Source organism: Myodes glareolus, chromosome 1 (assembly GCF_982192425.1).
Source record: "Myodes glareolus chromosome 1, mMyoGla1.1, whole genome shotgun sequence".
Classification (NCBI taxonomy): Eukaryota; Metazoa; Chordata; class Mammalia; order Rodentia; family Cricetidae; genus Myodes; species Myodes glareolus.
This window is the reverse complement of record NC_142026.1, coordinates 77,399,605-77,471,693: the sequence shown is the minus strand read 5'-3', so window position 1 is coordinate 77,471,693 and position 72,089 is coordinate 77,399,605. Positions and strand designations below refer to the sequence as shown.

The 72,089-nt window shown below is 38.3% G+C and overlaps 2 protein-coding genes, 1 long non-coding RNA gene and 1 pseudogene across 7 annotated transcripts in view; 3 read left to right on the top strand and 1 right to left on the bottom strand.

The window, feature by feature from the left end:
- Positions 1-5,646, top strand: part of LOC125411856 (uncharacterized) — a 14,972-nt pseudogene extending 9,326 nt beyond the window's left edge.
- Positions 5,647-12,506: 6,860 nt separating this feature from the next.
- LOC125411836 (uncharacterized) lies at positions 12,507-26,046 on the top strand. Of its 4 annotated transcripts, XM_048452241.3 has the most exons (7): positions 12,507-12,758; positions 14,723-14,841; positions 15,263-15,357; positions 15,479-15,603; positions 18,497-18,588; positions 20,435-20,561; positions 24,571-26,046. In XM_048452241.3, the coding sequence occupies exons 5-7, from the start codon at positions 18,559-18,561 to the stop codon at positions 25,731-25,733; spliced, it is 1,320 nt and encodes a 439-aa protein (XP_048308198.3). In that variant the 5' UTR covers positions 12,507-12,758; positions 14,723-14,841; positions 15,263-15,357; positions 15,479-15,603; positions 18,497-18,558; the 3' UTR covers positions 25,734-26,046. The 4 variants fall into 4 exon arrangements, with proteins under 4 accessions (XP_048308198.3, XP_085547336.2, XP_087766549.1 ...); XM_085691210.2 differs by lacking the exon at positions 18,497-18,588; XM_087910423.1 differs by lacking the exons at positions 14,723-14,841; positions 20,435-20,561; positions 24,571-26,046 and having other exon boundaries at positions 18,497-18,529.
- Positions 26,047-62,370: 36,324 nt separating this feature from the next.
- The window catches only part of LOC125411835 (uncharacterized), an 11,582-nt gene continuing 1,863 nt past the window's right edge, over positions 62,371-72,089 (top strand). The window contains exons 1-3 of the mRNA XM_048452240.3: positions 62,371-62,638; positions 65,249-65,331; positions 70,231-70,357. Coding sequence (XP_048308197.3) covers positions 65,326-65,331; positions 70,231-70,357 — 133 coding nt within the window. The 5' untranslated portion in view covers positions 62,371-62,638; positions 65,249-65,325. The remainder of the gene's footprint in view (positions 62,639-65,248; positions 65,332-70,230; positions 70,358-72,089) is intronic.
- The window catches only part of LOC148123493 (uncharacterized), a 9,152-nt gene continuing 7,377 nt past the window's right edge, over positions 70,315-72,089 (bottom strand). For both annotated transcript variants that reach the window (XR_015738849.1, XR_015738850.1), the window contains exon 3: positions 70,315-70,454. This is a non-coding gene — a long non-coding RNA (uncharacterized LOC148123493). The remainder of the gene's footprint in view (positions 70,455-72,089) is intronic.

The window sequence follows — 72,089 nt, the reverse complement described above, 5'->3', positions numbered from 1 at the left end:
GGATTCCTATGGCCGCAAAAGGCTAAGTTCATTCTCAAATGTCTCTGAGTCTTCATTTCATGGACCTGCATAAACCCACATACCCACACTGCAACATCTGCAACAGAATGTACTATATCTATCTATCTATCTATCTATCTATCTATCTATCTATCTATCTATCTATCTATCTATTGTGATGGCTCATATGCAGTGTAGACTCTGAATGTAGGATTGTCTCATTTCCTTGAATTGTGATTATAAAATGCATATTAAAACACATGAACTAGTTGGCACAGCATCTTAGAAATGTGTGAAATTATAAAAGGTTTTTTTTGGTCCTTAATACTAAATAAGACTTGACTCCTAATACTAATGAGTTAAGTACACTATCCAGGGCAGGACATGGCTGTCACATGTAGCTTGATCTTACCATGAAACTGATGTTCTTGAGTGTTTATTCAGATTGTAGTCTACTTGTGTTTCTCTTTGGTGTTTAATATCATGACAATGATAATATGTCCATGTGGTTGTTGACACCAGATATATTTCTCAGGGGAATTGCTGCTCACATCACTTACTTGGTTAGGATCCTCAGTGGTAAATTCCCAAAGTAGCAAGATCAGTATTCTTTACTTTTATTTTAGCCCCAAACAGGATCCCATTGTACAGCCTTTTCTTTCTGACTGGGGCACATTATATGGTATTATATGAAGTATATCAGGATAATGTCTTGAAGGCATTGACTGACTGATGTGAATAAGTCATTATATTTGATGCAGAAAGAACATTCTTCATGATTGCCTTGCTCTAGTCTGAATCTATGAGGGTCATGGCTCTACTCCCCTACCCTGAAGCAGCAGTGTTTTAGAGTAGAGATTTGGAAAATGGGCTCTGACCTGCAGGTTTGCATTGCTATCCTAACTTGTGACTCAGGACAGAATATGTCACCATTTTCCATTTCCAGAGAAATAAAGGAAAAATCATGAACACTACTAACCTAAAATCTGTTAGACAATACAGCATAAGTACTAACAAAAACACATTGAGGACTACAAAATTCAAACTCAATAGTTCAGATTTTCTCCTGAACTGTTCTTCTGTGCTTTAATTTATTTGCAAAGCACTGAAAGTGACTATAATTCTCACACAATTTAAAGTATTTATTTACTCACAGGAAATCTATATCATTCCTGAATAATTTGAAGTTACTTTACTTATGCGTGCATGCTTAGTGTTAACGTAAATTTTATTTAATGTGCTTTTAGACTTTCCTTGATTTTTATAAAAGTTCTTTGGTGGTAAAATTTTCTTCTAGACTTCTGAAAGTGTTACTTACCTAATGCCTATTGTTAGGAAAATTTCAGATTATATCAAATACAGATTTTTCTCTCTGCTTTGTAGTGGCTCAGATAGTCTTATAAAAGTAATTCCACACATAGAGAAACCCTGCCTCGAAATAAACAAAAAAAAGAAGTAATTCCACAAACTACACAATTTTATATGTTAATGTTAAAATAGCCAGTATGTGGTGTTGTTACACTCCTTCTTGCTGAGGAAAAGACAAAACTCTTTGTCTGTAAGTAATTGTCTTTGCTCATCTGCATCTCTAATTTTCTTAAGTCTTCTTATGTCCAGGAAAGGACTCTCTCTGGTATCATGTGGTCAAACTGTAATTTTTTCATTTCAGGGTTTTTTGACATGTGACTGTGGACTTCTCAAAAGAGAAATGGGAATGCCTGGACTTTACTGAGGACTTTGTACATTGATGTGATGTTGGAGAATTACAGCAATCTAGTCTTTGTGGGTAAGAACATTTTGTTTGTAGCATTTCTAACTCATCCTTTATATGTACCAACTTTATTGGTCGTAACATCTCTGGTAAGCTGTCTTGGAAATAACAGGAGACTAGGGAAAGTTTGGTAGTGGGAAAGAACTTTGTGACATTTGTTGTTTTCTTTCCATTTTCCATGTTGGATGTGTCATGCACCCATCAGTTTCATTCCAAGATGCCTTTAGAAACTCTATAATATGTATTTTCCCACCCATATCTTCTTTGTCATTTATTTCCTTTTATTGAAATAGTTTCCTCCGTATTGTATCTGCTGATTATACTTTCCACTCCCTCTAATCCTCCCAGTTCTTCCCCATATTCCCTGCCCTCAACTTTACTCCCTGACTCTCTTTAGGAAAGGACAGTCTTCTAAGAAATAATAACCAAGCATGAAAAAACAAAATATAATAAGATGAAGCAAAAATCATCATATTCAAGTTTGACAAGGTGACCCAACAGAAGGAAAAGAGTCCTAAGAATAAGAATGCACATCAGAGAACCACTCATTCTCACACTTAGGAGTCCTATGATAAGACTAAGTTTAAAGCTATAATACATATTCAGAAGGTCTGGTGCAGACCCATGTAGGCCCTGTGCCTTCTGCTTCAGTCTGCGAGTTCACTTTCACTTGGCTAGTTGATTCAGAGGGCCTTGTTGTTCTGTTGTCCTCCATCCCCTCTGACTCTTAAGCTCCTTTCGCCTCCTCCTCTGAATAGTTCCCTGAGTTCTCTCTACATACTGTCTGATTGTTGGTCTCTGCATCTGCTTCATCTGCTGCTGGGGGAAGCTTCTCTGATAAGTATTGAATAAAACACTGATCTATGAATATAACAGAATATAATTAGGGGTCAATTTATTGATAATTTTTTTCCCATTTTTCTTTTTACACCAGGAGTTTTTGGTTTCCTCTAGGTCTCTAGGCTATCTAGTCTCTCGTCCTTGATTACCCAAGTAGTGTCAGCTATGAATTCCACCTTGTGGATTGAGCCTTAAGTAAATCAGTCATTTGCTAGCTATACCCATAATTTTTGTTCAGCCATTGCCCTTGCATATCTTGCAGCCAGCCTAGTTGATAGGTCACATATTTTGTGACTGGTTCCATCCATTATTTTAAAGCTCCATGTCCATCATTTCATTTAACATCATTTTAATTGTGAGAAAAACTCAAAATTGGGCAAACTGAAAATTCTCTCTAAATACACTGAAGATTCTGAAAGGAAATAGCAATTGGAAATCATTCCTAGATGTAGTGATACTTCATTTGTATTTTAATAAATAAAGTCTGCCTGAAGACCAGAACACAAAACAGCCACACTAGTCAGCCATACAGGCCAAGCAGTGGTGGGACACACCTCTAATCCCAGCAGCCACACTAGTTAGCCATAGAGGCCAGGAAGAGGTGGTGCACGCCTTAATCCCAGCACTAGAGATGACTATAAGGTCTATAAGACGACTATAAGACAGGAACTCGCCCTTTTCAGTCTGAACATTTCATCGAGGTAAGAACTCTTTAGTGGCTTGGCTTTTTTGCTTTTCTGATTTTCAGGTAGAACCCCAGTATCTGTCCTGGTTTTTATTGTTCCTGCCACACCTAGATTCCTCCACTTTTTATACTCTTCATGTACTGAGTACAGTACTGTGTTAGACATCTGTATTCTTTCGATACATTCTAACATAAGACATGAATTACATCACAGAACACATGGATTATTGTATGCAAGATAGGCCAGGTTACCTGTCTGGAGCAAATGAGATTGTCCTGAAATGTAGAGAGAAGAGAGTAGCCACAACTAGGGTGGGCTAGTGAATGAGCAGGACAACAGTGATAACTTCAAGTGAGAATGTTTTTGCGATGTTCAATTCCACTTGAAAGGATTCCTGATCATTTACCTTAGTGTAGTGTCCTGGCCCCACGATGCATCCTGTTTGTTGTACTAACTTCTAGAAGGCATTGTTTATTATTACACCTGAATTATGGTGATTTAATATTAGTACAAAATGCAATTTTATTTGACTATGCTGCTATCACATTGGAATAATCTAACGTGAGTTCATAAAGTAGGCTTTTGCTGTATGTCTTCATTACAACCTTTATTTTCTTGCCAGTGGAGAATACATAGATGCTCTTCTGGGAAATAATCTCAGAAGTCAGTGTATAGAATGGACTTGACAATGACCCTAGGAGGAAAGTTAAGAAACACAGTAGTGTGTGGAACTCAGACAGTGGAGGACAGAAATAAGCAACAGCTGACCATAACAGCCCTGCCTCAAAAAAAATCTAGACTCTAGACTCTGTATTCTAGAGCCTTTGATATCTGGCAAAATATTTGCTTTGCTTCCTTTACTTTAGAAGAATCTAATGTTAGTTTGTTTTTTTTTTTAATTTTTGTTTTGTTTTGTTGTTTCAAGACAGTGTTTCTCTCTGTAGCTTTGGTTGTCCTGGAACTTCTTCTATAGACCAGGTTGGCCTCCAAGTCACAGAGATCCACTTATACACCACCACTGCTTGGCTCTCCTTTGATGCTTTTCAGTAAGCCTTTAATCTTTAAAGGCATTGTGTCTTCTGAACTATAATTGTCTTTGTTGTATATTGGTAAGTGAAAACTATAGCATGGGCTCTAATTGGCCTTAATAAAAAACAGACAAACAAACCTAAAATCAGGTATTACAGGGTGAAAGTTAAAAGATCAGAGAATCTGTCACTTATCAAATTTTTAATCATGGAACAGGCCCTACTAATCTGAATTGTACTCATTTTCAGGAACTATTGCACATGTGATCCTGCCCATCAGCATGTGAATAATGAAAAGGAGACTTGCCAGTGTAATGAGCTTGACAAAGTGCTTCATGACCCATCCACATGTGCACTTTATAGAACAAGTGAAACTACAGAAACCTCTAATAATTACAGATGCTGTAATCACGGGGATGCCTCTGTTGACTCATCAAACCCAGACAGACATGAAAGCATACACACTGGAGAAGAACCTTGCAAATCTAAAGACTGTGAGAAATCATTAAATTTGTGTTCCAACATTACTCAAGATCAAAGACTCTAAACTGCAAAGAAAGAGCACAGGCAGGGAGAATATGATGACTATTTGGGCTCTACATATAGTCTTATATAGCAAACAATCTCTAACGTGTGTGGGAACCACACCAGTGTGGGAAGTATATCAATACCACCTCAAGTCTCGGTGTACAGCAGCAGATAAGTGCTACTGCAAAGAAACCCTACAAGTGTAACGTTTGTAAGAAATCCCTTGCCTGGTGCTTAAATCTTCAAACATATCAAAGACGTCATACTGAAGAGAAACCTTACTAATGCAAAGACTGTACAGAGTCATTTTCTTACTTGTTTGCACTTAAAAAACATGAGGAAATTCATACTGGAGAGAAACCTTACAAATGTAAGGAATGTGACAAATCCTTTGTCCACCGTCCCAGTTTGAGGAAGCATCAGAAAGTCCATACTGCTGAGGAACAATATAGATGTCAAGAATGTGGCATGGTCTTTCGCCAGCTTTCACACTTTAGAAGCCATTACAGACACCATAGTGTGGAGAAACCTTACAAATGCAATGAATGTGACAGATCCTTTCCTCACGATTTATCCCTTAGAAGGCATCAGAAAAATCATATTCTAGAAAAATTACACAAATGCAAAGAACGTGGTAAGTCCTTCCTTGAATTATCATATCTGAAAACACATCACAGAATCCATACTGGCGAGAAACCTTACAAATGTGAGGTCTGAGACAAATGTTTTACTGTGAATTCAACTCTTATAAGACATCATAAAATTCATACTGGAGAAAAACTGTACAAATGTATGCAATGTGAAAAATCTTTTATTCAGGACACACATCTTAGAAGACATCAAAGAGTTCACACTGGAGACAGACCTTACAGTTGTAATGAATGTGATAAATCTTTTTCTAAGTGCTCTACTCTTAGAGAACATCAGAAAATTCATGCTGGAAAGAAAACTTACAAATGCAAAGCCTGTGACCTATTCTTTACCCAGTATTCAAATCTGAGAAAACATCAGAAAGTCCATACTGAAGTGAGACATAACTTCTGTAAGGAATGTGGCAAATCTTTTACTAGAAGACTTTTACTTAAAGTACATCAGAAAATTCATACTGGAGAGAAACCGTACAAATGCAAAGACTGTGACAAATCCTTCATCCAGCATTCATATCTTAGAAAACATTGCAGAGTTCATACTGGAGAGGGACCACATGTGTAAGAAATGTGGTGAATCTTTTACTAAGTGCTCAACTCTTCAAGCACATCAGAAAATTTATACTAGAAAGTAAAATGCCTTTGCAAACAATGTGACATTTATCTGGTATTTTGTGCTTACAAATCATAACAGTGTACAAAATAGAAACTTGTGAAAGCCTTTATGGAAGTTTCAAATCTTAGAAAAGTACCACAGAATTTATATTAAAATAAAATTCTCCAGACATAACTGTATGAAAAGCTTTTGAAGAAAAGTCTCAATGTATTTTGACTGCATATATGTCTATATATTATATTGTGCTTCCTGTTTTTTAAATTCAAAAGAAGGTATCAGACCCCCTGCTGCTGTGGTTAGAAGCAGTTGTGAGCCACTGTATGTGTGCTGGGAATTGAACCTTGATTTTCTAGAAGACAAGCTAGTGCTCTCAACAACTAAGCCATTTCTCCAGCCCCAAAGGGAAGCTATAATAAAAACATTTATCTTATTCACCCCCTAAAATTTCCTAATAATTCCAATCACAGTGGTACTCACCTTTAATCTCAGCACTTCAGACACAGAGGCAGGGGGATTTGTGTGAGTTTGAGACAAGTCTGATCTCCATATTAGATCAAGACTATATAAACCTTGTCTTAAAAAAATCATAATAAGGACAAAATGTAGTATCAAAAATTGTAACAAAGCCTTTAAACTTATCCTCTAATTTTGCTTTACATCCAAAATACATGCTTCTGACAAACCATGTAAAAGAATACTATATATAATCCTCCATGTCCTGCTGGTCATTTGAAGCTCCTACCACCAAATACATTCAAATTTGACAAACCCTTTTCTGAGTACTGAGATAGTAAACATAAAAGAAAATTCATGAAAGAAAACACACACAGTAAATTTTAATCATTTATTCACTCTCAGAAATCTCCATACTATATTCAAACCATGAGAAGGTGAGAAACTGTAAAGGGTAAGGCTATGAGTGTAAGAAAATGTATATGTTCACATCCACTTTAGAAATCACTAAAATCAGTGTTGACAGAGGTTTCTGTCCTGCCCGGTCCCACAGCCTTTCAGTCCCAAAGAAACACACAGAGGTTTACATTAATCATGAACTAGTTGGCCTATTAGCTCAGGCTTCTTGTTAACTCTTACATCCTACATTAACCCATTATTCTTGTCTGTGTTAGCCACGTGGCTTGGTACATTTAATCAGTGAAGCATTTTCATCTTGCTTCCTCTGCGTTTGGATTATGATTGCAGGCAGAGTTTTTCCTCTTCCCAGAATTCTCCTGTTCTTGCTGCCCTGCCTCTACTTACTACCTGGTCACTCTGCCTATACTTCCTGCATGGCTACTGGTTGATAAACATTTTATTAAAACAATACAAGTGACAGGGCACAAAACCACTGTCCCATAGGAGAAATGGCTTAGTGGTTAAGAGCACTGATTACTCTTCCATAGGACCCTGATTTGATTCTCAGAAACTAAATGGCAGCTTTCAACTATCTCTAACTCTAGTACTAGGGAATGTGATACCTTCTGAATCCTACAGATATTACATAGACATAACACAGACAAACAGATGGTCAAAACACGCATACATATAAAATAAAATTTTGTAATTAAAAAATCTCCAGGATTGCAAGGCATGGTAACATGTGCCTTTAATCTCTGCACTCTGGAGGTACAGGCATGATGATCTTGGGGAGATCAAGGCCAGGTTGGTCTATAGAACAAATACCAAGACACCCAGTGTTACACAAAGACACCCTGTCTCAAAAATAGTAATTGCCAAAGGCATACAGAAATTCGTTTTGACTACTGAAGGAAAATGGGAACGTATTTACTCTGTCTTAGTTAGGGTTTCTATTGCTGTAAAGAGACACCATGATCACCACAACTCTTACAATGAAAAAACATTTAACTGGGTAGCTTACAGTTTCAGAGATTTAGTCAATTATCACCATGGCAAGACTTGGCACCATGCAAGCACACATGGTATTGGGGAATAAACAGAGAGTAGGGGAGTTACATCTTGACTTGTAGGCAATAGGAAGTGGTCTGAGTGTCACACTGAGCTAAGCCTGAGCAAAACAGACCTCAAATCCTACCCCCACATTGACACCCTTTCTCCAACAAGGCCACAATTTCTAGTAGTGCCACTTCCTTTGGGGGCCATTTTCTTTCAAACCACCACATACTCCAAACACTAAAATAATATGCCTGCCCTTCACTGCCAGTAGACTTTCATTGAGGGAAAGGACACCTGGGACCAACCCTCCCTAATCCATAATGAAATGATAACTGTGCAATCTAGCATTGTTGCTTGTTCCAAGAACTTTTTGAACATCAATTTCAACTTGGAATTATCCACTACCAACTGTAAAAGGATACTCTTTCACTAAGGTTGAGAGTATTACAAATTGATATGTATACTCATGAATATTTGGTTTGGCCACATAACAAACATAAACATTAAAACATCAATAGGTTCTGATCTTGGACCTGTATTACCACACCATGGTTTTTGACCATGTTTACAGTATCAGACAAGAATTTCCTTCTATGGAGCTTGTGTCAAACATATCAAGAGACAGTATCATTATGCCCATTAGCATTTGTACCAGTATTGCACCATTACACACATCTTGACTAGTAGGTTAGTATTGCTGATGAATGGTCCACGAGTAAGACCATTGACACCTTTTGTCTGTCAGTAGCCCACACAGGACCTTTCAGTACTACAATAGCTAGCCAGCAGGGAAAGTTCCCTGGTAAGTTCAATACTCTTCTTTCTCTATCTTGCAACCAAAGAGTTTGCTGTCCAGCAACACCATGTACTTATCATGGCCAAGCAAGAGCACTGTTAATGGCTTGTTTTGTTTAGAATTCCTCTGAGGCTTCACCTGGCCAGTAATTATTCAGCAGATAACCAATCCATTTAATGATCCCAGTACCTAGGAGCAGCCTTATAGATCCCTGTGGAATGTATCTGATATATATGATATGCAATCCTGAAGGATCATGACACTAGATTGAGTGCCAATACAAAAATGGAGGTGAAATACTTCATTCTGCAGAAATTATCCCGAAACATAGAAATAGAAAACTTAATACTTCAGGAAGTCACGGAAACTGGAAAGATTCACTAGTGCCCTCCCCCTCAAACATATATAATCTCTAAGAACTGCTGACACTGACAGATAGCTGAACTGCACAGAAGGTGCTCAGACCATCCAACAGGCAGACAATAGTCAAGTTGCCTGGACCAGACAAGACAAACTGCCTGGAGGATGTACTTCGTGGTTTGAAAGACACTCCCAATCTCCCTTAAAATCCCGCCAGCTGTGCAGTGATCCCAAGATTTCCAGCTTCATTAGCCATCACCCCCACAGTATGATGCACCTTTCATTGAGTCGTTTAAGCATCTATAAGTAACTCCTCACCCCCACAATTGTAGGTCACCCCAATAAGACTCACTGGTTCACTAGATTTAAGGTTGACTCAGTGGTTAAGAGCACCATCCACTCTTTCAGAAGACTCAATTTGAATTCCCAGCACCCTCACATGGGCACTCAATATGTAACCTCAATTCCTAGGCATTCAGTGCCCACTTCTGGGTCTGCTAGCACTAGGAACACACATGGTGCACAGACAAAACATCCCTTAAAAAAAACCCAACATTGTTATTGGTTCACCAAGTTAGACTTTGTTGCAGAGAAGCTAGGTAACAAGGAAGACCCTAAGAGGAACACATGGATCGCACAGGGAAGGGAAATTAGATAAGATTTCCTGAGCAAACTGGAGATGGGGCATCAGCACAGGGGAGGAGATGGGAGATGAGAACATGAAATTACAGGATTGTCAAGTGGGGAGAGCAACTGTGTGGGAGAGAAATGAAAGAGAGATCTTAATAGAGCCACTATGCAGTCAGGGAAAAACTGGTGCTAGGGAAATTCCCCCAAATCCATAACAATGGCCCCATCTAAGACTCCTAGCAATAGTGAAAAGGGAGCCCAAACTGACCTTCCCCTGTATTCAGATTGGTGAATACCCCAACCATCATCATAGAGTGTTCATCCAGCAACTGATGGAACCACATGCAGAGATCCATAACCAAGCACCAGGCCAAGCTCCAGGAATCCAGTCGAATAGAGGGACAAGGGAATATATGAGCAAGGGAGGTCAAGATCATGATGGAGAAATATATGGAGACAGCTGAACCAAGCTTGTGGAAACTTAGGAACTCTAAACTGACAGCTGTGGTGCCTCCATGGGACTGAATTAGGCTCTCCATACATGGGGGACAGTGATGAAGCATAGGTTGTCTGTGAGGAACCTGGCAGACCAGAATCTATGTCTGGTGTATGAGCTGTCCTTTTGTTGCCCACTCCCTATGGTGGGGTGCCATGCTCAGCCTTGATGCACTGGGTAGGAGAGGAGCCTTGTCTTAGTCTTTCTTCAACTTGTGCCAGACTTTGTTGACTTCCCACAAGAGTCCTGACCCACTGGGAGGAATGAAAGGAGGTTGAGCTGCAGGAGAGGCGAGAGGAGTCATAGGAAGGATGAGGAGGACTGTGAGTGAAATAAATTTTAGGGGCTGGAGAGATGGCTCAGAAGTTAAGAGCACTGTTCTTCCAGGGGTCCTGAGTTCAATTCCCAGCAACCACATGGTGACTCACACCAACTGTAATGAGATCTGGTGCCCTCTTCTGGCATGGAGGTGTACAGGCAGGAGGAACACTGTATACAGAAAAAATAAATAAATCTTAAAGAAAATAAAGAAGTTAAATTTCATTTTAAAAAAAGAAATAAATTTTAAAAAGACAACCCTATGACAAGATTGACAGGATTCTATGAAAACTTCAAAGAAGAACTAACAGCAAAGCTACTTAAAATGCTTCTTGAAACAAAAAATTAAGATTTCCCAGTGCTTAGTATTCCCCGATGTTAAACCAGATAATGATACAACCAAAAAGAAATTACAGACCGATATGGACATTTTAAAAAATTATCATTATGATGACAGAAGTTACAAAATAATCGCACATTAGTTCAGACTTACATATAATAAAGGGTTATTTATTTAGGGGAGACTCACAGATCACTGTCCTAGATCACAGTCCTCTCCCCCCATAAGGCACCAGAACCAAATCAAGCGGCCGGAAGTGAGAACTGAAAGCAGCAAGAGAGCAAGCTTTACAGTTGCATTTATAGAATAAGAGGCCACGCCCAAGTGGGCCAGTATCTTAAAGGCTATTGGCCAAAGGAGTTCCTACAGCATCATTCGCTATTTCACAAACACATATACAGTGTGTGTCTCTATGTCGTGTGTGCCAAAAAATACTTTCATTTCCTACTTCTCAATTACCCTGGTCCAAAATTCCACTAAATCTCCCTATGGTGTTCATGTTCACTCATTTTGCTTTGGAACCTGCTGAGATTGACCAGAGCCATCTGTTAAGAATGTGGGTTTGGAGCTATGTGCTGGAGCCTACTGGGCTCAGCAGAGAACTACAGCTCAAGGCAATTGTTATTTTCCTACCATCCATCCACATCCAACATTTGAGAGGTAAAAGGTGGACCCTGTGAGACTTTCCCTTTGCTAGACTGATTATGGTCTAAATGTAAAGTCAATGCAGGTAAGTACAGTTCCTGTTGGTTACTGATTACAGCAGCTGTATGGAGTCTAGAGAATGGCATGTCTTAGCCCTCCCTCCTCTTTCCCTTCTTATTCCTTTTCCGGTCATCTTCTGCAATGTTCCCAGAGCCATGAATGGTGTAACTAAGGTTTTTAAAACCTTATAAACCACATACCTTATTTATTTCTTGCATCTACAACAGCCAAGAATCTAGACATTCACCACTGCATTTAAAGAAAAAAGATATGTTTTATCCAAAAGGACCTTAAGCATGTGTCACGGAAATGAAAGGATCAACATCTAGTTGCGAAAACAGTTCAGAACTCATCCCTGGGCTGTTTGCAGTGAACTATCCAAACTTCTTTAAAATCCACGTTTCTGAATGTCTTCCCCCAAAGCACTATTGTAGTATTTGAATTTTACTTGTCATGTCTGTTTGGTTGGGACTCTGGCTTCTGAATTTTTCCAGTTATCATTTGGTCTTAAGTATGTAGCCAAGGAGGCTTGTAGTCAGGTAGAGGTTAGCCTGCCTGTCTTTTAACTAAAATGCTCAGACTCTCTGTGGGGCAGGTGCAGCGTCCTCCTAGATCACTTCTGGTCTAGGCTGGCAGCAAGCATGTGAGGAGGCTGTGCAGAGCGGGTCCAGGGCAGCCTGACAGCAGGAGCTGGGTGGAAGGCAGCCTGTGACAGAGAGGGAGGGGCGGTTCGTTGGGGAGGAGATACTAACCCGGAAACAGAGCTTGGAACGATGTGGCACATTGGCTGGACGTAAAGGAAGAACGGAGAAGGGGAGGGGTTAGAGTAGTGACGTAAGCGGAAGCTGGGCAATCTTGTTGGTGAGGTGATTAAAATCGATTGAGGAGCCAAAGGCAGAAGTGCTGAATGCCCTTTTTTCTCTCGTTGCCCCTGAACCTGAATGGTGGAGAACCGCGTGGTGCAGACCTGGGTACGGGGTGTCGCGGGGACGCGAAAACTCCCCAGAGCCGCAATCGCCGGGTTGCCTGGGAAAGTCAGCAGCGCAGTGGCGGGAACCGCTGCCAGGCGGCCCTGGAACCTCCCAGGTCAGAGGAGCTGAGGGGCTGGGACCCAGGAGGGAAGGGACCAGGGATGCGAGCTGTTTCCCTGATGTTCATAAGGAAGCCGGCTCTGAAATTCTGCTTTGAATGTCTTTGCCTTCTTGTATTTTAGTCATATGAAATAAGCCTGGTTTTTTTCAATTGAACTTCTTATTGCCAAAATACTTTTATAAAACTAATATAGTAGAATATTTGAATTTATCTGTTGATATTTGCAAACACAGTTCTTTTTGCTATGATGGAAAGGAAAAGCTCTTCAAATTTACACTCATCCAGGCTAACTTTCGTATTATACCTAGGGAGTTGGGGGTTTATTATCCCAGGGAAGAGTTTAAATATTAGTCATGAAAGGAATGGCTGCAGATTTAATCAAATAAAAATTTATTTTTTGCTTTTTTTGGTTTTTGGTTTTTTGACACAGTGTTTCTCGTTGTAGCTTTGGAGAGTGCCCTGGAACTTGCTCTGTAGACCAGGCTGGCCTCGAACTCACAGAGATCCTCATGCTTCTGCCTCCTGAGTGCTGGGATTAAAGGTGTGCTGCACCAACCACCGCCTGACTATTTATTTATTTATTTGTTTGTTTGTTTGTTCATTTGAGAGTTTTACATGTATGGCTGTAAACATTAACATTTAAAAATAAATTTTTCACACTTTATTATTTTTCCATCTGAGACATACGCTCTCTGTGGTGTAAATACACCACTCAGAAAAGAATCTTCGTCAGATCTTGTGGCACAGGCCTTGAATTCCAGTGTTTCATTGGCACATTCAGAGGCAGGTGAATCTCCTTGTGTTGGAAACCAGCATAGTGATTTTCAGGACACCCACAACTACATGGTGAGAGACTCTGTCTCAAACAAAGAAAAAAACAACAATAAAAGATTAGAAGGAAAGAAAAGGATGGAAGAGAAAGAAAACGTGTCCTCTTGTGCTCATTTCTTAGTGTTGTACCTTGGAGTCTGGAAAGTACAGTATGCTGTTTGAGATGTCTGCTCACGGTCTTTCCAGTGAAAAGGCATTATGAGCTAGGTGGTGCTGGCACACGCCTTCAATCCTAGCACATGGAGGCAGAGACAGATGGGTCTCTGAGTTTGAAGCCAGCTTGATCTACAGTGACTTTCAGGACATCTAGGGTTAATGATTGACCATCCTGACTCCATCTTAAGGATAGAAGCCATTTGTTATAAGGTCAAAACAAGTTCAATTCAGTTTGTTTTATTTTGTTTTTTGTTTTGTTTTTTGAGTCAGGTTTTCTCAGTGTAGCTTTGGCTGTCCTGGAACTTGCTCCGTAGACCAGACTAGCCTCAAACTCGGAGATCCACCTGCTCCTGCCTCCTGAGTGCTGGGATTAAATACCACCTTTGGCTTTGTAGTTCGTTTCTGTTTGCTGCCAAATTCAAGTTGACCATACTTTAAGCTGTTTCTGGAATTTCATATGATCCCCACCCTGAGTTTGACGTATAGCTGCAAGATACCCTGATAAAATGTTCTATCAAATAATTATAAAATGTTTTGCTAAGTTCCTACTTAGCAAAAATTCCACCAACCTTTGGAAACCCTCTCACCCTATAGTTTTGGGTAATGTATAAGCCCCACTTTCTCCTGCGTTCAAAAGAAGAAAAGACTTTATACTATAGAATATTAGAAATCATATTTTAATAATTATGATAACTCATTTACATCTGAAAAATATCTACAATAGTCTTGACTCCTTGGTCTAAGAAAAGCACTCTGACCATGGACACATGACAACTATTAGCTCTTGGTTCTTACGTTTGCTTTGTTTGAGACCCAAAATACCTGTGATGCTTTGGCCCAGAACTCCCTGTAGACCAAACTGGGTTGGGAAACAGAGTTCCACCCACCTGTTTCTCCCAAATTCTAGAACTAAAAGTGTGCACTAACAGGAAGATTCAAACTGTTGTTTTTACTTTGTGCTCTATTGTCAGCCAGGGGTGTGACTGTGGACTTCTCCCAGGAGGAAGGACAATGCCACAATGCCTAGGCCCGGCCCTGACTTTGTGCAGGGACTGGATGTTGCAGAATTACAGCAGTCTGGTTTCTGTGGGTGAGAATAGTTTGCTTGCAGTCTCCTTTGCTCCTTAGAGTTCCTAGCAAAACTAATCTGCGTGTGTGTGACTTGTGTGTTTATAGAATCTCACACTTCACAGAGTAAAGTGAAATCCTCAGAGGAACAAAGAGAAATTTTCATAAAATGTTCTCTCTTGTTTTGAGTATTTTTTGGAGGTATAAGGCTGCCAGCATTTTTAGTCCATGATAACAGAACCTCCCTAGGGTATGATTCTCATTCCAGTCATTCACTTACATTACCGCCTCTGAGATTTGACTGAGCTGTGATTGGAAGTGGGATTCAAGTAACAATAACTAACAATGTTTTCTAAATATTTTCAGTATTCTGACACTGCATGACAATTGAAAAATTGTTTTATAATCCTCTATTTTGTTTCCTCTTCATGTACTGAGCACAGTACTGTGTTAGAAGTCCAGCTACTTTCTGAAGAATCTCTTTCTCATGTGCAGTGCTCCAAGATGGAGAGGGAGGAGTCAGTGGCTAAGGATGCAGGTATTTGGAGGAATTGGGGAAGGAGTAGAAAAAGATGAAGTGAATGTGGAAGTGGGATAGGAAATCAGTTTTGCTATGAGCACCTTGCTGCATGTATGACTCTATATCATGTGCATTCTAGAACTGTGTATATGGACTGATGGGAGCCACCCTCTGGAGCCTGGGCATGGAACCTGGATCTCTAAAGCAGTAACAGACGTTCATACCCATTGAACCATCTATCTAGCCCTATTAAGTTTTATTTATGTGAGTATCAATAGTAGAAAATGGTATAAGGCCCTTATAGAAATTTTTATGTAGATAATTTAAAATCTTGACTTTACATAAGCATTTACTATTTCTTTTTTTTATTTTTTTAAATTTATTTTTTTTTTTTTAAAGATTTACTTATTTATTATGTGTGCAACATTCTGCTTCCCTGTATGCTCACACACCAGAAGAGGGCGCCAGATCTCATTACAAATGGCTGTGAGCCTTCATGTGGTTGCTGGGAATTGAACTCAGGACCTCTGGAAGAGCAGTCAGTGCTCTTAACCTCTGAACCATCTCTCCAGCCCCCTGCATTTACTATTTCTTAGTAACTTTTTTTTCATTGTTTTTAAAATACAGCCTGCTTAGTCTGTATGTTTTCAGAGATGAACTTTTGGTATTGGATGCACTCTTCTCTGGGGAAGACTATTTCTCCAGCTCTCAGAATTCCTTTGTGTTTGACTAGAATTGAGGCCTAGTGAGCTTTTTCTTTCCATGTTAGCATGTCTATTGGTGTTGTCCTCGTTCAGCTCATGTTTAGTCAGCCATGTTTGTATGATTTCATGCCTGTAGGTTCTCCAACATTTCTAGGAGTCACAATCTCTCAGCGAATGTCTTATTCCTCTGGCTCTTAAAATGTTCCCTCTCCTCTTTCTCAGTGATCCCTGATCCTGAGGTGCAAAAATTGTGTTGCTTATGTGTCACTGGGAACTGAGCATCACAAGTCTGCATTTTGACTGGTTGTGGTTTCCTGTAATAATCTCCATGTCTTCAAAAAGAACATTCCATGGTTAGGGGTGGGGACAACATTTATCTATGTGAATAAGTAAAATTTTTAGAATTCAGTTAGCGATTATGCTAATTTAATGAAGTCGGTCTCCTCCACAATCCCTGACTTCACTAGCCCTGAGGAAACTGGCCAGTTTTCCAGTACCAGGCATGATTTCCCTCCTGTCGAGAGGGTCTTCAGTCCAATTAGAAGCTGTGGTCACCACCAAGGTTTGTGTGCCACTCTTGCTCCCTTAGCACTAGCATGCAATGTAGATCAGTGTGTGGTTCATAGGTGTCATAGCTGGGTAGGAATGTTCGGTGACTCCCTCCTTTGGAAGGCTGCATGTTGCCTTCTGGTACCATGAAAGCTGATCCGCATGGAGTAGGCTTTAAGGTCATAACTTTCTCAAGTCCTCTGGGGTCTGTAGGCAAAGTGCATGGCTTCACAATAGGAACTCACCTTCTATGTCTAGGAAGAAAGCATGGACAACAGCAGTAGCTGGTTAGGTAATCTCAAGGATAGCTGTGACCAACAACTTTAAAGCAGGTTTCTTATACTTGGAGCTGGTGGTTTTGTTAGACTATTTGTCGTTCTTGTGCTTTATCAGCACAGATGAGAATGTTTCATTTATACTCTAACTATAACTGGATACACAGACTTATATGTTATAGGCATTTTTGGTAGATGGTAATAGTAAGATTCCTTATGACGTTTTCAGACATACTTATACTTACTCTTATTTTACCCTCCTTTTCTGTTTATTTCTGTTCTTTCTCCATAATTAAATCCCTTTTCATTTTTCTATTTCCCCCTTCAGATCACGTGTTCCTAGTTATTCCCCTCTCTTTTACTCCCCCACACCCCACGGTGGTCTATTTTTGCTCTTTTGGTTACTGCAGTCACTCCAGATTGTGGATTGACGTCTAAAGATTTGGAGCTAGGAACTGTCTCTGAGAGAGAACAACCATTGTCTCTCTTTCTGTGTCTGGGTTATCAAACTCAGTATGATCTTTTCTAGGTCTATCCATTTACTTGCAAAGTTCATGAGTTCAATTTTCTTTACAGCTAATATTTTATGGTATATATGTTTTATATTTCCACCATTCATTCATTAGTTGAAGGACATTTAACTTGTTTGCCTTCTGTAGTGATTGTTAATAGACATCAATTACCATGGGTGAGCAATGAGTAGGATGTCAGGTCCTTTGAGCATGTGCCAAGGAGTGGTACAGCTGGCCCATTTGCTAGATTTAAATTGAGGTTTTGTATATTTAATTTTAAATTCTCTGTATTGATTTTCAGAGTGGCTAGAATTTTTGTTCATAGGCTTTTATCTCCTATGGTTTTGATTTTAATCTTGTTGCTTGTAAGCAGAAGTTCCCCTGTTCCTCACACTGTTAAATAATTACTCAGAGGCTTATATTAATTGTAAATGCTCAACCAATAGCTCAGGCTTACTACTAACCAGCTCTTACACTTTACCTCAATTCTAGGAAGTTCATATACTTCCTTGAAGCTCACGGCCTTTACCTGTATTCCATTTTGTGTATCTGACACTTTCTCCATCTGGCTGGCAACACTCTTAACTTTGTCCTTCTTTTTCTCAGCATCCTCAGTTTGATTTTTTCAACCTAGCCTTATCTTGTCTAGCTATTAGCCAGTCAGCTTCTTTGTTTAAAAAAAATTACAGCAACAAATCTTCACAGTGTACAAAAGGATTTTCCACAGCAATTGCCAGTTGAGTTATAAGGAGTATTGTTTCTTTACTATAAGAATTTGTGGTTTACTATCTTGCACATGGATGATTCCTTCCCATTTCTCCTCTACTTATCAGTTCTTCCTGTGAAATGTATTACTTCCCATATTCTCATGGATAATTCCTCTGATTTTCTCTGTATATTTTTCCTTTAGTTTATTATTAGAGATTATTTTTCTGATTGCAACAATATGGTTGATGATTATTTTCCCTCCAGGCTTAACTATATTTCTGTGTTCTCTTGTCTTTGGAATCATTTATTAGACACCTGGTAGTGTTCTGTTTGTTAGCTCTTTTCATGTGTTTTGACATTTTTCTTTAACAGCTTTCAGTATTAACTTTTGCATTTTCTTATATGAAAGGGCAGCAAGCCATCTATTCTTTGTTCCTGAAAGAAAAACTCAAAGAAGAGAAACAGAAAGAAATGGCTGATTCTCCAGTTAATCTGTCCCAGGTCAGTCATCATGTCCACTATTTTTTCTGGAAATTTTATATTTTGAGACATTGAAAGACTTTAATTTTCTGCTTCTGATTTTTTTAACTTTTTTATAAAAATTTTTTCAAACAAACACACAACAAAAAAACCCATACACTGAACTTAGCCAGACCCCAAAGCTATACAACGTAAGGTAATTCTATACAGTTAGAGTTGTCGTCTTTGGGAACAGAAACTCTAGAGCCTCATATGAGATTTTATATTTTCACAAAATTTATAATATATTTTGTTTTAATTATACAGTACCAAAACCCAAAGACAAAATTAGACCCGGAAAAGCACTTAGCTTTATATTTTTTTTCATAACTGGTGTTCATTACCTCAACTCCTGATAGTTAGCCTTTCTTGTTCTCTTTTCTCCATGCTCTGCTGTACCCACATGTACGTTGTCTCCCCAATACATATATTATTTGTTGATTTTTCTAATGAGGCAAAATGTGGTTTCTTTTTTCTGACTTCTATGACCTTACTATTACATTCTTTTTTTTTTGATTTTTTTTTTACTATTACATTCTTAATCCAAACATTATCCTGTAAATTTTTTTACGCTTTTCTCTTCAGCTGTATAGTATTCCATTATATATATGTGTGTGTGTGTGTGTGTGTGTGTGTGTGTGTGTGTATACATATATATATACATATATATGTATATATATATATATAAATGTACTGTTTTCATTATCCATTGATCTGTTGGAAGACAATTAGGTTGATTTCAATTCTTTGTTTTCATGAATAAGCAGCAATAAATGTGGGTATAAATATCTCAGTAATGGGATGTGGAATTCCCTGGATATATGCCCAGGAGTAAAAGAGCTGTTCAAACATTAGATCTTTCTTTAATTTTTTTCATTAATCTCTAAATTGTTATCCACGATTTCTGTATTAACTTGCACCACACACACACACACACACACACACACACACAGCACAATGACAGTCTATTAGGGTTCCTTTCTTTCCTCATTCTCTCTAACATTTATTGTCGGATTGGTTGATGACAGCCATTCTGGCCAGAGTGAGGCAGTATTCCAAAGTAGTTTTAGTTTGCATTTCCGTGACAGCATCTTAGGGATCCTGAACACTTTGCAACATTTATTGGCCATGTGTGTTTCTTTTTTCACAAAATGCTTATTCAGATCATATGGCCATATATTGATTGGCAGTTTTATATCCTTGGAATTTAATTTCTGTAATTCTTGGTAAATTCTAGCAATGAACTTATATCCAAAGTGTCACTGGTACAGATTTTCTCCCACTCTGTGGGTGTCTGTGTGCTCTACTGAGTGTTTCCTTTGATTATCAGAATGATTTTATTTTTATGTAGTCCCATCTGTTGATACTTGGTTAGTTCCAGTTCTGTTTGTGTTTTTTACTATTCAGAAAGTTCTTGCTTATCCCATATCCTGAGGATGTTTCCTGTGTTCCTTAGATTTCTGTGCTTCTCATATTAAATACGGGTTTTGAATCATTGTAGCATGATCAACATGAAAAGCATTTAAAATCACATTTCCTCGTCACAGATTTTCCTTCTGAGACATGCACACTGTGATTTGTGGAATATAAACATGGCATCCATAACAAGTAGTTAACCTTGTCCACACCTTCTTTCATGTATATTGCGTGTGAGACTACAGTGTCATCCTATTGTCTGAGAGTTGGAATATTCCTTATAGAATGTGATTATTTAGAAGTCATCTTTTTGAGTAATTGTCTTCACTCATCTACATTTCTTCACATCTCCTTATATCAAGGAAACACTCTGTTCAGTATCACATGATCAAACTATACTTTTTTCTTTCAGGGTCTGTTTACATTCTGGGATATAGCTGTGGACTTCACTCAAGAAGAGTGGGAGTGTCTGAACTCTGCTCAGAGGACTTTGTACATTGATGTGATGTTGGAGAATTACAGCAACCTGGTCTCTCTGGGTGAGAAATTTGACTTGTAGATTTCCTAATTCATCCTTTGTATGTAACAACTTTATAGGTTATGGACTCTCTGTTAAAGCTGTCATGGAAATTGATAGGGGACTATGGAAACTTTGGTAGTAGATGAAAACTTTTTCATGATACTTCATTTTTTCCTTTCATTTTAGAGGTTTCTGTTTTCCACTTAGAGGTATCATACACCCCTCATTTTTTTCCCATGATACATTCAGAAACTTAGTAGAATATAATATTTGTATGCATATCTTCTTTTTCATTTATTTCCTTTTATTGAAATAGATTCTTTTCTCATCCAGTATATCCTGATTATATTTTCCCCTCCCTCTAATTCTCCCATATCCCTTCCTCTCAATATCCCCTCCATTTCTTTCTCTCTTTAGAAAAGAGTAGTTTTTAAAGAGATAACAACCAAGCATGGCAAAATAAAATATAAGATGAAACAAAAACCATCATTTGAAGTTCGACAAGGTATCCCAGCAGAAGAAGGAGAGTCCTTAGAACAGACAGAAACATCAGAAACCCATTCTTTCTCACACTCCGGAGTCCCATGATAAGACTAAGCTTAAGCTATAATACATATGCAGAGGGCCTGGTGCAGATCCATTTAGGCCTTGTGCCTTCTGCTACTGTCTCTGTGAGTTCACTTCACTTAGCTAGTTAGTTCAGAGGGCCTTGTTCTTTTCTTGTCCTCTATCCCTTTGGGCTCTTAGATTCCTTTCACCTCCTCTTGTGCCTGGTTCTCTGAGCTGTGAGGAGAAGGGATTTGATGGAGACTTCCCATGTCGACTCTCTCTCCACATGTTGTCTGCCTGTGTATCTCTGCTGTTTTTGATAATGTTTTTTCTTTTCTTTTAATTCTTTTTTTTGCTTTGCTTTGTTTTTGTTTTTTTCAAGACAGGTACTTTTTTTTCTTTTTACAGCAGTAGTTTTTGGTTTTACCCTTGTTCTTTGGTCTGTCTAGGTCTTTGGTCCTTGGTTACCCAAGCAGTGTTGTCTGTAGGTTCCATCAGATTAGGCCATAAGTAAGACCAGACGTTAGTTGGATATTCCTTCAATTTCTGTTCCACCACTACCCTAACATATTTTCTAGATGGGACAGATTGTAGATAACAGGATTTTGGCCTTTTTCCATCTATAACTTAAGCTTAATGTCCATCATTGCATTTGACATCATTTTAATTTTGAAAAAAACTCAAAGTATGCAAACTGAAAAGTCTCCCGTAATATGTTTAGAAAATGTACAGGAAATAGCAATTGAAAATTCATTCCTATATTCCTCTACTTTGTGTTCTCTTCATGTACTGGACCCAGTACTTGGTTACATGTCTTTATTCTTTCTAAAAACTCTGGGCTACTTCACAGAATATGTGGACTATATGCAAGGTAAGCCTGGTCACCTATTCAGAGCAAATGAGATAGCCCTGGAATGTGGGGAGGAGAGAGTAGCCACAACAGAGTGGGCTAGTGAATGAGTAGAACAACAGTGATGGCTTCCAGTGAAAGAGAAATCAAGAGCTGAAAATGGTTTTGCTATACTTAATTCCACTTAAAAGGATTCCTGATCATTTGACTGAGTGTATTGTCCTGATTCAGGATGCATGCTGCCTGTTGTAACTGTTAGAAGATGTTGTGTTTTATTGCACCTGAATTTTGCTGACTTAATACTAGCACAAAATGCAATTTTATTTTATTACGCTGACATCGAATTAAAATAATTTTCCTAACTTTACGTCTAAAATGAGTCCATGGAATAGGATTACTCTGTAATTCCCTTCCTTGCTGTCTTTATATTGCATCCTTTATTTTCTTTCCACTGGAGAATACACAGACACTCTTCTGGGAAATAATCTCAAGAGTTGGTGTCCAGAGAGACTTGAAAATAGCCTTAACAGTAGCCTGAGAGTCCAGCTCCCAAGGCTACCTCCAGGGTTTGAGTCAGAAGGCCACAATGGAGTGGAAGGGACTTAGGATATTTATAATCTGAGGGGTAACAGAATGAACCCATACGGATGTTGTTTGAGTCATGTTCTTTACTCTTCTGTCCCCAGTTTGAAATCTCTGCAGTTTTTATACACATACAATGGCATTCTTTTCCAAGGCTGCAGCATTCTGTTAATAGGCTGTGTTCTTAGGGTCACAAAGCATTCTTTGCAGACAGAAAAGTTATACAAAGCAATAACTTGTCACCATTTTAATGACTGGCTGTGGCCCTGGCTGTAAAAAAATCTAGCTATCTCTTAAAGGGCAGAAAACTAAACCAAATAGAAATTTTAGGAGGAAACAAGGAATTTGTACACTCAAAGTTTGACTAAATTTGTAAGCTAAAAGTTTGTGATCAGTAAAACATACAAAAGCAAAACACCGTTATCTCCTGGCACAGAGAATGCAGTTGTGCTTCAGAAACTGTGTCAGTGAGTAACCATGGCAACTTGCATAAAGCAAGGAGGAAATGTACAATGATGATTCAGATCAGCATATCCACCAAATGTTAACTGGCAATAAAAATCCTTTCAGTTCTAAAACATACTTCTTCTACTCTGTTTGCTTAGAGCAAAGAAGGGACCTGTTTCTATTTCATACAAAATCTGGGACTTGACATCTCCCAGCCACTCCAGCCACCTGCATGTATTTCACACACTAATCAGTAACCGTGCACGAAGGCTATCTGTCTCTGAAGATGGTTAATCAGTGTACAACATCTTCTTGTAAATGATCCAGATCTCAGAACTAAAACATAATCAGTCTTCTAAGTTAAAATCTTGTATCAATAAACTGAGGTGAAAGTGTATACAAGGTGTTAATAGCCTTCAGGGTCAAAGCAGGGGAGTGCTACATTTTCTGTCATAGGAGGCAGAGTGAGTTCAGTACACTTCTTGTTCTTTTTAATATATGAAAGGCTTTGAGTTAACAAATCCAGGCTTGCGACAGTTCTGTCCTTGACTTTTATCTGTGAAAGTTGCATTTTCTTACAGGACACCTTGTCTGACCAAATTGTTCTGTCATTAAGATAATTATAAAGAACAGGCTTTTCAGTTTTTTAATCACAGTGTAGAGCAAAAACTTGGCTATGACTTATTTTATTTACCAGAAATACATTATGTGAGGAGAAATCATCCTTCTATCAGTACATAGAAATATTGGGCTCAACATATGAGAAATACACTGCTAAGCTTGTGGGATAAGTCCCCAAGCTGGAATTAAAGGGGGACCATGTTGTCACACAGAGAATTGCAGGTAGAGGCAGCCAGTTATTCAAAAGGCATTATTCCTCACAGGCCCTACCTTGTGAGTTTTATCCTCCAGCAAGTGTGTGTGTGTGTGTGTGTGGTAGGTTGGCCTCCTAATTATCAGTTGTGATATACTGTGTATTCTTTTGTACTCCATCCTAACCCTATGAGGAAATTTAAGAAACACTGCAGTGTTTGGAGCTCAGACAGTGGAAGATAGAAATTAGCAATAGCTGCCCATGACAGCCCTGCCTTAAACAATCTAGATCCTATAGTGTCTGGCAGAATAATTGCTTTGCATCTACAAATTTGGAGAATGTAAAGCATTTTTTAAGAAAAAAAAAGAAAATAAAACCTTTGATGCTTTTGAGTAAACCTTTAATCTTAAAATGAATTCTGACAGTACTCTTCATTGCTGTTCACTAGGAAGTATAAATACTGTGAATCTGGGATTAGATTAAGTTCTTTTTCACCAATATCTGAGGAAATAAATATTTAAAAAGAGATGTATTCTAATTATAATCAGTCACTGAGCTTCATTCCAACGACTAATTACTGATTCCTCTAGTATATGTTTCATCTTCTATGAAGGTCACTCTGTTTGTGAGAATCCATATAGTTATAGTGAAAGAATAAACTTAACTTATGGGAGCTCTATTCTAAATAGTTGCTGGTTGACTCATGAGAGAACTTAGAGAGTCTGTCATTTATCACATATTTATTATTGGAACAAGCCAATTAACCTGAATTTTACCCATTTTCAGAAAACTATTGCAAATGTGATCCAGTCTGTCAACATGTGAATAATGAAAAGGAGTCTCATCAGTGTAATGAGCTTGGCAACGTGCTTTATGACCCCTCCACATGTGCACTCTATAAAACACACAGAACTAGAGAAAACTCTAATAGCTACAGATGCAGTGATCACAGGGATGCCTCTGTTGACTCATCAAACCCTGATAGACATGAAAGCATGCACACTGGAAAAGAACCTTTCAAACCTAAAGACTGCAAGAAATCTTTAAATTTGGGTTCTATCATTATTCAAGATCACAGTCTCTACACTGCAAAGAAAGAACACAGACAGGGTGAATATGATGACTCTTTCTCTTCTGCATACAGTGTTTTGCAACAAACAATCTACATTGGAGGGACACCACACCAATGTTGGAAACGCGGGAAATGTGTCAGTACCACCTCAAGCCTCATCATACATCCGAGAATTTATACGGGAAAGAAACCCTACAAGTGCAACATTTGTGACAAATCCTATAAGCAGAGTGCAAGTCTTAAAACACATCAAAGACTTCATACTGGGGAGAAACCTTACAAATGCAAAGATTGTGGAAAGTCATTTCGCCTGTTGGTAGTACTTAAAAACCATCAGAATATGCATACTGGAGAGAAGCCTTACACATGTAAGGAATGTGACAAATCCTTTCCTGTGAAGTCAACTCTTACAAAGCATCAGAGAATTCATACTGGAAAGAAACCCTACAAGTGCAATGTTTGTGACAAATCTTTTAGTCAGTGTTCACATCTTAAAATACATCAAAGACTCCATACTGGGGAAAAACCTTACAAATGCAAAAATTGTGAAAAGGCGTTTCATGACTTATCAGCACTTAAAAGCCATCAGAAAATGTATACTGGAGAGAAGCCTCACAAATGTAAGGAATGTGACAAATCCTTTGCTCTAAAGTCAACTCTTACAAAGCATCAGAGAATTCATACTGGAGAGAAACCCTACAAATGCAACATTTGTGACAAATCTTTTACTCAGTGCTCAAGTCTGAAAACACATCAAAGACTCCATACTGGAGAGAAACCTTACAAATGCAGAGAATGTGGAAAGTCCTTTCCTCAGTCCTCAGCACTTAAAAGCCATCAAAAAATGCATACAAACAAAAGGCATGCTGGAGAGTAACTTTACCAATTCAATGAGTGTCCTGTAACTACTATTCATTATTAGAAAGGCAGTAGAAAATTCATTTTCTAGATAAATTATACAAAGACAAAAAATGTTGTAAGTCCTTTCTCAAATTATCACATCTTAAAATGCATTACAGAATCCACACAGGTGAGAAACCATAGAATGGTGACTATGTGACAAATGCTTCACTATGACCTCTACTCTTAGAACACATCAGAAAATTCATACTGGAGAGAAATCTTACAAATATAAAGAATGTGACAAATTTTTTTCTAAGTGTTCAGGTCTTCAAACACATTAGAAAATTAATACTGGACAGAAACTTTACAAATGGCAAGGACTGACAAATTTTTCATCCAGTATTCAAATCTTAGAATATATTATAGAGTTCATAATGGAGATAGAATTGCATATGTAAAGAATGTGAATTTTGTACTAAATGCTCAACTCTTCGAGCACATCAGAAAAATACTGGAGAGAAAAATGCCATTGTGAATAATGTGATGTAGCACTTATCCGGTACTCTCTGCTTATAAATCACAACAGTATACACAATAGAAGCATAAAGATAGGAAATTTTTGAAAGCTTTGAGGTTTATATATTAGAAAAATATCAAAAGTCAAAAAACACCAACGATAGCCTATGCTGGAGAGGATGTGGGGTGAGGGGAACACTCATCCATTGTTGGTGGGAATGCAAACTCGTGCAGCCACTGTGGAAATCAGTGTGGCGGTTTCTCAGGAAACTGGGAGTCAACCTCCCTCAGGACCCAGCAATACCACTCTTGGGAATATACCCTAAAGATTCCCTAACATACTACAAAAGCATTTGTTCAACTATGTTCATAGCTGCACTATTTGTAATAGCCAGATCATGAAAAATATCAAAGAGTTTATATTACAATAAAATTCTGCAAATCAAACTGAAAGGCTTTTTAAAAAATGTATATAGGAATTTTGACTGCATGTATGTTTGTGTACTACATGTATGCATTCTGCCTGTAGAGGCCAAAATAGTATCAGATCCACAAATCTGGAGGTATAGGCAGTTGTAAGCTGCTACCTGTTTGTGTGCTGGAAATAGAACCCTGATTCTCTGAAAGAGGAGCCAGAGCTCTCAGCCATTAAGCCATTTCTCAAGCCCCTGAGAAAAGCTATAATAAAACATCTTGTTCAGCCTCTACAAATTCATAATGTTTCCTATCATGTTGTGCTCACCTTCAATCCCAATACTTCAGACACCGAGGCAGGGGTATTTGTGCGAGTTCAAGACCAGCCTGGTCTTCATAGTAGATCAGAACAGGCAGAACTGTATAAACTCTGTATACAAAAACAATAATGACAAAAATGTATCAAAAAATTGTGACAAAAACCTTGATTTTTTTCCTCTAATTTTTCTGTGTATTAGTAAATTTATGCTTCTGACAAACCTTATAAAGGTACATTATATATAAGCCCCATTTCTTGCTGTTCATTGGAAGTTTCACCCCCAAATACATTCAGTTTTGACAAATTCTTTGTCTAGTAAACATGAAATTCATACTGAAAGGAAACAAAAAAATGCTCCAATACTAATCTTTTATCTACCCTCAAATATCTTCATCTTAGGTTTATACTAATACAAATGGGGAGAAATTGAGAAACTGTAAAGAATTGGACTGTGAGTTTGACAACACTTACAGTTTATAAATCTCCAGGTCAGGGCTGGAGATATGGTCTGTAGGACCCTGATTTGATTCACAGCACCTGCCCAGTAGTTCACAACTGTATGTACCTCTAGGACAAGGGTATCTGACACCTTCTGGATTCTGTAGGCACTGTATGCACATACTGCATGGACGTACATGCAGGCAAAACATTCATACATAAAAAATTGATTAAAAAAGAAATCCATTTCCAAGGTTGCAAGGCTTAGTAGACTACGGCTTTAACCCTTGGTCGTTGGAAGTAGAGACAGGTTGATCTCTGGGAAATTAAGGCCATCTTAGTCTACAAGCAAATACCAAGACACCCAGTGTTACACAAAGACATCCTGTTTCAAACAAAGAAAGCTCTGAAGGCATTCGGAAATTACTTTTGAAGTGCTGAAGAAAAATGGGGAGTATTTATTCTGTCTTAGAGTTTCTATTGCTCTAAGAGACACCATGACCACCGCAACTCTTACAAAGGAAAACATTTAATTGGGACTGTCGTATAATTTCAGAGATTTAGTTCATTATCATCATAATGGGACATGGCAGCATACAGGAAGACATGGTGCTGGAGAATGAGCTGAGAGTGGAGGAGTTACACCTTGATTTTTAGGCAATAGGAAGTAGTCTGAGCATCATGCTGAGCTAAGCTTGAGCAAAACAGACCTCAAAGCCTGCCCCCACAATGACACACTCCATTTGGGGGCTATTTTCTTTCAAACCATATATTCTAAACTCTAAAATAATATACCTACTCTTAACCTTTTCTTTCAAACCACATATTCTAAACTCTATAATAATATACCTACGCTTAACCTTAGTAGACCTTCACTGAGGAAAAGGAGACTCCTGTGACCCTCTTCAACCATAAAGAAATGGTAATTGTCCCAAACTTGCACAGTTGCTCGTTTTCAGTACTTTTTGAACAGCTATTTCAACTGTGCATCATGCACTACTATTGGTGAATGAATTCACCAATGAGAGTAGTACAAACTGATAGTTGTAATCATATATATTTTTGATGGCAGATTAATGACATGATCATTAACAAAACATCAATAGACTCTGCCCTTGGACCTGTAATTCCCAAGCCATGATTTTGTTTGTTTCTTTGTTTGTTTTACCATATTTACAGTACCAGGCATGAATTCACTTCTGGTGGAACTGGGGTCAATTCTATCAAGAAACAGGTTGGTCATTCCCATAAGAAGTCATGCCAGAATTGCACAAGTGTACACATCTTGCCTAGGTTTGCATTATTGAGACCTGTTACAGGGAGCGGGGCCCCTTGTTCCTGCCACCCAGCTAGCTTATACCTGAAATAATCACACTGCTTGCCCATTAGCTCTAGCCTATTGGCTATCTCTCACATCTTGATTTAACCCATTTCTATTAATCTGTGTTAACCACAAGGTAGTGGCTTACCGGGAAAGATTTAGCATGTCTGACCTGGCATCTTCATGGCAGCTCTCTCTCTGATTTCTTCCTCCCAGAAGTCAGTTCTGTCTTCGCCTCCCTAAGTTCTGCCCTATGAGGCCAAGCAGTTTCTTTATTGATTAACCAATGAAAGCAACACATAATAAACAGAAGGACCTCCTACACCAAAGATCATTGACATTCTTTCTACCGGGTACATGTATAGAACCTTGTAGTATTTAAAAGCTAACTGGCAGGGAAAGTTCTCTGGTAAATTCAAGATTACTCTCTATCTTGTAAACAAAGTGTTTTGTGTCTTCAACAATGCCATGTACTTATGGTGGCCAAGGAAGAGCAGTGGGAATGAAGACTTGTTTTGGTTGGTGTGCCTCTGGTGTTTCCATTCCAGCAATTTTTAGGTAGATAACCAATACCTGGTAGACTACATTTCAATTAATAACTCTGGTATCTGTTAGCAGCATTATTTACCTACTGTGGAATACCACTGTTCACAGTTTTAAAAATTACATTTCCTTTTAACTTGTAAGACAATGTAGTTTTATAAGGCTTCCTCATACACCTTTTATTTTTGTTAAGCCACCCACTATTCTTTGTTTTTGCCCCTTCCCCAGTTAAATGTCTAGTACACATTATCCAATGATAGGTGTTCTCCTATCCTCTCATATTTTTTCTTTGCAAAATGATAGATTCCCATCTAACTTTGTAGGAACATCCCATTTTAGTTGATAATTCTGCAGCACTCACTCATCTACAACACTACTGGGTAGTTTGAATGTAGTTGACCCCCATAACTGTTAGTGACACAGAGGTGTGGCTTTGTTGGAGTAGGTGTTATCCTGTTGAAGGAAGAATGTCACTAGAGTTGGGCTGTGAGGTCTCATATGCTCAAGATACCATCCAGTGTCAGAGTCCACCTCCTGTTGCCTTCTGATGAAGACGTAGCCAGCACTTTATTTGCCTGCACACTGCCATGCTCCCCACCAAAATAATAATGGACTAAACCTCTGAATTGTATGTCAGTTACCCCAATTAAATGTTTTCTTTGTAAGAGCTGTTATGGTCATGGTGTCTCTTCAAGGCAATAGAAACCGGAACTAAGACAAACTGCAATGCATATTTAAACTGTTTTATCCCCATGACTCCCACTGTCTAATTTCATATAACCTGTATTCTTCTATGTAACCTGTCTTCCTGCATCTACACTACTGGTCCACTTCTAGATTCTTGTCTTCTATATGTAGTCTTGCTAGATTGCAAAAAAAAAAAAAATTGAAGCCAGGACACAAAGTTTTGCTTATCCATGTGTCAGTTGATGGGCATCTAAGGTGATTCCATTTCCTATATACTGTCAATAAAGTAACAATGAACATTATAGGCAAGTGCTCATTGATGAGGTGGCAAGTTCCCGGAGTTTATGCTCAGGGATGGTTATTGTGTTATCAATTAACTTTTTGATTAAACCCTTCCATTTTGGAGGAAGCTCCTTAAAGCAGGGTATTAGAAGGAAAGGAATAGGATGCTCTAACACAGTGTTTCTCAAGCTTCCTAATGTAACCCTTTAATACAGTTCCTCATGGTGATGCTCAACCATAAAATTATTTTGTTGTTCCTTCAAAACTGTAATTTTGCTACTGTTATTAATTTTAATGCAAACATCTGATAAACCGGATATCTGATATGGAACCCCAAAGGGATCATGATTTAAGGGTTGAGTGAGTGTCCTGGCTTAAAGGGGAGGTGAAATACTTCATCCTGTAGAAAACCTCCTGAAACTGAGAAATAGGCAACTTTATACCTTCATGACATGGTCACATAAACTGGCAAGACTTACTAGTGCCCCCCTGCCTCAAGCATACGTGATGAGGAAGGACTGCTGACACTGTGAGACAGCTGAGCTGCACAGAAGGTACTTAGACTAGACACCAGGCAGACACCAGTCAAGCTGCCTAGACAAGACAAGATACTTGGAGGTAGTAAGTGGCTTGCTAGACACTTCCAACCTCCCTTGAGCTGCTTGGAACCTTTCTCCTCTCACTTTCCTCCCACCAGTGCTTCCATATACCCTCCCTGCTCTCTTAAATCCATTACTTCTTTATTAATTGTTATTGCATACATATATGCCTATGTATATAAATATATATTCCTAAATAAACTACTAAATCCATCCAGCATATGTACTTGTAAATATGTTTAGAAAATTGGCCATTTGGTATTGAATAACCAGTAGGTGTGCTCTTTGCTGGTTGAGAATATTCCTCCTGCTACCACCATTCCTCAGTTGCCTGTAGTTCTCTATGTACAGTTGTGGCCTTGTAGACTTTTCCCTATCCACTTTGGTATGTCCATTGTTTTTTTGCCTTTGCTCGGTTCACTTTGGGACAGTCACGCTGTTAAGATTTTGTGGATGTAACTTCTGGCATTTCTAGGTTTGATGAGGAGGAATTCAATGGTCAGTTAGATAGAATGACCCATTCTGTGGATAGTCATCCTATTTTCCCAGCCATTCCTGTCTTTGCCAAGGAGTCTATGAACAAAGAAGCCATGGTGACAGAGATGGAGATTTTGCTTGCATTCAGCAACATGCAATTTGACTCATGAAGGCTGACCTGGCTACAGCTACTCCTGAGTGCCAGACCTACCCATAGCAAGATCATCAAGTCCCAGATATGGCATAGTTTCTCAGGGTGACCAGCCAGCAAACTGGTGGCAGTTTGACTACATTTTAGACTTTTTCCATGGAAAGGACAGCACTTTGTCCTTACTGGAGTAGGTAGTTATTCTGCTTATTCATCTGCCTTTCATGCATGGGATGCTTCTGCCAAAACTATGATCAGTAGGCTTACAGAATTCCTTATCCACCATCATGGTATTCCACACAGTATTGCTTCTGACCAAGCATTTCAAAGCAGAGAAATGCAACAGTGGGCCCAGGATCATCGAATCCATTGGTCTTACTATCATGTTCATCACCATCCTGAAGCAGTTAAACATATAGAAAGGAATGGCTTTTAAAAAATTATTTATTTATTTATTTATTTATTTATTTATTAATAATTTCCACCACGTCCTCTCCTCCCTTCTCCCTCACCCTCCCTCTCCAGTCCTAAGAGAAGTCAGGGTACCCTGCTCTGTGGGAAGTCCAAGGCCCTCCCCCCTCCATCCAGGTCTAGGAAGGTGTGCATCCAAACAGACTAGGCTCCCAAAAAAGCCAGTACATGCAGTAGAATCAAAACCCAGTGCCATTTTCACTGGCTTCTAAGTCAGCCTTCATTGTCAACCACATTCAGAGAGTCCGGTTTGATCACATGCTCGTTCAGTCCCAGTACAGCTGGCCTTGGTGAACTCCCATTAGATCAGTCACATCGTCTCAGTTGGTGGACGCACACCTCGCGGTCATGACTTGCTTGCTCATGTTCTCCCTCCTTCTGCTCTTCATCTGGGCCTTGGGAGCTCAGTTCGGTGCTCCAATATGGGTCTCTGTTTCTATCTCCATCCATCGCCCAATGATGGTTCTATGGTGATATGCAAGATATTCATTGTGTGTCTATGGGAGAAGGCCAGTTCAGGCACCCTCTCCTCTGTTGCCCACAGACCAAGCTGGGGACATCCCCTTGGAAACCTAGGAATCCCTCTAGAGCCAAGCCTCTTGCCAACCCTAAAATGACTCCCTTAATTAAGATATTTTCTTCCCTTCTGCCATATCCACCCTTCCTCCATCTCAACCATCCCATTCCTCCAATCTCTCCCCAATCCTCCCCTTCTCTTCTCTCCCCATTTCCCCTTCCACCCAACCGGCCCCCACCCCCTGCTCCCAACTTTTGCTTGGCTATCTTCTCTACTTCCAATATCTGGGAGGATAAATATATGTTTTTCTTTAGGTTCACCTTATTATTTAGGTTCTCTAAGATCATAAACTATAGGCTCAATGTCCACAAACCTATGAACATCTGATTTTTGAAAACAGAGCTAAAATTATACAATGGAAGAAAGAAAGCATCTTTAACAAATGGTACTGGCATAACTGGATTTCAACCTGTAGAAGAATGAAAATAGATCCATATCTATCACCATGCACAAAACTCAAGTCCAAATGGATTAAAGACCTCAATATAAATCTGACCACACTGAATCTGATAGAAGAAAAAGTGGGAAGTAGTCTGCAACACATGTGCACAGGAGACCACTTCCTACATATAACCCCAGTAGCACAGACAATAAGAGCAACAATGAATAAATGGGACCTCCTGAAACTGAGATGCTTCTGTAATGCAAAGGACACTATCATTAAGACAAAAAGGCAACCTACGAAATGGGAGAAGATCTTCACAAACCTTGTAGCAGACAAAGGTCTGATCTCCAAAATATATAAAGAACTCAAGAAACTAGATATTAAATTTCTGAATAACCCAATTAAAAAATGGGGTACTGAACTGAACAGAGAATTCTCAAAAGAAGAAATTCAAATGGCCAAAAGATACTTAAGGTCATGCTCAACCTCCTTAGCTATTAGCGAAATGCAAATCAAAACAACTTTGAGATACCATCTTACACCTGTCAGAATAGCTAAAATCAAAAACACCAATGGCAGCCTATGCTGGAGAGGATGTGGAGTAAGGGGAACACTCATCCATTGCTGGCAGGAATGCAAACTTTTACAACCACTTTGGAAATCAGTGTGGTGGTTTCTCAGGAAACTGGGAGTCAACCTACCTCAGGATACAGCAATTCCACTCTTGGGAATATACTCAAGAGATGCCCAATCATACTACAAAAGCATCTGTTCAACTATGTTCATAGCAGCACTATTTGTAACAGCCAGAACCTGGAAACAACCTAAGTGCCCCTCAGTGGAATAATGGATAAAAAAGGTGTGGCACATATACCCTTTAGAGTTCTACTCGGTGGTAAAAAAAACAATGAGATTTTGAATTTTGCATGCAAATGGATGGAAATAGAAAACACTTTACTGAGTGAGATAACCCAGACCCAAAAAGAGGAATATGGTATGTACTCACTCATTAGTGGATTCTAGTCATAAACAAAGGACGTTGAGCCTATAGTTTATGATCTTAGAGAATCTAAATAATAAGGTGAACCTTAAGGAAAGCATATATTTATCCTTCTAGATACTGGAAGAAGAGAACATCTCCAGGCAAAATTTGGGAGCAGGGGGTTGGGGGCCGGTTGGGTGGAAGGGGAGATGGGGAAAGAGAAGGGAGAAGGGAAGGATTGGGGAGAGATTGGGGGAATGGGATGGTTGAGATGGAGGAAGGGTGGATATGGCAGAAGGGAAGAAAATATCTTAATTAAGGGAGTCATTTTAGGGTTGGCAAGAGGCTTGGCTCTAGAGGGATTCCTAGGTTTCCAAGGGGATGTCCCCAGCTTGGTCTGTGGGCAACAGAGGAGAGGGTGCCTGAACTGGCCTTCTCCCATAGACACACAATGAATATCTTGCATATCACCATAGAACCATCATTGGGCGATGGATGGAGATAGAGACAGAGACCCATATTGGAGCACCGGACTGAGCTCCCAAGGCCCAGATGAAGAGCAGAAGGAGGGAGAACATGAGCAAGCAAGTCAGGACCGCAAGGTGTGTGTCCACACACGGAGACAGTGGGACTGATCTAATGGGAGCTTACCATGGCCAGCTGGACTGGGACTAAACGAGCATGTGATCAAACTGGACTCTCTGAATGTGGCTGACAATGAGGGCAGACTGGAAAGCCAATGATAATGACACCGGATTTTAATTCTACCGCATGTACTAGATTTTTGGGAGCCTAGTCTGTTTGGATGCACACCTTCCTAGACCTGGATGGAAGTGGGAGGTCCTTGGACTTCCCACAGAGCAGGGTACCCTGACTTCTCTTAGGTCTGGAGAGCAAGGGGGAGGCGGAGCGGGGAGTGGGAGGAAAATGGGAGGATGGGAGGAGGTGGAAATTTTTAATAAGTAAATAAAATAAAATAAAATAAAAATTCAAAAATAAGAAAATGCAAAACAAAATCAAAACAAAACCAAAACAACACAGAACAACAACAGTATACTAAAACTAAGACCAAAGCAAATGACAAAGGCTATATACCTATCAGAGAAATGCAGACTAGTGCTCTATTAAGAGTCCATCTTGCTCTAGTTAGAATGAATATAATCAGGAATAGAAATTATATCTAATGTTGGCATACATGTGACAAATAGATTACATACACTTCTGTGGGAGAGAGAACTAGAGAAGCAAACGTAAATCAGTGTTGATATTCTCATAAAACAAAGGAATAGTAGATAAATGGAGAAAAACTACTGTGTGACACAATTACAGAAATGATCCTTAGCACTATTCCTGTGGAAACAAAGGAACATCTACCTATTTAGTTAAAAGATCAATGACAAATCAATGTTGGAAACAAAGCCCAACTTGGGAAACTAATGTGGTTTCCTTTCTAGGGGTGTTTTGTCTGCATGTATGTCTCTGCACCATGTGTGTTCCTCATGCTCTCTGAGGTCAGAAGAAGGCATTAGATGACATGGAGTTGAGGGTACAGTTGAGGTTATCATGTGAAAGTGCCTTGAATTCAAAATGAGTCTTCTGAAAGAGCAGATAATGTTCTTTGCCACTGAGTCATCCCTAATCCCAGTGGATCATTGAGCTTTAGTGGAGTGACTTAGAAGAGGCGGGGTGAGGGGGTACTTACAGAAACACAAAGGAATCAATGAAGGCTATGTAACCCTGTGAATGTGATCGCTAATGAAGCTGAAAACCTGGAGATCACTACACAGCTTGTAAGAAGCTAAAGGTATATTGGAAGTGTCTTTCAAGCCATTCCCTACAGTTTGTCTGGTCTTGTCTGGTCCAGGCAATTTGACCGGTGTCTGCTTTATGGCTGATCTGAACATCTTCTCTGTGGTTCAGCTGTCTGTAAGTGTTAGCAATCATTACTGATTATATATGCTTCAGGAAGGAAGGCACTAGTGAATCTTGCCAGGTTTTGGGACTTCCTGAACCTATTAAGTTGTTCATTTCTGAGCTTCAGGACCTTCTCTGTAGGATGAACTGTTGACAGTAAAGAGAAATCAAGAATTTATATTGGTAAAAATTCCCTGTATACAGAGGTAACCCAGGAAAATATTACAATGTTCAAGCTATCCAGGTGTGATTCCAGATCAGCCCAATGCAATAGACCAGCAGATCCAGAACTTGCCTGATAGCAATGACCATGTGAATGTCACCAAAATACCACAAACACATATTGTAGACTAAATAGCCTCTTCAAACAGTAGTATTGGGAAAAGAATCTATGCACATATAAAAACAAGAACCTAGATTCAAGTTCTCCTACCATGCAAGGAATCACAGACTTTCATGTATGATCTGAAACAGTGAATCCTTCAGAGTATCATGAAGGGGCAACAGCAATAACAATCAAATAGTATTGTATAAAAATTTTTAAAATGCAGTGGAAAGCTAATAATTAAAAGTATGAAGAGACAGCCTACACAGCAGATATATTTATTAGCTATTTTTTATACTGCAATAGATAAAATCCCAGAATCAAAAAATTACACAGGAAGCAAATGATAATGTAATTATAAATAAGCAAATGGATTGAACAGAGCATGATCAACAGCAGTTGAAAGTGCCAATGTGTACATATTAAAAACCTTTTCATTGCCAGCTAGGCGTGGGTGGTGGTAGCACAGGCCTTTAATTTCACTATTTGGAAACTCAATCTCTGAGTTGAATGCCAGCCTGCTCTACAAAGTGAGTGTCAGGAAAGCCAAGGCTACACAGAGAAACTTGTCTCAAACAAACAAACAAACAAACAAAAAGGTTCTACATCCTCCAGGCCCCTAGCAGGGCATGGCCAGGTGGTGCTTCTGTAATCACATGCCTGGATTGCTTGACCAGCCACTCGACCATCACCTGGGCTGAGGCTGCTGGTGCTTCTTTCTGTTGTCTGGTTGTAAATGCAAATTTAATATATAGCAATTCTAATTCTACCTACTCAGTGTCTCCTCTCTAGTTCATAAACAATAACAAATTATTTCCTTCAGTTTTTTAAATGAATTGGATAATACTCCCTAAGCAAGTGACAAAAAATGAATTATAGCATTAAAAAAATAAAAATAAAAGCTAACTTTAAAACATACATTTTCTACCAAAAATTTATTTGATTTCTAACCATACAACATACTGAGAAAGATTAAATTGAAAAATTACCAAAATATGAACAGAAGTAAAGTAGACAGAGGATCATAATTCTAATAGTAATATAAAAAACAAGACAAAAGCATCAAAATACAAAATAAGCAGTATTAGCAAATGATAACATGAATCAACATGGGTACATGTTACAAAAGCCAAAATCAGACAGACATTCACAGCAGACAGAAAAGAGAATACAAAAAACATGTGCAAACTAGCACATTGCCTCATGTTTTTTTTTCAAACACAAGAAGACAACCTAAAAATGTTCTGTCTTCTTTAAGACTCCAAGCAATTCCCATTAAAATATCCTATTTCCATATTTTACAGAAAGTAATCCTGAAAGTACCCACAAGAACAGAGCTGGAAAACACGAAAAGAATTAAACTTAGAGGTGATCTCACAATATATTACATTTACACCAATGGAAAACACTTGGAATTGTCATGATAGCAGAGAGTAGGAGATATCCATAGGAAGACAGTAGAGATGGAATATAACAATCTGTAAATATGCTTCCTGATGCTTATCAAAACTCTATTGGCATTATTTTCAGGAACAGAAATATTAATACTAAAAGGTAGAAAATGTGCTAGAACACCAAAGCTCAACAATTCTGAAAACAGTAAAGAAACCTAGAGGTATAATTTTGATCAAATTATAATATATTATAATATAATATATATAATATTATATTATATATAATATAATAAATATATAATATTTATTTATTTTTATTGAGTTCTACATTTTTCTCTGCTCCCCTCCCTGCCTGTCCCCACCTTTCAACCCTCCCCCAAGGTCCCCATGTTCCCAATTTACTCATTAGATCTTGTCTTTTTTTACTTCCCATGAAGATAAGATCTATGTAAGTCTCTCTTAGTGTCCTAATTGTTGTCTAAGTTCTCTGGTATTGTGGTTTGTAGGCTGGTTTTCTATTGATCATTTTTAAAAAATATTTATTTATTTATTTATTATGTATACAACATTCTGCCTGCATGTATGCCTGCATGTATGCCTGTACACCAGAAGAGGACACCAGATTTCATCATAGATGGTTGTGAGCCACCATGTGGTTGCTGGGAATTGAACTCAGGACCTCTGGAAGAGCAGCCCATGCTCTTAACCTCTGAACCATCTCTCCAGCCCTTGATCATTTTATAATATATTAAAATCACAGAAATGAAAACCATTTATTGGCATGATAACATGATCAGTGAGGTGAATGGAGTAAGGACAGCATCACTCATATGTATAGTCAAATATAATTTTTCTTGCTTTCCTTATCTATTCTTCTGTAGAAAATCTTCTCATAAGGTGGAGGCCCAAAAATGTGAGCACATTTCCACTTTGTCTGATGGTCAGAGAGTTTGAGGTTGCTCAGAATTGTTGACAACACCCAGGCCTTCACAGCCTGACCCAGGATGTGGTTGCTTGGTTCTTTTGACATTAAGATGACCCATACAGGTAGATCCACTCCACTCTGAGAGATGGTCAGAATATGCAAGCATACTTCTGCTCCTTCTTTTGTATTAGGAGGTATATATAACCTGGGGAATGACTGCCTTCAGGATACTTGTTCTAGGGTGGCTTCACTGCCTAAACAACAGAATGCTGATGACTTGATGTCTCAAAGTTGTCCTTTGTATCATATTAAAGAAGTCTTTTGTTGCCTTCTTCCCCCTTTTGTATTGGGGTATAAAAGTGTATGGAAACTTAAATGTGGGTCATTTCGGTCTTCACTGGACCTCCCTCCCGGTACTCTCCTATGTTTTCTATTTTATTATTTTCACTCACATCTTCATCCTCTTTACTATTTTTTCTGATCCCCATAGCCCTACCCTGGCAAATGGTAATTTTGTTGAAGCTGGTCACCAAAATTGTTGGCGGAGGCTACGCATTTGTTTCCCGGCTGCCCAGACTCCTGAAATAATCACACAGAAACTTTATTATTTGCAATACTCATCGGTCAATAGCTAAAACGTATTTCTAGCTAGTTCTTATAACTTAAACTAACCCATCTCCATTAATCTCTATATCACCACAAGGTCATGGCCAACCAGCAAAATGTCAACAAGCTCCAGTGGAGGCCTCTGTCTACTGTGATGGCTACAAGACTTCTCCTCGACTCTGCCTACTTTCTCCTCTTCTATCTTCTTGGCAGGTGGGTGGTGGAATTCCTGCCTTGCCCTATTCTGCTAAGCCACTGACTGAAACAACTTTATTCATGAACAAATAAAAGCAACACATATACAGAAGAACTTCCCACACTACAACATCATACCTACAATGGGATAATCATGAGATCTTTCTCAGTGGAAGCCTCCAGAATGTGGCAAAACTGATTTCATATTCCACTTACACATTCACTTGATCCGCTTTCCACCCCTTCCCTAATTCCTCTACCATACCTGCATCAATAGTTGCTGTCTCCTCTGCTTCCAGGCCCTTTGTTCTGCTACACAGTAGAGCAGTTCTGGATGATCAATGAGCCCTGCACATGACTAAGAGACTGTTCAGAAAGCACCTGAATTTCTAACTCAGTACTGTGCTCAGTAGATGAAGAGAAAACTAAATATGGGGTTATACAAGTGATTCCTCAATTGTCATGGAGTGTCAGAATATTTAGAAATCATATTCAATTAGTGTAACTTGAATTCCACTCTCAATCACAGTTCAGTCAAAACTCAGGGGCAGAAACAAAAGTAAATGATTAGGATGACAATCTTATACACAAATGAGTTGTGAATTTATTATGAACCAACTACGTTTTAAGTGTTACATCTCTCAAAGAGACATACACCTACAGAGTAATTTGCCAAGACATCCTGAGGAAGAGAGAGGGAGACTGCAAGCAAACTATCCTCACCCACAGAAGTCAGACTACTACAGTTCTGCAACATCTAATCTCTGTACAAAGTCCTCAGGGCAGGGTCCAGGCATTGTCCTTCCTTTTGGGAGAAGTCCACAGTCCCATCACTGGCTGTAAACAGACCACAAAATAAAACATGACAGTTTGAATTGTCCTGTTGGTGCACACCTTTAATCGTAGCATTTGGGAGATACAGGTGGGAGGATCTCTATTTTTCTAGTCCAGCATGGCCTATAAGGTGAGTTTGGGCCACACCTGTGAGTTTAGGTCTCAAACATAGCAAACAGCAGAACCAAAAAATATGTTTGGTCTTGTGTCCATGGACAGAGTGGTTTCTTGTACCAAGGAAACAAAAGATTACCACAGGCATTTTTCTGGTGTAGTTGAGCTATTGTAAATATTCAAAAGATGCTTTCTGATAATATTTATAAATATATAATTACATAAATATTATATCTATATGTATATGTATATACATATAAATGTATATATACATAAATATTATATCTATAAATTCTATCCTAGAATACCTTTTAAACTCCCCCTACCAATAAACATCATTTCTCTGTGTAGCCCTGACTATGTCTAAACTTTCTCTGTATGGCAGACTGGCAAGGAACTTCAAGGTCCACTTGTCTCTGCCTCCAGAAAATGCCTTTTTAATCCGATACCTTTAGATAGCATACTGTGACTTTCCAGGTCCTAAGTTGCAACATTAAGATCTCAGCACAAGAAGCCACATTTATTTTTCCTTTTCCTTTCCTTTTCTTTTTCTTTTTTAAATTTTCTGTTTTTTGTTTCCCATCCCCGGAACCCACAAGGATGACCCCAGCTAAGACCCTAAGCAATAGTGGAGAGGGTGCCCAAATTGACCTTAACCTGTAGTCAGATTGACAACTATCTTAAATGTCACTATAGAACCTTCATCCAGCAACTGATGGAATCAGAGGCAGAGATCCACCATGGAACACTGGCATGAGCTCTCAAAGTCCAGTCAAATAATGGGAGGAATGAGAATATGAGCAAAGAGGTCAAGACCACGACGAAGATACCCACTGAAACAGTTTAGCTGAGCAAATAGGACCTTATCATCTATAGCTGGGCAGCGAAGGATCCAGAATAGAATCAAATTAGGCCCTCTGAATGTGGGTGACAGTTGAATGGCTGGGGCAGACTCCAAGGTCACTGGCAGTGGGGCCAGAATTCATCCCTACTGCTTGTACTGGCTTTTTGAAACTGATTACTTTTGAGTGGATACCTTGCTCAGCCTAGATATAGTAGCGAGGGCCTTGGTCCTTCATCAAAGCAATGTGCCTTACCCTCTCTGAGAAGTGGATAGGGAAGAGTAAGGTGGGGTAAAGGTAGAGGGAATGGGAGAAGGAGAGGGAGTGGGAACTGGGATTGGTGTGTAAAATGAAAAAAAACATAGTTTCTTCTGGTTTTACTTTTTTTAAAAAAAAAGGACAACATCAATTATGCAGCAGCAGCAGCAACAACAACAACAACAACAATAAAATGTCAGGGTCTACTCATGTAACTCTGGCTGCTCTAGAACTCACTTTGGAGATCAGGCTGGCCTCCAATTTACTGAAATTCTCCCATCTCTAGCTGTAGAGTGGTGGGATTAAAGGTATGTGACACCAAGTCTGGCAAACACTGGGGTGGGAAGTCCTTCTGTATATGTGTTGCTTTTATTGGTTAATGAATAAAGAAGCTACCTTGTAGGGCAGAGTACAGGTAGTCCAGTGGGTGTGGGGATAAACTAAATGCTGGGAGAAAGAAGGCAGAGTCAAGGAAATGCCATGTAGTCAGCAGAGGAGAAAGATACGACCTGTCAGGTGGAACCTTGCCAGTAGGCCTTGAGCTTCATGGTAAAATATAAAATAATGGAAATGGGTTAATTCTAGATTTAAGAGCTAGCCAAGAAGAAACTAGAGCTAATAGGCCAAGCAGTGATTTAATCAAGACAGTTTTTGAGTGATTATTTCAGGTCTGAGCAGCCAGGAATGAACAAGTGGCCTCTGCCTATAAAAGACAGTTTTCAGAATGTTGTGTTTACATTGCAGGACACATATATCTCAGAGGGAAAACTGATGCTGAAGAAAAGCTTACTTTTAAATGTTAATGTTTAAAACCATACCTGTTGAACTTGCTAACAAAAACAACAATAACAAAACCCCAAAACACTTTCAGCTGCAATTAATATTACAGGCTTTCCTTTCAAGATTAATATCTAAAAGTTGTACAGGAATGCCAAGTTCTGTGTGACACTCTCTTGAAAAGAGAAGAGGTTTAACATGAAAGTTAGCATGGATGTTTGTCAGTTTGAAGGCTTTGTCCTTCCACCATAAAAAAAGAGAACTGAGTTTTCAAGTACTGACAGATAATTTCAATTATTCTACAATAGTATTCTTATAATGATAGTTTTGGCAATCAAAGATTGATATATTAAAAAAGATTAATTTATACAGTCTAAAATTTACCAACAAGGAAAGACATCCACAACAGAACTTCAGAGACAGCTTCCTTATGAAAAGCAGAGAAACTGCTGGCATCCCTGGTCCCTTCCCTCCTGTGTCCCAGTCCCTCAGCTCCTCTGACCTGGAAGGTTCCAAGGCTACCGGGCTGCGGTTCCTGCCACTGTGCTGCTGACTGGTGACTTTCTCAAGCCATCCAGGGAACCTACTATGTATCTGAGGAATGTTCACGTCCCTGTGACACTCCGCTGTGTCCTCTGCACCCACGTTTGAACAACCTTTTATTTGGGGTGACAATGGAGAATCCATGACCAGTAAGTCCTAGGTAAATAACCAGTAACTGGTACATTTACTGAGAGTTCCATTTAATAGCCCTGGTGTCTGGGAGCAGCATTATTTACCCATGTTGAATATATCTGTTCAAAATTTTTAAAATTCTATTTCCTATTAACTTGTTAGATAGTGGAATTTCACTAGGCAGTGATGGTGCACTCCTTTAATCTGGGAGGCAGAGGCAGGCAGATCTTGGAGATCAAGAACAGCCTAATCTTCACCATGAGTTCCAAGAAGTGGGAATAAACAGGGAAACCCTGTTTACAAAATAAAACAATACTGTGATTTAATAAGACTTCTTCATATGATGTGGGATTCCCCTCTGTATGCTATGATTACCATTAATGAATAAAGAAACTGCTTTGGACTTATAGCAGGGCAGAACTTAGCTAGGCATGGAAAACTAAACTGAATGCTGGGAAAAAGAAAGTAGAGTCAGGAGAGAAGCCTTGGAACCACTGCCAGAGACAGACATGCTGAAACCTTGCCAGTAGGCCATGAGCCTCATGGTAAAATATAAAATAATGAAGATGAGTTAATTCTAGATATAATAGCTAGCTAGCAATATGCTTAAGTAATTGGCCAAACAGTGATTCAATCAATACAGTTTCTGTGTGGTTACTTCAGGAGTCTGGGCAGCTGGAAAATGAACAAGCAGGCTCCTACGACAAATTGATGCTCCAACATGGTTGACTAAATCCACGGAAAACCTTAGAAGACTTAGAAAGGAATTCTAGACACTAATAAACAAAGTTTCACCACATTTTTTCTTTCAAATGGGCTTTGCTTGCTGGCAGCATGCTGTGGTTCCTTTAAGTGAGGTCTTATTGATTCAACAATAGCAGAAACAAAGCCATGCCATTTTGAAATGGTGGCTTCCTGGGCCATGATGCTTCCACCATGAACTCTGACAAGGTCTGGCTATGGGGCCTTTAAATGGCTTTTGTGAGTAGAGTGCTACAACTTGATTAATAGCAATGTAGACCCTCTGTGTGCCTGAAAATGGGGCAATATGCATTGCTTTCAGAAGCAGCAATCAAGTATCCACCATGTTGGACTTCACAAAGAAAGCAGACAGGACTGTGGAGCTGGTCTTAGCCACAGTCATTTAGCATTAAAAAACAGTATTCCTGGTCAAAAGATAATTACAGATATTCTCTAAAGACAAATTAAGCCATAAAATACCTCTAAATGGGTAGCAGTGTATTTTAAAAATGTACACAGGCTTGGGAGAGAGAAGAAAATGAATATAAACAGTTATAAAAAGAAGTAATTTTTAAAAAAATAAAACAAAGTTTTTAAAAAGACAGAGAATAGATAGTCATAGATTAAAGAAATAAAAAATAAGACACAAAAACATGGAATATTCACAGAGAGCCTGGATTATGAATATTATTGTGTTTCCTCTGATTTTTTTAATATGAAGGAGCTAAGTAACAAACATATATACTTTAAAGGTATCTTGGCTTCCAAATTTGGGTCTAAAGATTTGTTGCTTTGGAAAAGAAGTTCTGCTTTTATTTCCACATAAGATGAGAACCTGTGAATTCATGGTTTGGTGGACCAAGACCCCCTAAAAGGTCACTGTGAACAGCCCCAAAATTACTTTTCCCAATAAACAGCAGGGAGTAGTTTGGAGAGAACTATGCCCATATTCCCAAATATTGTTTATAAATGTTTGCTTACATTTAAAGGGGAGTATGCATAGAGATGAATACTTTGCATTGGTATTAATCAAATTTTAAGTCAAGTTTATTATATGTATATTTATGATCTTGATTAAAGTATTGTGTTTGTGCAGCTCATTTAAAAATGTAATGTATATAATAGTCAAGTGTGTAATCATGATAGTTATGTTTTCTAGATATATAGAGATATATTTCAGTTAGGTATTCTTCAAATATTTCAGAGACCTTCAGAATATAGCATTTAAAATGTTTTAAGAACTTAGTATTTTTCATGACAATGAGACACATCTGCTCCTGGCAGCACCAATTACTTCAAGAGGAAGATGGACATGGAGAGGCTTTATGGAGTTTGTTCGCCATTTGGGCAGAAGACTGCTCTTGCCTGGACTTCTTGATGAACTGGACATGCAAGATGACAGAAAAATGATTGCTAAACTTGCCTAAAGGTGATATGATCCTTTGGGGGTTCCTGCTTCATGAAAGAGTCTTCTAGGCATTCTATAGAACACAGAGAAATGTGACTGACAAACTGCCAATATAGGTATAACTGTCTTTGAAATTTCCTGCTTCATGGAAAAATCTGCCAGATACTATGGGCCTGTAGACTGAAAATGGATGCCCCAAAGGTACAGAAGAACTTTGGGTGACTGTCTAGGCAGCAAGATGTCTCTGTAAATTCTAAAGTTTTGGAAGTTGCTTACAATGCACTTCCTGTTTACTTAGGTAATATTATATCTTTCTGGAGTCTTTGATGGAGTTGAAGAATTAATAGTTATAGTTTTCCTTAGTTATGATGAAAGATAAAATAGATATAAATACTGTAACTGTAATTCTTGCTTGATACCTGTTTTGTTATATGTAATTTGACAATGTTTAAGTTAAAACCTTCTTTTTATTTAAACAAAAAAGGGGAGGTGATGTGGGATTCCCTTCTGTATACTGTGATTACTCTTAATGAATAAGGAAACTGCTTTGGACCTATAGCAGGGCAGAACTTAGCTAGGCAGGGAAAACTAAACTGAATGCTGGGAAAAGGAAGGTGGAGTCAGGAGAGAAGCCATGGAGCTGTTCCAGAGACAGACATGTTGAAACCTTTCAGGTAAGCCATGGGCCTCATGGTGAAATATAAAATAATAGAGATAGGTTAATTCTAGATGTAAGAGCTAGCTAGCAATATGCTTAAGTAATTGGCCAAACAGTGATTTAATCAATACAGTTTCTGTGTGGTTATTTCAGGAGTCTGGGCAGCTGGGAAATGAACAACGATCCTCTGACTCCATTCATATATCCTCCATTTAAGTTAGCTCTCCTACTCTTCTTCCTTTCTTCCTACTCCAATTCTCAGTTGAACATTTAGCACACATTATCCAAATGCCCCATTATTTTATAGTACATGTTCTTTACTACCCTCTCTTATTATAATTTTACCTAGATTGCAAAATGATAGGTTCCCATTGAGCTTTTTCATGGACATTTAATTTGAGTTGAACCCTTATTTCCCTCACTACTCCACTACATATTTGAACCATTTTGCCCCCAGGATACCCTCTCCAAAATTTCATATCACAGATATTCTACTACTACCTTGTCTTCTTCCATTTCTAGCTTTCTGGGTTCTACAAGTAGTTTTCCCTGAATGCAAAAAACAAAAGGTTTGAAGTTAAGACTCACAGATGAGAGAGAATATGTCATGTTTGACGATTTGGGGCTTAGATGGCAGCACTTATCATATTTTCCAGATGCCAATATTTAAATCCAGATTTTACACTTTCATTTAATTGACAGCTGAGTAACATCCCTTTGTAGATATGTATCACATTTTTATTGTTTTTATTGAGCTATATATTTTTCTCTACTCCTCTCTCTTCCTCTCCCTTCCCCTTCTATCTTCTCCCATGATCCCCATGCTCCCAGTTTACTTAGGAAATCTTTTTTTTTTCTACTTCCTATGAAGGTTAGATTCAACTATGTCTCTCTTAGGGTCAGAGACTTTGGGAAAGTTTCATCTGTAGTCCTCTGTGTTTTGAGTCTGAAATGCATGACTTCTTCGACAACAGGGACTCACCTTTTGCCTGTAGGAGGCAACACTGGATAACAGTAATAGCTTAGAACAGTTGTGACCAACAATTTCAAAGCAGACTTCTTACACCTAATGTTGGTTGTTTTGTTAGAAAATCTATGGTTCCTGTGAGAAATTTTCATTGACAATTTAAATGTATATGCATATACAGATTTATGTGTTATGATAGGCATGTTTGGTAGATGGATAATAGTCAAAGAATAGATGGATTTCTTATGACTGTTTCAGACTGTTATTTTACTTTGCTTCTATGTTTATATCTGTCCCTTCTCCATAAGTAAGTCCCTTGCTGTTTTTCCACTTGCTCATTATTTTTCTCCTCTTTATTACCTCCTGCATACCCTACAGTGGTTTTTTTTTTACTTTTTTTTGATTCTGCAGTTACTCTAGGTTTTATACTCACATCTGAAGATTTGGAACTTCCTTTGAGAGAACATAAAATGTTTGTCTTTCTGGGTCTGGATTACCTTACTCAATATGACCTTTCCTATATCCATCCATTAGCTAAATGGAAAAGCTCATGGTTTCAATTTTCTTTACAGCTGAATAGTATTCTATAGTGTGTGTGTACCACATTTTCACTATCCATTTGTCAGTTGAAGGACATTTAGCTTGTTTCCCTTTTGTAGCTATTGTGAGTAGAGCAGCAATAAACATGGCTGAGTAAGTATCTGTGGAGTAGGATTTTGAGTCCTTTGAGCATATGTCAAGGAGTAGAACAGCTGGGTCATGTGTTGAATTTATTTAAGATGAGAATTTGTTTATTTAATTGAAGATTTTCTGTATTGATTTCCAGAGTGGCTAGATATTTGTTCACAGGTTTTTTTTTATTCCTTATGCTTTTGTTTTTTATATTGTTGCTGTTTGGAATAGTCATAGTATTCTTCCATTTTTGTGAGAATTAGTGGTTTGCTGTCTTGCCCATGGATGATTTCTTTGCAGTTTTCCTGTATATATCCATTATTCACATGAAATTTATTATTTCCCATGTACTTATGGAGATTTCCTCTGATTCTTCTGTGTGTGCTTTGTCTCTAATTTATTATCTACAATGCTGCTTAACTGAAGTGAATTGTGTTTAATTTGAGACTGTCTTGAAATGCATGTATGTCTCCATCAATTTTAAGAGAATATTATTTTGGGTGCAACCAGACGGTTGATGGTGATTTTTTTTGTCAAGCTTCAAATGTCATTCTATGCTCTTCTGACTTTTAGGTCATTGCCAAGAAACCTGGTAGAATTCTGTTGCTTTGGTCTTTTCATGTAGTTACTTGTTCTTTAATAGCATTCAGTATTAATTTTTGCTTTTTCTTTTTGACCCCTTCTATGAAAGGACTGCAAGTCTTATTCATCATTCCTTAAAGGGAAACTCACAGAAGAGAAACAAAAAGAAATGGCTGATTCTCCAATAAACATGTCCCAGGTCAGTGATTGTGTCCACATTGTCACTATCCATTTGTCAATTCTTTTTAAAGAGATGTTATAGTTTGAGATATTTAAAGCCTTTAATCTTTGATTTCTGACATTTTTTGACTTTATTATAAAAAATGTTGCAAAGATAGAAACAAAAAATTACATACTGAAATTAAGTAGACCCAACGAGTTTACAATTCAATGTACTTTTATATAATTAGAGTAGTCATTGGGAACAGAATCTCTGGCGCTTTATAAGGAACTTTATATTTTCACCATGAAAAAAAAAAAAGAAAAAAGCTGTCACAGAATTACAGCTAGAAAAGCAATTACCTTTTTTTTCATTACTTGTATTCATAGCCTGCATTCAATCCTACCTCAACCCTGACATATAACCTTTCTTGTTTACTTTTTTCCATATTCTGCTGTGTGCATATGTATGTTGTTTCTCACATATACATATTATTGGCTAGTTCCTGCAGATGAGGAAAAATGTGGTTTTTTTCTTTCTGACACTGTGTGACCTCACTGTTATCACACATTCTAAGTCTAACCATTCTTTTACATTTTTACTGCAGTTTTCTCTTCAGCTGAATGACATTCATATATATATATATATATGTATATATATATACATACATATATATAATTTCCATTATCCAGTCATCTGTTCATAGGTAAATATTTTGACTTTAATAATTTACTATAGTGAATAAAGCAGTAGTAAATATGGGTGTAAATTTTTTATAATGGGATGTGGAGTTCTTTATCTATATGCCCAGGACTGAAATATCTGAGTTATATATTAGATTCATTTTTAATTTTTCAAATGATATGTAAAATGATTACCACAATGATGATATAAATCTACACACACACACACACACACCAGCAGTTACTGAGAGTTTCTTTCTCCTTTCTCTCCACATCCTCTCTATCATTTGTAGTCTAATAATATTTGTTGTCTAATAATGTCTGATTTTATTCTGCTTGGGATGATACAATATTTCAAAGTAGTTTTAGTTTGTGTTTCTTTGCTGGCATTTTAGGAATTCTGAATATTTTTTGTAATATTTATTGCCCATTTGAGTGTCTGTCTTTGAAAAAATTATATTCAGTTCATTTTCTCATTTTTCAATAAGCAGTTTTATTTCCTTGGCATATAATTTCTGTAATTCTCAGTAAATTCTAGGATAAAAGCCCCTATCCTAAATGTCACAGGTATAAATTCTATCCCATTCCGTGGGTGTCTGTGTGCTCTGCTAATTGTTTCTGTTGGTGTACAGAAATTTTTATTTTCATGTTGGCCCATCTGTTGATACTTGGGTCAGTTCCTGTGCTGTTGGTGTTCTTTCTAATCAATAAGTCCTTGTCCATCCTAATGTCCTCATGGGTATTCCCTATGTTTTCTAGGATTCTCTGTTTCTGGTTTTAAATAAGGTTTTTGTTTCATTTTAATGAATTTTTGTACAAGATTATAGGTAAAAATCTAATTCCACTTTCCTGCTGGATTCAATTTTGCCAGCACCATTTTTTGAAAGGTCATATTTTTCTAATCTGTCTTTTGTCTCCTTTATTAAATATTAAGTAAGCATATCTTTCTGGTTTTCTCTCTGGGTCCTCTATTCTGTTTTCCTCCTGTCTACTTTTATGACCATGCCAGGCTGTCTTTATGAAAAATGTTATAGAATATAATCTTATAATTCTTGTAGTACTTATTATCTGCCTCCCTACCCCCTTTTGAGTCTAAAAGCACACATGAACTTATCACCTGTAATTTTGAAAATATTTTCACTCTAACATTTAAACAAAATAATTTATAGTGCTGCCCAACTGCTGTACTGTATGAACTATATCCTTACATCCTTACATATTATTGCATGAGAACTACTGTGCCATGTCAGGTTTTTTTTTTTTTGGTGGGGAAATCACATTTTGTTGAATCAAGGTTTTAAGAATGCATGTTGAAATACATAGACCAGTTGCCACAGTATCTTAGATATGTGTGGAATTATAAAAGACTTATCCTTGATTCTTGAACCGTGTTCCTAATGCTAATATTTTAAACACACTATAAGGGGCAGAACATGTCTGGCACATGTGACTTGATTGTACCATAAAAATGATGTTCTTGAGTATAGATTCAGATTGTAATCTGCTCATATTTCACTTTAATGTCACAACAATGATGATGTGTTTTTTGATACCTGATACCTGCTTCTCTCAGGAGAATTGCTACTCACATCACTAACTTGGTTACGATGTTCAATGGTAACTTCCCAAACGAGAGAGATCAGTATTTCTTATTTCTTTTCCCCACCTCAACTCCCCCTCAAACAGAATCTCATGGTGCAGCCCTTTCTGGCAGAGACTCATTATGTAGCATTAAGTGGGAAGCACAAGTAAAAGTGTCTTGGAGTATTGACTGATTGATGTGCATAACCCATCACATTTGATGCAGAAAGATCATTCTTCATGATTGCTTTGCTCTAGTCAGTTTCTGGAAGAGTCATGGCTCTATTTCCCTACCAAGAAGTTGCAGTGTTTTAAAGTGGAGATTTGGGAAATGGACTCTGGCCTGCAGGTTTGCATTGCTATACAGACTTATGACTCAGACAGAATATGTCACCATTTTCCTTTTCCAGAGAACTAAAAGAATTATGAACACTACTAATCTAAAATCTATTGGACAATAGTACAGCATAAGTACTGAAAAGGGACACATTGAAAACTACAAAATTCAGACTCAATAGGACAGATTTTCTCCTGAGCCATTCTTCTGTGGTCTATTATATTTGAAAAGCAGTGAAAGATACTATAATTCTCACACAATTTAATATATTCATTTACTAACATGAATGCATTCAAGTTACAATAGTTATGTGTATATGCTTAGTTGTGATTTCAATATTATTTAATGTGTTTTGGACTTCCCTCAATTTTTATAACTCTGTGGCAATGAAATTTTCTTCAAAACTTCTAAAATTGCTATTTTTCTACATTGCCTTATGCTTATTGTTAGGACAATTTTAGATTATAAAAAATATGGCTAATGTGGATTTAGTAGTTTGGTAGTAACTCAAATATTCTTATAAAATTAACTCTAAAAACTACATGATTTTATATGTTAATGTTAAAATGACCAGTTTTCAATGTTGTTACACTTCTTCTTACTGTGGAAAAAAACAAAACTCTTTGCCTATAAGGGCAGTCATGAATTTTGCTTTCAAAGTTACCCCCTTCTTCCTTTAATGTTATATCATTTGACCTAAAGTTTAAACATCCCAACTGAGCCTGTTATAATAGAGTCATGTAAGGCCCCAATACACACAGAATTGATTCAGTAACTGTCTTTAGCATGATTTACAGGTACAGCATTTAAAATCATATTCCCTCATCATGAATTTTCCTTCTGGTACATGTATCCTGTAGTCCTGTGGGATATGAACACAGCATCCTTAGCAGATCAATAACTGTATCCAGACCTTAAATTTATGTCTTTTCATGTATATGCTTAAGACACTATTGTGTCATCCTGTTTTTACAGATTTAGAAAATTTATCATAAAATGTGACTACATTAGAAATAATCTTTTTGATTAATTTTCTTCATTTATATCTACATCCCTGATATCCATATGTCTCCTTATGCCTAATACTACATGGTCAAAAATGTACATTTTTATTTCAGGGTCTGTTGTCATTCAGGGATGTGAATGCGAACTTCTCAAAAGAGAAGTAGGAATGCCTGGACTCAGCTCAGATGACTTTGTACATTGATGTGATGTTGGAGAATTACAACGACCTGGTCTCTGTGCATGAAAATATTTTGCTTCTAGAACTTATCCTTTGTATGTAATTGACTTCACAGGTTGTGAGTTCTCTGTTAATCTGTCTTGGAAAGAACAGGAGACTAGGGAATGCTTGGTAGTAGGAAAGAACTTTTCTATGGAATGTGGTTTTTCTCTACATTTTAAAAATTTTATAGGTGTCCTGAATTCTTCATTTTGGTTACAATATGAATTCAGAAACTCAGCAATATATAAAATTTCCACCATATCTTTTTTCCTTTATTTCTTCACATTGAAAACAAAATCATTTCTCATATTTTTATTAAACACATTAAATAATATGTATATCTGGTTATACTTTCCCATCCCTCTACTCCTCCCAGTTCCTCCACATATCCTTTCCCCCTCATTATCCACTCCATTTCTTTCTCTCATTAGAAAAGAACAGATTTCTTAGAGATAACAAACAAGCATGACAAAGTAAATGTAATAAGATGTAGGTGGAGACTGCTTTTTTTCCTGGCTGCCCAGACCAGTAAGGTTTTTCAGCATCTTTCTCCTTCAGCAGCTACAAGGTGTCTCCCTAACTCTGCCTACTCTCTATCTCTGTTCTGATTTATTGCCTGGCTTTACTCTGCTAAGCCATTAGCCCAAACAGCTTTATTCATTAACCAATAAAAGCAACACATATAAAGATGGGCATCCCACATCATCTCCCCTTTTATGTCTAATTAAAAAGAAATGTTTTAAATTTACCTAGTAAAATTACATATAACAAAACATGTATTAAGCAAGAATTACACTTATAATAGTCTATTATTTGTATCTGGAACATTTCATATCTAATTTATTTTTTATCATACCTAAGGAAAATATGTCTGTCTTAATCTTAGGGTCATGGGTTCAAGCTTCATGTTGGACACCACTTTTGTAAAAAGAGACTGCTTGTTCATCCTCACCTGCCAAGACCTGTAAGGTTTTTTGGTGTCTTTCTCCTTCAGCAGCTACATGGTGTTTCCCTGACTCTGCCTACTCTCTCTCTCTCTCCATCTCTGTTCTGATTTACCACCCGGATTTACTCTGCTAAGCCATTGACCTAAATAACTTTATTCATTAACCAATAAAAGCAACACATATACAAAAGGACACCCCACATCAATAAGATAATGCAAAAACCATCATGTTGAATTTTGACAAAGTAACCCAACAGAAGGAAAAGAATACTAGGAACAGGTACAAGCATCAGAGATCCACTCAGATTTTCACACTCAGGAGTCCCATGATAAGACTTAAAGCTATAATACATATGCAGAGGGCCTGGTGCACACCCATGTAGGTGTGCTGCTTCTGTCTCTGTGAATTCATTTGCACTTGGCTAGTTGGTTCAGAGGGCCTTGTTCTTCTGTTGTCCTCCATCCCCTCTGACTCTTAGAGTCCTTTTACTTCCTCTTCTGAATGGTTCCCTCAGCTCTCAGGGGAAGGATTTGATGAAGACATCTCATGTTGACTATCTCTCTCCAAACTGTCTGGTTGTGTATCTCTGCATCTTTTCCATCTGCTGCTGGGGAAGCTTCTCTGATGATGACTGAATAAGGCATTGACATATGAATATAGTAGAATATTATTAGTAGTCATTTTATTGACACCAGTAGATTTTGGTTTCCCCTAGGTCTCTGGTCCTTGGTTACCCAAGCAATGTCAGCTTTGGGTTCCATCATATGGACTGAGCCTTTAATAAAATCAGACATTTGTTGGCTACTTCCACAATTTCTGTTCAGTCATTGCCCTAGCATGTCTTGTAGTCAGGAGAGATGGTAGGTCACATATTTTGTTGCTTGCTCCACCCATATCTTAAAGCTCCATGTTCACAATTACATTTGACATCATTTTAATTGTGAGAAAAACTTGAGATATGCAAACTGAAAATTCTCCCTAAATATGATGAGATTCTGATAGGAAATAGCAATTGGCCAATTTTTCCTAAATTCCTCTACTTTGTTCTACTCATGTGTCATGCACAGTACTATGTTAGACTACTGTATTCTTTTTTATTTTACATGCATTGGTGTTTTGCCTGCAAGTATATCTGTGTGAAGGTATATCACCTGGATCTGAAGTTGTAGATCTGAATTTCCTCTTGGACTGGAAATTAAACCCAGGTCCTTAGGAAGAGCAGTCAGTACTCTTAAACCCTGAGCTATCAATCCAGCCCCAGACTTCTTTATTCTTTATTCATGGGTCATGGGCAACCACACAGAACATGTGAATTATTATATGTAATGTAGTCCTGGTCACTTGTCCAGAACATGAGATTGCCCTAGAATGTGGCCAGAGACTAGATATCCCAGGAGAGAGGAAAGGGCAGCCACAACCATGGTGGGATAGTGCATTGTAGCCACCATCAGGAACAGACAAGCTGGAACCTTGCCATAAGCCACAGCCACATGGCAATACACAGATTAATAGAAAGGGTTTAAATTAAGATGTAAGAGCTAGCCAATAAAAAGCTAGAGCTAAAAGACCAAGATGTGATTGCATTAATACAGTTTCTGTGTGATTATTTTGGGAGTCAGGGCAGCCAGAAAATAAACAAGCAGCTTCCTACAACAGTGAATGAGCAAGAAAACAGTAAAGGCTTCAAGTGAAAGAGAAAAGAAGACATGAGAATGGTTTTGCAATATTCTTTTTTATTTGAAAGGATTCTTGATCACTTAATTTAGCATAGTGTCCTGGCTCCAGGATGCATCTTTCCTGTTGTCATTGTTAGAATATGCTATGCCAGCCAGGGCTGTGGTATTGCACTCCTTTGATCCCAGTACTCAGTAAGCAAAAGCAGGTAAATCTCTGAATTTGAGCCTAGCCTTGTTTAGAGAGTGAGTTCAAGGACAGCCAGAACTACAAAAGGAAATCAAGTCGAGAAGAAAAAATGATAAAGACATTGTTCCTATTACATCTGAATTATGGTGACTTTAATACATGACTATTTACAAATTATAATTCAAATGATGTAGGATTATTCTGTAATTGCTTTCCTTGCATGCATACCTTCATATTACATCCTTCATTTTATTCCCATTGGAGAATACACAGACCCCCTTCAGGGAAATAATCTCAGGAACTGGTACACAGAGTGGACCTGAGAATAACCCTGTGAGGAATACCGCCTTCAGGGAAATAGTCTCAGGAGTTGGTACACAAGTGTGGGATATATGGGAAATATTTCAGTACCACCTCAAGCTACAGTGTACAGCAGAGGTTTGATACTGGAAACAAACCCTACAAGTGCAACATTTGTCACGGATCCTTTACCCTTTGCTCAAATCCTAAAACACATCTAAGACTTTATACTGGGGAGAAGCCTTACAAATGCAGAGAATGTGAAATGTCATTCTCTCAGTTGTCTGCGCCTTAAAACCATCAGAACATGCATAGTGGAGAAAAGTGATGCCAATGTAAAGAATGTGACAAATCTTTTGCCTATCGTTCTAGTTTGAGAAAGCATCAGAATGTCATACTTCTGAGGAACACTACAGTTGTTAAGAATGTGGCAATGTCTTTCACCAGCTTTCACATTTGAAAAACCATTACAGACTCCACAGTGGAGAGAAGTCTAACAAATGCAATGACTGTGGCAGATCCTTCCCCACTGTTTATTCTTTAGAAAGCATCAATAAAATCTTTCTCTAGAGAAATTACACAAATGCAAAGAATATGATAAGCCCTTTATTGTGTTACCACATATTAAAGGCATTACAGAATTGATTCTGATGACAAGCCTTATAAATGTAGGGAATATGACAAATGCTTTACCCAGGACTCACATCTTAGAAGACATCAGAGAGTTCATACAGGAAAGAGACCTTACAAATGCAATGACTGTGACCTATCCTTTAATCAGATTTCAAATCTTAAAAGACATCAGAAACTTCATACTGGAGAGAAACTTTACAAATGTATGGATTGTGACAAGTCCTTTACCCATACCTCACATCTTAGAACACACCAGAGAGTTCATATTGGAGACAGACTTTTCAGCTGTAAGGAATGTGACAAATCTTCTACTAATGGCTCAATTCTTAAATAATATTAGATAATTCATAGTGAGAAAAATACCATTGTAAATAATGGGCATAACATTTTTCTAGTATTATCTGCTTGCAAATAGCAACAGCAGAAACATAAATATAAGAATTTGTGAAAGCCTTTCATGAAGATTCAAATCTTAGACAATATAAGAGAATTTATACTCAAATACTCAAATAAAAATACTCAAATAAAATTCTGCAAATGTAACTCTGAAAATTTTTTTATGTGTATGACTGCTTGGTGCAGGAGAATTATCTGTATTCTGTCAACCATGCATTTTAATAAAACACTGATTGGCCAGGCAGGAAGTATAGGCGGGTCAACCAGACAGGAAGTAGAGGTGGGGCGATGAGAACAGGAGAAGGCTAGGAAGGAGGAAGCCCATTCCTCCATTCCTACCCAGACCACCGAAGAAGCAACATGTGAGCTGACAGCTGAGAAAGATACCAAGCCATATGGCTAATGGCTAACATAGATCAGAATAATGGGTTAATATAAACTACAAGAGTTAACAAGAAGCCTAAGCTAATGGGCCAATCAGTTTTATAATCTTATGGAGTCCTCTGTATGATTTTCTTTGGGTTATGCCGACTGTGGGGTGCTGGGTGGGTCAGATACACCAACAAGCCGGCCCCTCATGTTACAGCTTCTTTGCCTGAAAGTATTTCTGTGCATGACATGTTATGTCTGTTGCCTGTGGAGGCCAGAAAAGGCATAAGATTCTCTGAAGCTAGAGTTGCAGACATTTGGGAGCTCCTATGTGTGTGTGTTGGGAATTGAACCCCAGTACTTTGGAAGAGAAGTCAGTGCTCTTAAGCACTAAGTCATCTCTCCAACCCCTGGGAAAAGTTGTAGTAAATACATTTATCTTGTCCAACATCCAAAAATTCATAATAATACCAGACTAGGTGGTGCATGCCTTTAATCCCAGTATTCAGCATACCAGAGACAAGAAGATCTCTGTGACTCTGATGCCATCCAAGTTTACATAGTGAGTCAAGATAGGTAGAACTACATAGGTCCTGTCTCAAAGAAAAAATGCTAAGAACAAATGTAGTAACATAAAAATGTTACAAACTCTTTAGTTTTCCCTCTAATTGGGCTGTGCATTACAAAGTTCATACTTTTCAGAAATTGTCTAAAGGTATATTGTATATAATCCCCGTGTTGTGTTGCTCATTGGACATTCACCCACCAAACACAATGAATGTGACAAATCTTTACACAGTACTCAAATTACCAATGTAAAAGCAAATTTATTATGAAAGATAAATATCGTCTTACTATCATGAAAGGTAAGACTTTATTAAAGTCTTATCTTTTGTTCACTTTCAAAATCTTCATACTACAGTCAATCATTACAAATATCACGAAAGTGAGAAACTATAAAGATATGGACAGTGAATGGTAACAACATGGGCATCCTAACATACGGCTCTGAAATACCCAAGGGTTCTGGGTGGTGGTGCATACCTTTAATCCCAGCACTCTAGAGACAGAAGTGGGTGGATTTCTGTGAGTTAAAAGGCAGCCTGGTCCAGAGGGAAAATTCCAAAACAGCTAGATATACACAGAGAAACCCCATCTTCAAAAGCCAAAATAATAAGTAAAAGAAATCCCTGAGGGCAAGCAGGAATTCATTATGAAGTACTAAAGAAAAATTGGGAAGTATTTACTCTATAATCTAAAATAAAATGATATAGGTACCACTAATTTCCAGTAGATCTCATGGAGGTAAATGAGACTGTTGGACCCAACCTCAGTCATGATGAAATGGTAATTGCCCCAATCTTACACAACTTCTTGTTCTTAGTACTTTCTGGACTGTTATGAATCTCTGTTATTATTCACTATCTACTGCAAGAGATAGTGAATAGCTTCTTTCCACAAGGTTGAGAGTAGTACAAATTGATCATTATAAATGTGAATATTTACATGGCAGATAAACAACATGATCATTAGCAAAATATCAGTAGGTTCTGCCCTTGGACCTATACCTACTTCTCAAGCCTCAGTTTTTGATCACAGCAAGGATTCCTCTCTATGGTGTAGTCTTCAAATTCAAGAGGGTGGTTGTTTATATCAATGAACAGTCCTGCTAGTATTGCAACTGTGCACACATCTTGGCTAGTAGATTGGTACTGTAAGATGCACAGCCCAGGGGTAAGTAAGACTATTGACATCATTTCTCTGCAGACAGCCTGTACAGGACTTTACCGTACTACAAAAGCTAGCCAGGTGGGAGAGCTTTCTAGTCAGTTCAAGATTACTCTCTTTATCTTGCCACCAAAATGTTTGGTGTCTTTAGCAACACCATGCAATTATGGCAGCCAACCAAGACCACTAGCAAGGACCATTTTTGTTTGGGATGACAGTGGGACTTCCTTGTTCAATAATTGTTAGAAAAATAACCAGTACCTGTAACAGAGAGTTACATTTAATATCCCTGTGACTGGGAACAGCATTATTTGCTCATTCAGGACACCTCTGCTCAAAGTTTTTAAAATTATATTTCATATTAACTTTTAAGACAATGGGATTTCATAAGTCTTCTTCATACATCTTTCCTTTTGACTCTCCCTCTCTTCCTTCTTTCTTCGTGTCTCATCCCCAGTTAAACATTAGCGCATATTCAGTACTGTATTCTTTTATAGTGCATATATTCTACTATCTTCTCTTATTATATTTTTTACTTGGGTTGCAAAATGATCAGCTCCCATGTAGGTTCTTCATAGACATCTCATTTAAGTTGGCTTGCCTTAAAGAGTGTTTCTATTGCTGTGATGAAACACCATAACCAAAAAGCAAGTTGGGGAGAACAGGGTTTGTTCAGTTTACACTTCAGCATTGCTGTTCATTACCGAACAAATCAAAATAGGAATTTAAACAGGGCAGAAACATGGAGCTGATGAAGAGGCCATTGAGGGGTGCTGTTTACTGACTTGCTTTCCTTGATTTGCTCAGTTGCCTTTTTTTTATAGAACTGAGAATCACAAGCCCAGAAATAGCACTACCAACTATGAGCCACTCCCTTCCACATTGATACTTACTTGAGAAAATCCCCTACAACTGAATCTCATGGAGGTATTTCCTCAACGGAAGCTCCTTCCTCTCTAGCTTGTGTCAATATAATACACAAAACCAAGCCAGTGCATGACCTTTCAGCATCCTCTTCTTTTTGCTACTACTCTACTACATGTTTGGACCATTCCACTAGGATTCCCACTCTCTAATTTAATATCACCTATATTCTACTATTTACCCTCTCTTTTTGTATCTCTCCACTAATGGTTCATTTCTAGATTCCTGACTTGTATATGTGGTCTTGCTAGAATGCACAAAACAAAATTTCAAGCTAAGAGAAACATTTTCATTTTTTAGTGTCAGGTGATAGCCATCGATGTTTATTACACATCCTAGATGCTCTAAATAAAATAGCAATAAACATGATGGTAGGTGCTCACTGAAACGATGGCAAGTCTTTTGATTTTCTGCCCTCAAGTGTTTATTGTGCATCAGCTTCCTTTGAGATTAAAAGCTTTCATCTTGGAGGAAGCACCAAAAACCAAAAAAAGTATAGGAATTTGAGGAAGTAAATAAGCTAAGAAGTAGACAGTTTAATAGCTTCAGGAAATTGCAGAAACTGGCAAGACTCACTAGTAAACACCTACCTCAAGCATACTTAATCAGTAAGGGCTACTGACACTGTCAGACAAGCTGAGCTGCAAAGAAGATGCTCATACCAACCATGAAGCAGACACCAGTCAAATTGCCTGGGTCAGACAAGACAAGACAAGACAAGACAAGACAAGACAAGACAAGACAAGACAAGACAAGACAAGACAAGATGCCTGGAGGAGGTATTGAGTGGCTTGGGAGACACTTCCAACCTACCTTGATCTGTCTATGAGCTGTACAGTGATCTCTAGGTTTCCAACTTCATTAGCCCTCACCCTAGCAGGATGATGCAGTTGTCATTGAGTCCTTTGTTCTTCTGTAAGTAACTCTTCACCCCACTTTTGTAAGTCACCCCAATAAAACCCACTGGTCCACTGGGTTTAGGAATGACTCAGGGCTTAAGAACACTGTCTGCTTTTTCATAAGACTCACTTCAAATTCCCAGCACCCTCACGTGGGCAGGTCTGTAACTTCAACTCCAGGGCATCCAATGCCCACTTCTGGGAACAGACATGGTGCACAGACATACATGAAGATAAGACGTCCGTAGAAAAGAAAACAATCATCATTAGTTCACCAAGTTAGACTTTGTTGTTTTACACTTGGTTTGTCCTTGTTCCCACAGGAATACTGTCACATATCAGTATTGTAATTGGACTACACAATACTTTTTTCTTTCATTTTTTTCATTTTTATTCGAACATCTAGACTGATGTCAAAAGTTTTTCCTCTAATTCTCATTCCCACAGCAGTGGATAACAACATGTATGCTAACATTAGTTATCATTTCCATTCCTGATGATAGACATTGTAACTAGGCCACCATGGAAACTTAAATGAGTCCTAGTGTGCATTTCCTGATAAGTATATAACTTTTGAATGATAATTTTGGTTTTACTTTGGTTTATTGATATTTATTTGCTTTATTTTTTTACATTTAAAAATTTGACTTCATTACATAATTAGAACATTTCTCTTCCTACTTTTCTCCATCCAAACCCTTCTTTATACCCCTCCCTGATATTTCAAATTCATGTACCATGAAGACCACTGATGTAAGTCATAGGCATTATAGTTGGGTAGGACTGTTCATTGGCTTCCTCCATTAGAAGCTTGCCTTGTACTTCTGGTACCTCAAAAGCTATTCTTTAAGAAGGTGTTTTCTTTGTTTTGAGACAGGGTCTCTCTGTGTATTACCGACTGACCTAGACACTCGGGTGTAGATCAGGATGGCTTTGACGTCAGAGGAGTTTTCCTTGTTCCTGCATTCTGAGAGCTGGATTCATGGGCTTGTATGATCTTGCCCAACTATTCATCACGTTTTGTTATCATGTCTTGACAACTACACAAAGTAACTTCACCACATACTTGATAGTCATGAGTGAACAAATGGGCCTTTTGTCTATTAACATTAAATTTTCAACTCCACTAAATTACAAACTCTAATTAAAATGGATGAGTGCATATAATATATGAAACTAAAATAAGAAGAAATAAATAATGTAAGCAGAACTACAAGTAGCAATGAGACTGAACCAGGAATTACCCCCCCCCCCCACACACACACACTAAATAAAGCCCAACACCAGGACCATATTGGCAGGATTCTATCAGAACTTTAAAGAACTAACAACAAAGCTACTTTAAATACTTTTTGACAAGAAAGGAAGACTTCCTTACTCTTAATATTATCTGACATTAAACCAGATAATGATACAACCAAAAAGAAATTACAGACTGATATGGTCATTTAAAACGTGTGTTATTAACTATTTCACACACACACACACACACACACACACACACACACACACACACACACACACCATGTTCCTTAAATACTGCCCATTCTCACCTCCTGCCTCTCTGCTATTCGGGTCCACAATTCCAACAAATTTATTGTGTTCATCTCCATTCATTTTGCTTGGGATCCCCTGAGATTAACGGGGGCCATGTGTGAGACTGTGGGTTTGGAGCCTACTGGACTCAGCAGAGGACTACAGTTAAATATAGTGATTCTTCTCCTACAATCCAACATTTGAGAGGTAAAGAGCATTGTGAGCCTTTCTCTCTCTTAGATTAATTTGATCTAGAGTGAGGACAATGCAGGTAAGTGTAGTTGCTGTTGGTTATGGATTACAGCGACTGTATGGAGTCTAGAGCATAGCATGTCTTAGCCCTTCCTCCTCTTTCCCTTATTTCCTTTCCTCCTCTTTCTCAATGGTCCCAGAGTCACAGACTTTCTTAGGATTGGGACCACATACCTCCTTTATTTTCTGAATCTGGGACAGCAAGACACTCTTCATTCACCACTGCGTTAAAAAAAAAAAAAATCTATGCTTTATCTTAAAGCACCTTTAGCATGCATTACAGAAGACAAACTCCTTTCTGAGTGAGTAAAATGACAAGACCACCTTCTAGGGGTGAGAGCAGTACAGCGCGAGATAAACTCAGCCCTGGGATGTTAGCGATGGACTGACCTGACTTCTTGAGACACCTTTTTTTTTTTTTTTTTTAAATCCAAGGCACAGTTGCTTTTCGCTTGTCGTATTTTTGTTGGCGATGGGATACTGGCATCTGAATTTAGCGTATTATCGTTTGGTGTAACTGTACAGCCCGGGAGGCTGATAGACAGGTCGAGGTTAGGCTGTCTGCTTTTATCTGAAGGGGTCAGAACTCCCTGTGGGGTAAAGTAATGAGTGCAGGGTCCTCCTACATCCAGTTCTGGTCTAGGCTGGCAACAAGCTGTCCAAATCAAGTCCAGGGTAGCCTGAGACGCAGAGGGAGGTTCAGTGGAGCGGAGACACTCACCGGAAACAGCGGTTGAAGGAGGTCGTTGGCCCTTGTTGAGGTAGTGGGAGGGCTTAGAGGCGTGACGTAAGCGGAAGCTGGGACGAGCCTTTACTGATGCTTGGTAAATTGGGCGGAAAAGCCGAAGCCTGAAGTGCCCGGTGCTGAGTCCCTGTAGTTGCTTGGGGACCTGCACCGTCGGGGATCGCGTGGTGCAGACCTGGGAGCAGAGGATACGGCGGGGTTTCGCGGGAACGCGAAAACTCCCCGGATCCGCAATCGCCGCGGGGCGGCCTGGGAAAATCAGCAGTCAGCAGCGCAGTGGGAGAACCGCAGCCCGGCGGCTCTGGAACCTCCCAGGTCAGAGAAGCATCCTGATTTTAATTCATCGTCTCTGATCGCCGAAATAGTGTTATAAAAATAATTGAATAGAATATTTGAATTTATTTGTTGATGCTTGCAAAAACTTTTCTCTTTGCTATGATTGTAAAGACAAAGCTCTTGAAATTTACATCATCCCTGTTAATTTCTGTGTTCTACCTGGTACTTAGCATCCCGGCAGAGCTTTTTGATATTAGTCATGAGAGGACGTGGAAGGGTTTTTCAGCGCAAGGGCATCTTTGCAGTCAGGTGTGAAGGAACACAATAAAGACTCAACATGCAACAAACCTCATGCAAGAGATTTATTCGGGAAAAACAGACTGGTGGCTACACTGAAAGGGAAGAGAGACAGTGGAAGGCTAGGCGGAGGTTGGGCTTTTATAGTGTCTTTGGATCGTGGGCAGGGTGATAGTAGAAATGTACAGAGGGGCCTGAATTATTACTTAATGCTGAAATGGTGAGTATCTATTAGCAGTTAATCACGGGGCTTACTTTCCAGGTTGTAAGCCTCTTGAGGCACAGGCTTGGCTAGACCCCGCCCTACCCGGCCCTTCCCCCAGAATGCTCTAAGGGTCATAAGTGCCATTTTTAGTCCCATAAGGCAAGAGAGTAGCCAGGCTCCAATTTACAGGGGGAAATGCCCAATACCTGGACACAAAATTCCAGCAATCCCTGAGCTTGCACCAAGATCGGGCCACAAATTCTCTCCAATCCCAGGTCACCCTGGAAAGCTTTGTTCCTCTTCACCCTCCCCCAAAATACTATATCAATACAACTTCCTGCTCAGTTCTTTGCTGATTCTCCTCAGAGCAGAGGCTGTGTTTTTCCCTCCCAGTAAATCTCTTCTGTGAGTTTTGTTTGTCTTTGTGGTATTCCTTGATTCCCAGCTGGCAGGATACCTTTCCCTTCAGAGCTGCAAGGCCTGCATTGGGTAATGCTTTCCCTCTCTACTGTAACACTTGCACCAGTCCCGGAGTTCTGGGGTAGGACAGGGGCAGAGTCATTTTCCACTGGCCTGTTACCCAACATAATGGCCTGCATATTGAACTGAATCTGAAATATATTTTTGCAAGTTTCACAGATATGGTTATAAACATAAAGAATTATGGCTTAAAATAGACATTTCATCCTCCATTAACTTTCATCTGAGGCATATGCACTCTATGATGTAAATACAGCATTCTGAAAAGTGTCTTTGCCAGGCTTAGTGACATACACATGGAATCCCAGCACTGGAGAAGCCAAGGAAGGCAGATTGCAGTGAGTTGAAGGCCAGTAATATGTACATAGTGACTTCCAGGACAATCAGAGCTACATGGTGAGATCCTGTCTCAAAAAAAGAAAAGAAAACAAGAAAAAAGAAATGTGTATTTTGGTGCTTAATGTACAGCTTAGAACCAGGAAAAGCACAGTCTGCTGTTTGAAGGTCTCAGGTCACAGTATTTTCACAGCTAAAAAGGGCATTATAGTGCCAGTCAGTGGTGACACACGCCTTTGATCCAGCACTTAGAAGGCAGAGGCAGGTGGATCTTTGTGTGTTCAAGGCCAGCCTGGTCTACAAGAGCTAGTTCCAGGACAGGCTCCAAAGCTACAGAGAAACCTTCCTTGAAAACTCAAAAGAAAAAAACGGGGGGGGGGCATGGGCATTGTAAACCTGGTTGGGGGAGTGGCACATGCCCTTAACCCCAGCACTCTGGAGGCAGAGACAGGTGAATCTTGGAGTTGCTTGCCATCCTTATCTACAGAGTAAGTGTAAGGCTAATGAGGGATATAACAGAGGAACCCTATCTGGGGGGTGGGGGGGGAGAAAGAGAAGGAAAGAAAGGCTGTGGCTTACTAGATAAGGTTCCTTCTGTAGATATATGGCACCCCCCTGACTCTATCTACTCTTTTTCTATATTTTGATTTGGATTTCCCACATGTCTTCATTCTGCTTGCAATTGGTCCAAAGAACTGTATTCCTTAGCCAATAAAAGCAACACATACAGAAGGACATCCCACATCATCTCTCCTTTTCTGTCTAATTAAAAGAGAAGGTTATAACTTTAACACAGTAAAATTACATATAACAAAAACAGGTATCAAGCAAGAATTATAGTTACAATATTTAGTCTATTTATGTCTGGCAAAATTAAGGAAAATATACTATCATCTATTTTATATTTGTGAGTCTAAAATTTCATATCTCATTTATCTTTTAGTATAACTAAGGAAAACTATAACAACTATCTGTCTTCAACACTTTAAAGACCCCAGGATCTAATATTACCTAAGTTAACAAGAAGTTCATTGTTAGTGACTTCCAATACTCTAGAATTGACAGAGACATCTCACTGCCTGCGCAGTCTTCCAAAGTTCTTCTATATTGTTGTAGCATCCATCTTCATCCTCCGACCTTATAGTCCTCTCTCTGCCCAACTGTATCACTTCCTCTCTGTACTGATTTCCAGACCTCTGTGGTTAACTAGTGGCTAATTCTGCCCTCTGATATTCAGACAGGCTTTATTTGTTAGAGTACAAACAAAAGATCACCACAGTACTGTTTCAGAAATCCAAGTGCTTCCTGAACAATCTCTTTCTCATGTACAGGGTTCACTGATCACCCAGACCTGCTCACCTGTGCAGCAGGACAAAGGGCCTGGAAGGAGAGGAGACAGCAGCTAAGGATGCAGGTATAGTAGAGGGACTGGTGAAGGGGAGGAAAGGGATCAAGTGAATGTGGAAGTGGGACAGGAAATCAGTTTTACCACTTCCTGATGCTGTCCTTATTCATTCACTTCACTGATTATGTTTCATACCATTTTTAAATCATTTTCATTCTTTGATTTTTATATATTATAAAAGCAATGAAAATTAATACCTCTAAGTTTATTTATTGTTTTCAGAAATTTTGAGCTTTGGTATTCTAACATTCTTTACCTTTTAGTGTTGTTTAGTATTTTTCATTCCTGAAAATAATGCCAGCATGGTTTTGAAAAGCACCAGGAAGTATCCTGCTAAATCTCCATCTGTACTATCTCCTATTGTCTGTCGAAAATTATGCTAAGTATTTAGAATGTAGTAAGGACCTATGCTGATTTCATAAAGTACTGGTTGTAGGTTCTCCTCCAAGATCCCTGACTTCAGTAGCTCTAGGGAAACTGACAAGGTTTCCAGTTCCAGGCATGTTTTTCCTTTTGTTGAAATTATCTTAATCCATCTAGAAACTGTTGGTTACCACCAAGGTTTGTGTGCCACTCTTGCACTCTTAGGGCTGTCATTCAGTTTGGATAATTTTTGTGGTTCATAGGTGTCATAGCTGGGTTGGACTATTGGGTGGCTCCCTCCTTTGGAAGCTTGGATGTTGCCTTCTGTCACCATGAAAGCTAGTCCCCAGGCATGAAGCTTTAAGGTCAGTTCCATCTTGAGTTCTCTAGGGACTCAACCCCTGTTTCTAAGAGGCAACCATAGCAACAACAATACCATATAATGTTTGGAGGTCTCTTGCACAGCTGTGACCAACAACTTCTAAGCATGTTTCTTAGCCTTGGTGTTGGTCATCTTGTTAGAAAATCTATGACTCTTGAGAGGAATTGTAGTGTAAATTCTACTTTGTCTTAATAATAAATCCTGGAGTCAGATATCAGAAAAGCAGAGAAGCCACCTACTAGAGAGTTTTTACCTCTACCAATGTTCAGACCAAAAGGACGATCCTGTCTCTATTAATCCTCAGACTAAATGCTCTGTTGATGAAATTTCAGATTGAATGCTGTCTCCATGAAACCTCAGACTGAATGCTTTGAGCTCCTGTCTCCTCCTGCCTTATTTTCTCCTTTCCTCCCAGCCGCATCACTCCTGTCTCCACCTCCCTAGTGCTGGGATTAAAGGCGAGTGATCCAGAGTGCTAGGATCAAATGTGTGAACTCTTTCTCTTTCAGACTGATCTCAAGTAGCCTAGTATGACCTTGAACTCACAGAGATCTGTCTCTCTCCTGAGTGCTGGGATTAAAGGTGTGTGCCAGCATTGCCTAGCCTCTAGAGCTAACTAATGTGATACCTCTGCATTCTGATATTCAGGCAAGCTATATTTGGTACAGCACAAACAAAATATCACCACAAGGAACCTCATCAGTACAGTTGGGAAATTTTCATTTATACTCTAAATGTGTATGCTTACTGAGATTTGTATGTACTATAGACATTTTTTGGTGAATGTTTAATAGTCAAGGAATAGATGGATTCCTTATGAATTTTCTAGACATCCTTTTTGTTATTTTACCTTCCTTCTTCTGAGTTTATTGCTATCCCTTCTTCATAGTTAAATCCTCACCCCTGTTTTTTGTTTAAATCCTCACTCCCTTCAGATCATTTTTTCTCTGTTATTCCTGTCTCCATTACTCCCCCACACCCCACAATGCTGTCCTTTTACTTTTCTGGTTACTGCAGTCACTCCAGATTGTGGACTCACATCTGAAGATTTGGAGCTAGGAACGTCCTAGGATAGAGAACATGCATTGTCTGTGTTTCTGGGGCCAGGTTACCTCACTCAATATGATCTTTTCTATGTCCATTTATTTACTTGCAAAGATCATGATTTCAAATTTCTTTATAGCTCAATACTATTCCATGGTGTATGTGTACCATATTTTCACTATCCATTTGTCAGTTGAAGGACACTTAGGTTGTTTTCCTTTTTGTTCATATTGTGAGTAGAGCAGCAATGAGCATGTGTGAGCAAGGATGTGGAGCAGGATGTCGAGTCCATCCAGCATATGCTGAGGAATGGAACAACTGAGCCATGTGCTCAAGTTATTTAGTTTGAGAGTTTTATTTAATTGAGGATTCTCTATTTTGATTTTTAGTGTGGGTAGTTTTTTTACTCGTGGCATTTTTTTTCCAATGGTTTTATTTTTATGTTGTTACTGGCTGAATTATTCGTAGTATTCTTCTTTCTTTTTTTTTGAGAAACAGTGGTTTGCTGTATTGCTTACAGATGAGCACTTTCCAGTCTTCCTATATTTATCTATTCTTCACATGAAATTTATTATTTCCCATGTTCTCTTGGATTATTCCTCTGATTCTCTTGTGCATATTTTACCTCTAATGTATTTGATAAAATCAATTTTGTTAATTGGTGACTATCTTGAATATACGTATATTTCCATCAATTTTAAGAGAGTAGTTTTCTTTCTGCAACAAGATGCTTGGTGATTATTTTCTCTCCAAGTTTCAAATCTCTTTCCATGCTCTCTTGTCTTTGGGATCATTGATTAGATACCTGCTCATATTCTTCTGTTTGGGTATTTTCATGTGGTTTCACATTGTTCTCTGTTTTCAGTATTATTCTTTCAGTATGACCCCTTCATTTGATAGGGAAATAAGCTATGTATTCATTGTTCCTGAAAGAGAAACTCAAAGAAGAGAAACAGTAAGTAATGGCTGATGGTCCAGTACACATATTGTAGGTTAGTGGTCCTTTCTACTCTTTATCTAAATATGTAATACTTTGATAAATTAAAAGCCTTTTATCTGCCTTTGATAAAATTATAAAATTTTATTACGAACAATTCTGCAAACAGACATACAATAAAATCTCTCATTGAAGTTTAGCAGACAAAAAGACCGTACAATTCAGAGTACTTTTATATAGTCATCATAGGAAACAGAAGCTCTGGAGCCTCACAGGGGATTTTATATTTTCACTATTGAATGTATTTTGATTTTCTTATCCACCACCGAAAGCCCAAAAACCTTTGACAGAATTAGAACTAGAAAAGCCCTTAACTTTATATCCTTTTTCATAACTGGTATTCATTACCTGCATTCTGTCGCTGATAATTTAACCTTTTCTGTTCTCTTTTCTTTATGTTATACTGTGCCCTTGTATATATTCTTTATATATGTAAACAATAATTTATATTTAAATATATATATTATTGGGTAGATTCTGCATATGAGCAAAAATGTGGCGTGGTGTCTTCTTTCTAAAAGTATATGACTGTACTTAATAGTACACATTTTGGGTCTTTTTGTTGTTGTTGTTGTTTGTTTTTTGAGACAAGATTTCTCTGTAGCTTTGGAGCCTGTCCTGGAACTAGCTCTTGTAGACCAGACTGGCTTTGAACTCACAGAGATCCACCTGCTTCTGCCTCCCGAGTGCTGAGATTAAAAGCATACACGACCACTGCCGGCTGCAAATTTGTATTTTTCTCTTCAATTGAATAGTTCTCCATTTTATACAATTTTCATTTTTCATTCATCTATTCATAGATAATTAGTTTGATTCCAATACTTTTCCTTTGGTGATTATAATAGCAGTAAACATGGGGTATAAATATCTCTGTAGTGGGGTGTGTTGTTCTCTGGGTATATGGCCAGGAGTGAAAGAACTGGGTCATGTTATTTCTCTCTTCAAGTTTTTCAAAAATCTCCAAACTGATTCGCATAATGGCTGTATTAATTTGCACCCTCCCCTCCATCAACAGTGAATCAGACTTCCCTTCTCTCCATATGTCATTGAACATTTATTCTTGGGTTAGTTGATGACAGCCATTCTGTCTGGGGTGAAGCCATATGTTGCCAAGTAGTTTTAATTTGCATTTCTATGGTGGCCTTTTTCGGATCCTGAATGCTTTTGCAATATTTTTTGGCTGTTTGAGTGGTCTTTGGTCTTGAAATAGTGTCTATTTAGTTTATTTGCCCATTTGTTGAGTTGTAGTTTTGTTTCCTCAGTATTTAATTGATTTAATTTCTGTTCAATTCTTGCTGTGAGCTTTATCCAAAATGTCAGTGATAAAAATTTTCTTACCCATTGCTTAAATATTTTTTGATGTGTTTTTGGACTGCCCTTGATTTTTATTACTCTTCAGGAGTGAAATGAAATATCCTCAAAAACCTCTGAAATGGTTATTTGCCTCTGTTAGCTTATGCATATTCTTAGGGAAATTTTGGATTACATCCAATATGGCCGATGCAGATTTTTCTATTTGTTGTGGTCCAAAAATTCTCATAAAATTAGTTCCATAGAACGCTTATCTTTTATGTTAATTGACAGCACGTAGTGCTGTTGCAATCCTTGCTACTATGAAAAAAAAGTCTTTACCTTTAAAATCAAGCGCATATTCTGCCTTCCATACCTACACTTTTGTTCCTTAATGTTGTGACTTTGTACTTAGAGTTTAAGCATCCTACCCAAGCCTGTTAGAATACAATCATGTAAGGCCCAAGTACACAGAGGAGTGATATGTGTCAATGTTTTGGCATGATCTACTGGTACAGCAATTGAAGCACATTTCCTCCTCATGAATTTTCCTTCTGAGACATGTCTGCTGTGATCCTGTGTAACATAATCACAACATCTGTAATAGATGGATAATAGTTTCCAGACCTTAAATATATTTCTTGTTTCATGTATACTGCTTGTAAGACTATTTCATCCTGTCTTCATAGAGTTAGAACATTCAGGATAGAGTGTGACTGTATTGGACATGATCTGTTTCAGTAATTATCTTGGTTTATCCACATTCTGTTTCCATATATCTAGAAAAGCACTTCCAGGTAGCACATGGTTAAACCATACCTTTTTATTTCAGGGTTTGTTGACTTTCAGGGATGTAGCTGTGGACTTCTCACAAGAGGAGTGGGAGTACCTGGACTCTGCTCAGAGGGCTTTGTGCATTGATGTGATGTCGGAGAATTACAACAACCTGATCTTTGTGGGTGAGAATGTTTTGCTTGTTGAATTCCGAACCCATCTTTTGTGTGTTCTGATTTCATAGGATATTAAGATGTTCTTCATAGGATCTATTAAGCTGTCCTAAAAAAAAAAAAAAAAGAGAGAGGACAAGGCAATGTTTAGTAAGTTTAGTAGTAGGAAGAACTTTTTAATGCTTTTCGGGTTTCCCTTTCCATTTTCAGAGGTGTCATTCATTCTTCATTTTTGTTCCAAGATTCATTCATAACCTCAATAGCATATAATATTTCCAGTAATATCTTAAATTTACATATCCATTATTGCGATTTATGTTTTTAATTCTGAGAAAAATTCAAGATATACAAACTGAAAATATTAAATACCCTGAAGATTTTGAAAATAAATATCAATCAAGAAATCCTGCTTAAATTCCTCTGCTTTGTGGTTGTTTTTGTTTTGCTTGCTTTTGTTTTTCAATACAGGGTTTCTCTGTAGCTTTGAAGCTTGTCCTGGAACTAGCTCTTGTAGACCAGGCTGACTGTGAACTCACAGAGATTAAGCTCCCTCTGCTTCCTGAGTGCTAGGAATAAAGACTGCACCACCGCCACCCGGCTTCTGTTTTTGTTTTTCTGTTTGTTTTGGTTTTTTCTTTTTATGTACTCAGCACAGAACTGTTATAGACTTTGTATTCTTTCTAAAAGTTCTAGCACGGATCATGGGCTACCTGAAAGAACGTGTGGATTATTGTATGCAATAATGATCACCTGTCAGGAGAGAATGAGATTGTCCTGGAATGTGAAGAGGAGAGAGTTGCCATTACTAGAGTGGGCTAGTCAATGAGCATGACAACAGTAATGACTTAAGTGAAAGAGAAAGCAAGAGCTGAGAATGTTTTTGTGATGTTCAATTCCATTTGAAAGGATTCCTGATCATTTAACTGAGTATAGTGTACTGGCCCCAGGATGCATCCTGCCTGTTGTAATGACTGTTAGAAGGTGTTGTTTCTTATTACATCTGAATTATGGTGAATTAATACTAGTACAAAATACAGTTTTACTGACTATGCTGAAATCAGATCTGCATGATTGACAAAATTTTAAGTCTAATGGGAGTCCATGAAGTAGGATTATTCTGTAATTTCCTTCCTTGTATATATATTGTCTTATTACATCCTTTATTTTCTTGCCAGTAGAAAACACACAGACACTCTTCTAGGAAATACTCTCAGAAGCCAATGTACAGAGTGGACTTGAGAATAACTCTATGAGGAAAGTTAAGAAATACAGCACTGTGTAGAGCTTCGGCAGTGGAGGATAGAAAAAAAGCAATAACTTCCCATGACATCCCTGCCTCACACAATCTAGAACCTCTGATGTCTGGCAGACTATTGTTTTTGCATCCATTCCTTTTGAAGAATCTATTGTGTTTTTCTAGAAAGAAAAGTAAACCCTGTGATACTTTTAAGTAAGACTTTAATCTTTAAAGGAATTGGGTCTTCTGAATAGTCCTCTACATTGCCCATCACGCAGTACGTACAAGCACTGTAAACCTGGGTTTGTATTAAACTCTTCTTCATCTATTTCTGAGAAGAAATATTTAAAGATAGAGGTATATATTCTAAGTGTCATCACTCAGGGACCTCTCTCCCAAAATCAATTCATGATCCTCAGTTATTTTTTAATCTTTTTCCCACTTAGAGATTCTGGATAAAGATCTGTTATAAATCACTGACCTTTAAAGGCTGTCATGCTGTTTTTG

Bases quoted from the DNA above. Each gene is read 5' to 3' on its own strand.
- LOC125411836 (XM_048452241.3), top strand. From the start codon at position 18,559: ATGGCTGATTCTCCAGTTAATCTGTCCCAG. The intron at 18,589-20,434 runs GTCAGTCATCAT...TTTTTCTTTCAG, and splicing joins CTCCAGTTAATCTGTCCCAG to GGTCTGTTTACATTCTGGGA. The intron at 20,562-24,570 runs GTGAGAAATTTG...ACCCATTTTCAG, and splicing joins CAGCAACCTGGTCTCTCTGG to AAAACTATTGCAAATGTGAT.